At 46.3% G+C, this 66087-nt stretch overlaps 1 protein-coding gene across 1 annotated transcript; it reads right to left on the bottom strand.

Annotated features, from left to right (window-relative positions):
• Window positions 1–26067: 26067 nt before the first annotated feature.
• On the bottom strand, window positions 26068–60660 carry PMP22 (peripheral myelin protein 22). The gene is made up of 5 exons (XM_059732193.1): window positions 60552–60660; window positions 58527–58627; window positions 57397–57496; window positions 35586–35726; window positions 26068–27751 (listed from the first exon to the last, which is right to left on the bottom strand). The coding sequence occupies exons 2-5, from the start codon at window positions 58602–58604 to the stop codon at window positions 27585–27587; spliced, it is 486 nt and encodes a 161-aa protein (XP_059588176.1). The 5' UTR covers window positions 58605–58627; window positions 60552–60660; the 3' UTR covers window positions 26068–27584.
• Between the last annotated feature and the right edge of the window lie 5427 nt (window positions 60661–66087).

Here is a 66087-nt window from a genome sequence, read left to right on the forward strand (position 1 = left end):
CCAATGCCAGTTTGAAAAAGGGGGGCTTAGAGGCACTTCATCTTCCTGACATCACAGGAGACTGAAACCAAATCCTGGACATGAATGGCTCTAGATTACAGGAAAGCAGGGGTCTACTTCTTTAAGGAGCAGAATCCAACTGCTAAATGCAGGGCCAGCCCACAATTTTTTGGGATCCCCTGCAAGATATAGTTTTGGGGCCCCTTGATCCATTGAAGAAAAAAAAAAAAGTTGCAATTAATTGTGATATAAAGTCACTGAAATAAAATAGTCCGGGCCAGTCTGTGCGCACATGACCTGTGCTGGGGACACCTGGGGTCCCTCTCTGGGCCGGGGCAGCAGTAGAGCTGGGAACTCTTCCCCTGCTTGGCTGGAAAGGGGCTCCCTGCCTGCATCGAACCCTTTAAATATGGCATGGGGGGCCACGCACACTGGACACAGTCCCTTGGATGCAGGGCTTCCAGGATAGGATGGGTCAGCCCTGGCTAAATGCTAAGGATCTTTTATCTGACCTCTTCAGCTTAGGATCAGGTCTGAAGGGCAGTTGAGTATATTACAAAAGCTAATTCCTCATTTGCCACCAGGGTTGATTCATCAAGAGGATCCAGGGTTAAACATGCCATGGACGTGGGACTCCATAAATGCTCAGGACTAAATTTACTTTACCAAAGAAATCAACCCCTGAAGAGCCGACATATGAAGCCTGCTTACACCTTTGCTTGTAGAGCGGGTGCAGACAATTGCCAGGTTGTAACCATCTCTGCTTCATTTTGCATGCAAGGACTTGCTTGCACCGCTGCATACATAGTGCACATGTGCAATTTCCCACTTTCACCAATGGGGGAATAATTAGACATACAATTACCTCTCAGCATGTGTGTGCACACATCATTTGCATATGCAATTATTCCCTAGCACGGCATAAGCAGAATTCAGATATGCAATTACTTGCTTGCACCTGTGCGTGTGGGCAATTTGCATCTACGATAACCTCCCTCTACCTGCATAGTGGTAGTGTGCACAAATACCTGCCTGCAGATGCTTGCATATTTATTTTGCATACATAGTTTATCTGCCTGCTCTTCACAACACCGCCCTAAAAAGGAGCTAAGGGAGCTAAGAATCAACTGTGAAAATAAATAAATGGATAAATAGCTTTGTTGGTTACAGACACTCATTTCCAACAGCACCTCAATCCCCACACAATCATTTTTTAACTACACTGCAAGCCAAAGTTCTTCTTCCCCTACCCTGCCCCCAGTCCCAGTTCTGCTCCTGAGGAAGTGGATCATGCACAAAGGGACTGGCTGGTACGCAGGGGAAATGTAACCTCCAAAGCTTTAACAATCAACTGCTGAGCTGTCAGTGCTTTGAAATATTCCAGCCACTCCACCTGCTCCTCTGTGGCAAAAGGGTCAGGTGCAGCTCTACCTACAGTGGTGCAGTTGGAGGCACCAGTGCTCAGGGCTGAGGTCATGACTGGACTCAGGGGGAGTTTCTCATTAAGGGGAAGGAAGGAAAAAGAAAAGAGATTAGACATGGAATAACAGGGGAAAGTAATTCATTATCCTAGCTTACTCCCCGGCCTATTAAATACTCTTGTGTTCTTGGCTGGGAAAAAGGTGCTGGGGGATGCTGCCATGCGCTAAGGCAGATGGGATGGCTTCCAAATCTCCCCCAGGTGCTTCACGGTCAATTAGAGGCAATGGCAAAGCAAGGGAGAGGGGTTAAAGATTACGAAAAGGGCTGGACCAGTGACACAGCAGGAGGGTCCTCAGTTCATCTGTATCATAGACACTAATTTGGTTTAATTTACTTCAAAGACTTCCCTGTACACTGGGGCATATGCAGGGAGGGGGGTCTATTTTTCTGGAAAGCAGGTCGAGGGAGGGGGTGAAGGAAAGTGCTCCTTTTTTCTTGAAAGCATCCCAGAGAGATATGTTTACAAGGCCAGTCTCTAAAGACAGATAAGAGACGCACCAGGAAGTGCAGAGGGGGAACAAAATCAAACTGGCAAAGACTGATGAAACCACCAAAGATGTTTAACTGAAAGTCTGCCTCACGCAGAGCCAGAACACCAGCCATAAAAACCAGCCTGCAAGTGACTGAATAAAGATTCCCCAGGAAAGTGCATCACTCAGAGAAAGTTTAAAGAAGATGTTTAATTATCCCCTATCCCCCAGAGGCAAATAAACCAGAGAGGAGAGCAAAACCTCCCTGCTTTTATCCTTTAGCCTGTTGATCTGGAGGAAATGGCTGGTGAACTCCATAAAGCTGAGTGTAAATGTTTGCTCAGAGTAAACACCAAAAGACAGCTCTGTCTGTAGGAGAGTGTAGTGGGTATTACAAACAGCAATGAATCCTTCTCTTTAACTCCAACTCTTGGTAACAAATAACTGACAATCATGGGTTCTTTGGTCTATACATCATGATAATTAACTCAGTTTTGCCAACCTGAAGTACTTAAACATTTGTTCTGATACCTAAAGAGTTAGAGAGTGGTATGGAAGTCATGTGATTTTTTTTTTCTTTTTAATAATAAAAAAGCATTTGACGTTCCTTTATCTTCTGGATTTGAAGCAAGGACTAAGCTCCAATCTTCTAGCCAAGAGGGCTAGAGGTTTCCTTTTTTATCCCTGCCTGAAAGCTGAGATTTCCAGGTACCCAACTCCAAGAGGTGCAGCCTCCAAAAAACAACAACAACCCACCAACCAAGCCACCCAGTATTGCAAGACTCGACTCATGAGAAAGGTGGTGGGGATAGGTGGGGGGAGTTGGCAAGTCTGTTAACTAGGAGCTGGGGATGTCATGGCCTGGTTTTGGCTTATTGGTGGCAGGATCCCCAGTTAGGATGGTCAAGTGTAAAATAGAGGTAGCATCTGATTAAATTAACTTGGATTCCAGAATTGTGCACTCTATATCTTATTTAGTTACTTGATTATGGTGCATATCTACCCTGCTTTCATATGTAAAAGCCACACTCATAAACACTGCAATCACCGGGGAATCAGAGTTGCTGTTGGTGAGTCTATAGTCAAATCTTGCCTCTAGGGCCAAATCAACAACTGGCATGAACTGGCATAGTTGCACCAAAATCCCTGAACCAATTTCTACCCCAGGTTTGGGGTTACAAAGGATGTGTAAGAGACTGTCTACCTAGCTATCCTGTACTCCAGCATAATGGTCCAAAACACTTCAATTTACAGTACTGTACTGTAGCATTTGAAATCCTTATTGTTGGATCCACCTGCATCCTGGTTTTGCCAGAAGTCCTGAGCAATAACCACCCATCACATGCATTGCACCAGGTGAAGACTAGGACCAAGATTATAACTGAGAATCAGAGTCTGGCTCCCAGGTTCCACCCTCCCTCCTCGCAGCTCCCCAGGAATGTGATCTACCCAGTCCTATGCACATAGGTTGCTCCCTACACTCTATTCTCCAACGCATCACCCAGCAAAGCAGAGGACAAAGTAGAAAGGACCTGTATGTGCCTATGTGATATTTTTAAAACATGCTTACAGTGAAGTAGAGGCAGAGCTCCGATACCTCATTCAAAGTCTACTGTAATGGTGAGAAGTCTCATCCACTTCAGTGGACCTTGAACTTGGGACTGCCTTCCAGATCCACTTTGATTCTCAGGGGAAGACTTAAGTTTTCAGGTGTTCATCTGTGCTGGGAGGAGAACAGAGGAAGTCACCCGCAGCATATAACAGCCTGTTAACATGCAGGTAATGCTATACATGACCTATAGCAGGTTTGAGATTATCACTTACCTTCAGTCTTTAAACACAATACCACCCTTTGCTCTCAGGGCATGCCTGCCACACAGGCATCCCCCCACAACAGTCAATCCTCCAACACCAACATAAACACAGCCCATGAAGGGTCAGCTTACAGGTCTGAGTCCTCTTCAGTCCCCAAGAAGGTTCCTCTCGCTTGCTGCTGCTGCTGCTCCTTCCTAGCTGCAGTCTTTCCTCTTGGGCTCTCTGCAACTCAGCTTCTTGCCATGGTGCTGCTTCTCACAGCACCTGGGTCACTGCCCAGACCCTAAGAGACCCTGGTCCAATATTGCAATCACCAACCAGGACATCTACAACCACAGTCTCTCTCCAGCTTCTCCTCCCTGGGAGCCTTGACTTCCTGTGGCCGCTAATTGTCTCCCTTAGTTGGCCCAGTCCTCCTGAGCAGCCTGCGATTAGCATTACTGCTCTCAGCTGAGCTGGAAGCCCCTCCCCCTAGTCACTGCAGCCTGCTACTGTCTGCCATATAACCATTGCCTAGAAGAAGGTGTTATTTCTTTTATCTAATTCACAGCATCATTTAAGGGCCTTACAGGATGGTGGCCATAACCTGCTCAGTGTGGCTGCTCCTAGAGTTCAGGGCCATGACTCCTGGTCCTGCATTTCATCTCATATTCAGGCTTCCTGCCATGCAGCGTTGATGCCTTGACCCTGGATCTTGCCTGGTCTTGATACATTCCACTAGCAAATGCAGCCAAACCTCTGAGCCTTGCAAGGCCTGCAGCTGCCAAGGACCACCTACAAATAGATCTGTTTAAATGGGTGCCTTAAACTAGCTGGAAGTGACCAAGATGGAGATACTGCCTGAAGCAAAGTGATCCCATCTTCAGTGCCCTGGCTTTGCCTACCAGGGCACCCATTTTGGGGTGGGCTGTAAATCCTATTAAACTTGCTGTCTCCCAGAGATTTCTTTTTTAGCCATTTTTCTAAAGATAAAAAGTGTCCTTTGATGGATAGTGGCCTGTGATAATGAGACTCATTTTCAAACAGGGGTGCTAGGGGAAGGGAAGCCCAGGCATCTCTGGAACTGGGTCTGCTTGGATTACATGCATACGTATACGCACCCCTTTCAATTGGAATGAGTCTTGAGGTTTTCTTTACTTTTTTGTGTCTTTTTTCCCCTTCCTCTTCTCTTCTTCCTAAGACTAAAAGTAGCATTTTTAGATAAGAAATAATAAGACGGGTAGAAATAGCCCCAGGTCAAATGACACTGCCAAAGGCAAACTGTAAAAATGAGGGACTGGTTCAGCCTCCAAGACACCGAGGAAAGTGTGGGGGCTGCCCCATCTCAGATACCTCCTCTGTAGGGTCAAGACCCTGCTTCTCTCTGAGCTCTTGTAGTAAGGCTGGGAGCCTGAGAAGCAGTATGGCTTAGTGGTAAGCCCATCACAGCAAGGCTCGGATGATGCAGGTTATCTGTCTGGTTCTGCTACTGATTTTCTCTGTGACTGAGCCTCTTTTCTTCAATCTGTCTAATTACCCCCACAGGACAGACTGTTTTTCAGTCCATTTATTGGGGTCAGCTAGGTACTAACAAGATAAAGTTATGGAAAACAAGGTTTGAAGGAGGAATATCCCCAACAAGAAGATGCATCAGGAAAGGCTGGGTTTTTGTTGTGGGGAAAGGGAGCAGGGTTGGGAACCTCCAGGTATCCCATCTCTAATTACACTAAATGTCTGTGCTGTTGAAGTAGGTCACAGCAAATCAGGTGATTTTGAGAATCTACCTGTGTTAATGTCCCATCACCCCATCTCAGTGTTGCCCACCAAATATAAAAGAAATCTAAGTATATGTCACATCTAGAGCATCCTTCATATAAAGACAACAGAAAACACTTAAGTAGCAGCCAAACTCACTGTGCAAGGGCAAGCTTCATAAATTATAATAATGAGGAGTTGGTGCTCAGGGAAGCAGCAATAATCATATTTACTAATTATGGAGAAAGAAACTTGACCAAGTGAAAATAGAAGGACTCTGGGATCAAAGTCTGGAGTGAGAGACAAGAGGGAGAGATGTGAGGGTAAGTTTTAGTATCTGGGAGCTGGAAGGCTTGGAGTGCTCAGGGGATTAGTAGTATGATATGGACCTTTCCAATGACCAGTGCATCAGGTCATTAGTGAGAAGTGACAGGCAGAGAAGTGAAGGGATCCAAGTTGGTCTGAAAAAGCAGCAGCCAGCTGAGATGCTTCCCATAAGTTGCTGTTGCAGACACCTTGTGGTGTTTTCAGTGTGTCCAGCTTCTGTTCAGGATGAAAAAAAATGCTGCACAAGAATAAGCTGTTTGAACCTCAGAACAGGTTCAGGCTCGATTCCAGGTTTGTGTAAGGTCCAGCCTGAAGCAACACTTGGGAACCAAATATATGTAAAGGAAGCGGAGGCTCAGAAAACCAATTTCAGTCTGGACCAAAACTCCATTCTTGTACTGAGACAAGCCATCTCCCACCCCCAAGCCAAACATTACTGAACTAAGGAAAGGCAAAATCTTGATTTCAGTTTTTCACTTTAAGCCCACTTCTAATCAGACCAGAACCAGCTACCCCACTAGCTACTTAAGACTGGGCAAATACTACAATAACTATAGGTCATAATGGAGGTACTAAATTTAATGCACATTTTAAAAAGTGCCTTAATGCTTGGGTAGACATGCCCTGGGTGATCTTGATTCAGGTCAAATTATTATAAAGTCACTTGCAAAATTCTTCTCTGGATCTGGGTCAGGATTCAGAGGTACTTGCTGTCAGCCATAGTTGGATCCAGGATTTACTGAAGTGAGGCATGGCACACTACCCCTCAGGCCACCGGGAGTTGTGGGCAAGACAAGCTGAAGCCCCCAGGCTGGCAGGAAACACCAGGGAGCAGGGCATGGAGCAGGCACAGGAAGGGGACAGACCTGCCAATTGCTTCCACTGTCCCCTGTTCACCTGGGCATAAGGGGTGACCCAGAGCCACACCTTCCCTACTCACTGGAGCTGGGCAGGTGAGCAGTTTCTTCCTCCCACCCCCTGCTCCCTGGACAGCCAGGGGGGCAAAGGAAGGGAGCAGGTGCAGGAAGAGGGAATCTGCCCGCTGTTGCTGCCGTCCACAAACCTGCCACCCCCGCAGCTAAAGTGGGTCAGGAGTAGCTCTGGGGCCCTGCCATGCCCAGGGCAAGTGAGGACAGCAGTGACAGCAGCAGCAGGTGGGTCCCCTCCTCACTTCCCATATCCTCTGCTGGCCCAGAGGCTTCAGCTAGGGGAGGAGGCTGTGCAGGTTGCCAGGCTCAGAGGGAGCAGTGACAGTAGTGGTAGAAGGGGGATGCGATTACTCCACGGCTCCCCCCTGGATCTACCTCCATTGCCAGCCCAGATCTGAGTTCTCAGCAGTGCTCCAAATCAAATGTAAAATTAATTACATCTGAATTCAATGTAGCTATAAAAAACCCTCCAAAGCACAGGGTCTCTCTGCAAAACCTAAGTCTTTTCTTCACCTATTACCCTGGTTAAAAGCTGGGGCAGGAAGGTTTTCAGTGGGGCTATGTTCCAGCCAAGGACAGTTCCTCAATAAAATTTGATGTCACATAAAACCACAAGAAAAAAAATCTGTTCTTGCTGGAAGACAGTAATAAAAATGAATGTGGATGTGGTTCATTTTATTTAGCTAATAAAACCAGAGTAAGCGGCTAATTTAACTAAAGCAGGGAAGAAAATGAAAAGAATGATTTGTAACAGAGCTGTTTGATTTGTGCCTTGTTTGACGCTGGGGTCACATACTTATACTGCTTTCTCCATGCAAATTGTTTGGGATAATTAATTGTGCACTGCTAACAAACTCTATGGGCTTGCTAATTGACTTGGGTATATCACGTGCAGTGTCTCATACTCCCAAACTGCTGCAAGGTATTTGCCAATGGCTTAGGTGACAGCTAAACAGGCAGGCTGTTGGATGTATTTATGTAGGATGATGACTAACTCAGGCCAAGATTCTTGGGGGGGTTCATGATTTTGGGGTACTCAGTTTGAGATATAGGTCTGTTTATCTAGAATGTAAATGGGGCTCCCCCAAATTGATGCAAGTCAATAAGCAGGGCAGAAAGCTGCAGTCGCAAAAGTGCACTGCATCCATGTTTTCCACTGTGCAACGCTGAGTGCAGCGGAGACTTCAATAACTTAATTTCCCCCACTAATGCCTCAATTATTCCTTCCATCTGGGAAGGATGTAGATTCAGACTGGAACACAGGCTATGCAATTCAGGTTTGTCTGTGATAAAAACAAATCCTCTGAGTCTAGTTACCAAGGACCTTGTGGATGTTCCACTGAAGTTATAAACCCTGACAAGATCATATAATGGCCCAAATAAAATAGAATCTGATCTTCACCTGGGGTCTTATTCCTGAGTGGTAGGAATACCATAAGGTAATAGTTTTCAATCTGTGGTCCACAGATCCCCGGAGGTCCGCAGACTATGTCTAAGGGGTCCGTGAAAGATGACTATGATCAAAAGTATGTGAATACCCACACTTAAAATTCAAAGGAGTCTGCACCACCATTCAAAATGTTTTAGGGTTCTCCAAATGAAAAAAGGTTGAAAACCACTGCCAAAAGGAAGCCAGTTCTGACTTTATATAAGAACCCTCTCCTTAAAATGCCCAGTACAAGCATGTACATTCATTAAAGCATAGGCCTAAGCAGTGTTGAGAGTCCTTTTAGCACTCAGAGGCACTGTGGTAGCTTCTCACTCAAGAAGCCCATTCTGTCTCTGCTACCACTGTGGTCCAACAAATGCAGGTGTCGTGAGCAGCTGAGCTCGCTGTGAACACTCCTGGGATACATGAGCAATAATTCTGTCAGAAACACTTTGACAGAACCATTTCTCCTTGGATAATGGAGTTTCCTCAAAATCAAATTGCTTTGCAAAATCATGGACATTTTCTCACAATTTTGTTCTGGGCAAAATAAAAAGGGAAAAGTTTCAACAAAATGGAAGCATTTTTTTTTTTTTTTGCTTGTTTGTTTCAAAATTACCTTTTTTCATTTGAAGTTATTATATTTGCACTATATTATACAGTAGCACTTTTTAGAAAGCCCATTTTGATCAACCTGAAATTACTTTCTCAATATTTTCTGCTAGGAAGAATTCCAAAGTTTTGGGATTTCGTTTTAACTTGAAACAAAAATAAATCCCCAAATCCTAAAATCCTAAAATTGTCTAAGCTGGACTTGCCTCCCAATGTCGTTGTATGTATGTCCCTTGTATTCTGAGAGAGGCTCAGAGAGAAGCATCCGCCTGACCTGTTTTATTCCATTTGTTGTTTTGTCCCATTCTATAGTGACCACCTCTTATTCATCTCTTCTCTAAGGTAAGCAGTCCCAGTCCCACCATGCCTTGACTAGGTTTAACTGCCCTGCTTCATACATTTTCTCTCTCCTTCCTGAGATGTGGTCACCCAGTCTGGCAGGTGAGGGAGTGACAGGAAAAGAAGTGGAGGATTGTTTTCCATCTCAACCCATTCCTTATGCATCATAATATTACGTTGAACCGTCGCTTCTCCTGGAGTTGAGGGCTCTATCAAGTTGTCCATGATGACATCCAAGCAGTCGCAGGGAAGTTAGAGCTCATCTCTCCAATGCACTTTTCTTTCTAGAATTTAATTGTTAAAATTGATTTGAAAAAAGATTTCAGCTGGACCCAGAGCTGCTGTGAGCCAGTGGAGCTCTGCTAGCTTTAGCGAAGTAGTGCCAGTTTATACTACCAGAGAAGCTGGCCAGTATAATGCTGATGAATGTGATGGGCAACTGCAGTGCCAAAACAGATGCACCATTGCCAATGCCCCAGAGACCCAAGCCCTGGGCTCCACGAGCCAAAACCTGCCTTTCAGGTCAAACTCAATTATGGATTTGTGATAGGAACAATAGGTCAAGCTGAAGACTTAGACTTAGGTCTCCAGTCCACAATGCATTCAGCCTGCATCCATCACCTCTCAGACAACCCCAGCTGCCTTTGAAATGCACATTAACCCTTTCTCTTGTCCCCCTCAGCCCTCCCTTGTGTTTTACCGTTGTGCAGTTCAAGCACAGATACATCCTTAAACGTAGCAGTAAAGTTTTAGATCCCCTGCCCCAAGCTAAACCTTAAATAAAAGTAAACAGCGTGAATGCCTGAAGCAATAGTTCTTGAGAATCTTAAGCTGTAAAGAAGATACATCATTTGTTGTGGGCCTGACTGTCCTGGTGTTTTTACCCAGATGAAAATGGGTGCACCACAATCATTACTTATACATGTTGCCCTTGCAAGCTACACTGCTGATCCTATGCCAGACAGGAGCACACAGCCTGGCCAACCTGTCCCAGGAATGACCCTCAATAATCTCAGAGACTCACAATTATGTCCTAGAAAAAAGCATTAGCACATTGTCCTGCATATTTCAGAGGGACTTGAAGTGGGACAGTGGATGTGCACATCTGTAGGATCCCTGGGCAAAAGGCTTTCTCCCAGGACAAATACAACATCTATTTACAGCCATATAATATCTCATCCCTTGCCTCATCCCTGGCAATCTGTGTGACACCCCAGCTGCTTTGCCAACCCTTTTTTTCTTCTTGATATGTGGTAAAATAGTTGTTTCTCTGCCTGGATTGGATGCTACTGACTGGAGTGCTTTACAAGCTGGATCCTGCAAGGTGCATTATATCTTTTGCAAAGTGCCAAGCAACCGCTATTCTCACTGACTCCTAGAGGAGGAGGAGGAGGAGGAGGCTCTCAGCACCTTTCAACAGGCACTCTGCTGCAAGTAAAATGGAGCCATAAGTTACCAAGGCTCCTGCTCTCTCACAGGATGAACAGCCAGTTTTTAAGTAAGTAAGTAAATGCAGCTCACCCATGCCACCAGGTGTTCAAGAGAAGAAATAATGATTGGCTGAACTGAAAGTGAAACACGGAAAAAACCCCCACAAGAACCCCTAAACAGCTATTCCTAAACATTAAATATTTTTATTCCTGCTATAATTTTGGAATTTACAAGGCCGTAAATGAAACAGGAAGATGAGGCTTGCTCAGCACATTTCACAAGAGTATATACTGCTGAGAGCAGTAGAGTCATTAAAATAATTGCTTTTATGGTACAACGCACATTAAAGAAACTTTCCCAATATCTTTCACCCCTCCTTGCCACTCCATACCATATTGTTGTTGTTATCCTGCTCAACTGGCTATGTTATTGGTTTGTTTTATTTTAAGAGGCTGGCAGCCACAGGGCATGCTGAAACACCCAAATCCAACTTGACCCAAGGTGAGCATACAGCCAGCCAGATTTGAAATTCTGACCCTTGATTAAATGCCTGCATTGTCTTATAAGGTGGGGTGATGGTTGTGGAAATAAGTGTGGATGGCACCATGTGAGATGGCAAGACATTATTTGTACCACATTAGCTGATACTAGGATAGAGAGGTAAGCAGTAGGTCTGAAGTCCATCCAACAGGATCTGAAGAGGCTTTGGAATTGCATGCCCAGCCCTGATGGACAGACTTGGCAAGCAAATGTATTGTGAAAATATAAATCCATGGTCTGGTTTATGACCCACTGAAGTCATACAGTGAAACTTCATTATAATGAACTCTGTTTATAACAAACCCTACGTTTAATGATCCCGACAGCAAGAACCAAAATCAGGAAGAGTTTTATCTCCAGTTCAAACTAATAGACATCACTTTAGGTTCAGAAGAAGATGTATGTGCTTCTTCCTGCAGCAGTCCCTCACCTGGAAGAACTCTGTGATGTTGCAGTAGTAACCCAGGCCTTCTGCCTTCTGGCCTGTCCCAAAGAACTGATGAGCAGCATTGCTGCAAGCATCCTCAGAAAACCACCTTTGGGAGGATTGCCAGGCCACCATCCAGCAAGGACCTGGCCATGTTCCAAAGCAGACCACTGGGAGTGAGACAGCAGGGACTTAACCTCATATTGGACCCATGCCTGCAACAGCAGCAGTGCCTTGGGTTGGCTGCTGTTGGACATAATGCAAGGAGCAGTGATTGCCAGCCAACTGCCAGCTGGTTCACTGTCACCCTAAAATGAGGACTGACCTGGAGAAGTTCGTGACAGAGGATCTGCTGGCAAAGTACATCAGCAACATGAAGGGAGAACCCAAGGAAGGCAAGCTTTGACATCACCTCAAAGACAGATGCCAGCAGTCACTTCCTACTTTAAGGCAATTTCACCCACTTCACAGACTGGCACTTCATCCTCTGGGTCTGCCTCAACAGCCTTCTGTGCAATGGCACCATCCACTACAACACTGGTGGCCAATCTGTAGCATATATGTCACAAGTGGCAGAGACAGCCTCTGTGTGAGGCACATAGTGGAGCAGGGACAGGGCACTGAGCAGAAGACAGCAGCGGATCAACAAGGGAGTACTAGGCAAAGCGCAGAAAATAGAGCAGCAGACCGGGCAGGAGAAAGGGATCAGAGCAGCACTCGAGGAGAGTGTGGGGCTAAACTGCAGGCAAGGTTCTTTGGGTAGATGTGATATCTTTTATTAGACCAACTAAATAGTTGGAAGAAGTTATTTGCAAGCTTTCGGGTACTAAAACCTTTCTTCAGGCATTGTGAGACTAATTGGGCTAATTTGTGGCTTACCTGCCAAAAAGGTTGTCTCCTCCCCCCCCCCAAGCATTACAGCGATCAAGACAAGAGTTGCAAATGTGGCTACAAAAATAAGACCTTGTGCCATGTCCTGTGGGGCTGCAAACCCCACATGAGAGTATTTCAGCTTCACCACAATGCTGTACAGGACCAGATGGTCCTGTGTATCTCAACAACAGCAGGGACAATGGCTGTAAACTAGGGGTGCACCAATAGCGATTTTAGGGGCCGATACCAATAGCCGATTTTTAAGGAGGCATATCAGCCGATACCAATCTGATTTCCAATACAGTTGTGTCCATCTGGTAAGTCTGTTGCGGTGGAAAAGGAGGGAAGGGGGCAGGGGGAGGCAGATCAACACCCCCGGTGGTGAGGGAGGGTAGGAGTGGGGCTGGAGCTGGGGTAGGCACTGCCCAGCCGGGTCAGGGCGGACTGCAGAAGGGAGCCATGGCTCATCCAGGTAGCATGGGGAAGTGGGGCGGCTCCCAGCTGTGCAGGTGGTGGAAAAGGGATGGGAGGATGGTCAGAGAAGGCTCTTAGCCCTAAGGTGTCTGCTCCACACATTAGCTATCACTAACACCGATCACTATTTGAGCAGTTCAAAGTGCAATGTTTAAAAAGGCCCTAAATGGCAGATGAAATTCAGTGTAGATAAATACAAAGTGATGAGCATGGGCAAAAACAACCCAAACTATACCTACACTATGATGGGGTTTATCTGGGGTGTTACCACACAGGAAAGAGATCTGAGAGTCATTGTGGACAGTTTACTAAAGATCTCAGCTCAGTGCTCAGCAGCCATCAAAAAGGCAAACAAGATGTTAGGGATTATTAAGAAGGAAATTCTAAGCAAAACTGAAAGTATCATCATGCCCGTTTATTAAATCCAAGGTACGTCTACACCTTGCATACTATGCCCAGTTCTGGTCCCCACACCTTATAAAGGATATGGAAGAGCTAAAGGAGGTCCAGAGAAGGGCAACAGGGATGATTAGTGGTAGGAAGTGACTTCCATATGAGAAGAGACTAAAGAGGATAGACCTATTCAGTTTAGAAAAGAGACCTGAGGGTAGGGTGACCACCTGTCCCTAATTGGGCAGAACAGTCCCAGAATGGGAACATCAAGTCCCAGTCCCGGACTGCATGACTTTGGGACAGCACTTGTCCGAAATTCACAGTATTGTGCCAGGATCCAGGTTTTCCGCTCACCACTGAAAACTGTGGGAAATGGCAGGTCTCTTCTTGCAGGCTGGCAGCACTCCAGCCTGCAAGGTGCTGCCAGGTGTCGAACGCAGGGGGCACCACATGCATGTGCACACCCACCCACCCACACACATGCATGTGGCTGGGTATACAGCCAGGTATCATGGAGATTAGATTCATGGAGGTAAGTGTATGGGGAGAGGGGGCATAGAAGGGACAGGGGGGCAGATTGGGTTTCCCATGGTAAGGGAGGGCATGGGGCAGGAGCTGGGGGCACTGCTTAGCCAGAGAAGTGCATGGGACCTGGGGACAGGCCATGGAGTGGAATAGAGTCGTGGGTGGCTCCATGGGGAGGGGCATGGAGGGGCACATGTGCCCCAGGATTTGTGTGTGGGGTGGGTGTGGATGTGGGCTTCCCACTGAGGGCTTGGGGCTCTCCACCCTGCTGCCCTCCCCTGGGAGCCCCATGCTGGCTATGCCGCCATGATGATGAGACACCCCCTGCTACCCCCACTGCTGGATGGGCAGGAGGCACACGGGGACTCCCAAGGGAAAGGCAGTAGGGCAGGGAGCCCTGAGCTCATAGTGGGCAGCCCACATCCACCCCCACTCCACTGGGCTCTGTTCCAGCCATGCCATTGGGGAGGGGGGAGGAGGAGAAGAGGCGGGCATGTGTCCCACCTTTCCATTTTAAAAAGGTATTCACCCTATTTGAGGGGGGGACATAATAAAGGATTTCAAAATACTGAAGTGGCAAATAGAAAGTAAATATGGATTTATTATTTACTATCTCTCACAATATAAGAACTAGAGGCCACAAAATGAAGCTAATAAGTAATAGGTATAAAACTAACAAAAGGAAATTCTTTTTCACACAGCATGCAATTGAAGTGCAGAATTCTTTGCCACCAGCTGTTGCGAAGGTTGACAGTTTAGCCAGGTTAAAAAAGGGATTGGACAAATTTTGGGGGGAAAGGGGAATCAGTACCTATTAAGCATGGGAGTTAGGGATACAACCTCTGAGTTAGAACTTCCTTGATAGACCTTAAATGCTGGAGGCTGCAAGTGAGAAAGGAACAGAGGAAAAAGACTCAGTCATACCCTGTTCACTCTCCCTTTCAGCATTCACTCTCTGCCACTGAGACACAGGATTGTGGGCAAGATGGTCTGACCCAGGAAAGGGCAGTTCTTATGTAATGTAGTTAAAATGCACAGGGTTCTGCTTGTCATACTGCTACCATATCACTTAAAATCAAAACCTGTACGTTTCCTAATAAAACATTTGTACAAAATGAAATTTATTTTCTACCCTAGGGAACTTTTACCATCCTTAATTTCCCCTCAGCCTGAAGAAGGGTGCATGTGCCCGAAAGCTTGCAAAGCAAGATATTTTTTTTTGCTATTTACTACTTGGTCCAATAAAAAGTATCACCTGTGAACCAAGTGTTAGAGTTTTGTATTCCTTAATAGGAATACTCCAGTACCAACATCTCCTTTTTAGACATGATGATCAGTATCCAGAATGGTAAAATACATACCATGTTATACAGGAAACCCACAGACCAACATATATATCTTCACAGAACCAGCAATCACCCTAAACACCCCACCTAAAGCTGTGATATACAGCCAATCCCTCAGATACCACCGCATTTGCACTGAGAACACCTGGGATTGCCACCTCATTAATCTTAAACAGGCTTTCACTCAACAAGGACACTCCTCCAGAGAGATAGATCATACGTTTGAAAGAGCCACCCGGATACCACATGAAGAATTGCTGCAGTACAGAAGAAAAACCCCCATGAATTGCACACCGCTGGTTATGACATATCACCCCTCCCTCGAACTCAAACGGAAAATCCTCAAACAATTGCAAACCATACTAGAAGGAGACCCTATTCTTATGTAGCAGGCTCACCTTTCAGAGCTTGGGTTGTCTCAGACTTGAGATCCTGCTGTTTTGATTGGTGGAGCCCATCCACCAATCAGGAGGCAGCAGGAGAAATAAAGTCATGCCCCTCTCCTGAGCTCTCCCGGACCTGATTGAAGACTGTAAACTGTCAGGTCTCAAAGACTTCAGGGGCAGAGCCCTGGAGTGTATAAAAAGAGCTGCGCCTGGCATGAGGGCAGATGCGAGGACTCAAGAAGAGTGGAGCCAAGAAAAGCTGGGGAGCTCTTCCCCAGCGGGCAATAGGCCCAAGGCTCCTGAAGCTGCCACTGGAGGAGCAGCCTTGGGAGTGGTGCAAGACTGCTTGGGCTGTTGACAGTGCATGGAGACCCGGCCCTGGGAGCAGTGTGAAACTGCTTGGGCCTATCATGATGTGCGTTTCGGTGCACAGAGCCGAGGCTTTGGGAGCTGCAAGTGGTGGCTCGAGCCTGCAACCCTGGAGGGCCAGCAGGCCACACAGTGCGCAGGGTGGCGCATGATCCCGAGCCTTGGAAGCCATGGCAGGACAGCTCAGGCATCATTGTGAGTCACCCTGGCAGGTGGCCGGGCAGGGAGGTGTGCAAGCAGTGCACGAGGGAGCAGAGCCAGGGAGCAGCAGAGGCTGTTTGGGTTAGCCACCTAGCGTAAGGACAGATGGCCAGACCCTGAAGAGCCTGACCTGTGCTATGAGAGCCCTCAGTGCCGAGCCAGGGCACAGGGAAATAGTAGTGCTGCAGCGTGAGGCCCGGCACCCAGGAGCCAGCAGCGGTGGTGCAGCAGCTGAGAGGAGCTGAGCCCTTGGTGCCCAGAGCAGGGCACAGGGTAGGGAGGAGCCCAGCGGCACAGGAGAGGCCTGGAGAGGTGCTCCAGCAGAGGAGACTCGTGCCCTGACCACCGCCACCTGAGGGAGCATGAGCGATTGGGCCCTTGGGTCCCACAGGGGAAAAACGTTTGAGGTGGGCTAACCCAGAGAAGAGGCTGGCTGAACAGCCTCCCCACCTAGTCAAGGCCCTAAGGGGACGGGTCCCTGCTGCTTCCTGGACACTCCCCAAGGGAGGACTATATCTTGCCATGCATCATGGACTATATTAAGGAATAAGTGTTATTTAGGGTTTGACTTTGGTTATTGGTTAATGTTCACTGTGTAAATATATGTATATGATATTTAGTTTTATGATTATGTATATTATAACTCGATAAATTGTATATAGTTAAGAACTTTGGGCTTGGGCTAACTCTACAGAGGAAAGAAAGATCTGCTTGAAATTCTGGCGTCCCTCTTACAGCACCCCCTCCTGCCTACCCATCCCATCCAACTGAGAATAAGGCACATCCTTGGGTGTACCCCGAGTTACACTTAAAGAGATCTTCCCAGAACCACCTATACTAGCCTTCAAACAAGCACTGAACCTCGCTAACCTCATCACCAGAAGCAATCTTCCTAAAGCCCAGAGCACGCTGAATGGATTCAGGCCATGCCATGACAAGAAATGCAAAACCTGCCAATACATCTCCACCACCCCCACAATTACGACACCCCACAACAGAACCATCAGCATTCTTGGCTCTTACAGCTGCACCTCCAGAAATGTAATATATCTCATCCAATGCACCGAATGCCCTGATGGAAAATACGCAGGAGAAACCAAACAACAACTATGCACCAGAATGAATGCTCACCAGAAACCTATTAAAGACAAGAATACCCCATTCCCTGTGGGGGCACATTTATCACAAGAAAACCAGTCTCTCTCCAATCTCTCAGTTTTAATCCTCAAAGGGAACTTACAAAACACTTTTCACAGACGAGCCCATGAATTTCACTTCATCAAACTCCTGGATACAAAAAAATCATAGACTGAATATAGACATTGGTTTTATAACACATTATAACCTGCCTGATATCTGACTTCCCAGGTACCTCTGCACTATTTACCTGCTGCATTCATCCCCCTTCTCCCCCTTCCAGCCCATCTCTCACCCACTGATGCCTCAATTTACATCTTCACTGACTGCCCGTCTTGCATGCGTACCAGGCTCTGGCCTCTTTACTATTCCTTCCATCCAGGAAGAGCACACACCAACTGCAGATGCTTCCTCAGCCTGATGAAGTGTTTTTCAATCCGAAAGCTTGCTAAGAAAAATGTTTCCAACTATTTAGTTGATCTAATAAAAATATCAGATTCACCCAAAGAATTTTGTCTGCCGTATTCCTTAATAGAAAGTTTAGATTTGTTCCACCACCAGGGGGCAGGCTTAGACCACATTTCATATGGCAATGCCAGTGGAGGACCAGGCTGGGGAGGAATGAACACTGGTGAGAAGACCATCACCTTGCAGTTTGTGCAAGGCTGCAGAGGCAACCCCCTTGTCAAGACTCCAGCCTCTGTCTATGGAGCCTCCAGCCAAACGGTTCCTTGCCAGGGTGCTGCCTTTAGAGTTGGCTGCACAATCTCACCCACAAATCTCTGGCCATGCAGTCCACTCAGCACTGTACCTAGACTTCTGGTGGCCCTGGGTGAACTTTTAGTATCGGGCACCACTTTGCCAGAGATAATGATAACAATAACTTTTAAATTACCATTTTCTGTCCGGGCTCTGGGCAGCTGCCCAGCTGCCTGTGTCCATCCCTGAGTCCACTCCTATCCCATGAGAAAAGTAGGGCTGCCTCTAAGATACCAAGCCTGACAATGATGTGACATGCCCATTAATGACAGAGCTGCTGAAAACTTTGTCCTCTTCCAGCCATTTCTATAATTGAACCAGTTGTGGTTTTTTTCTACTACATTGGTTGTAGTGCAGTGAAGCAGAGAGCATCCCCACAGAGCCTGGCACCACTTCTGCACCTAGTTACCACAAGCCTGGGCATCGCAGATGTACCTCAGATAAGGAGAATCCACCCAGCATTGTCCCCTCATCTTGTCAGGTGGCAGCAGAAAGCAGAAATCACTGGCTGGAATCCAGTGCCCTGTGCTATGTATGAATGATCAGATACATCCCTTCTGTGGTAAATGCAAACAGGTCTGTTCCCATGCACATATAGCAGGGCACATTTTATTTAACCATTACAGAAAATTTCAATTTCAAATAAATTTTAAAATCTTGAATAGGGCTACACTTAATAGTCCTGCAGCAGCAACTATAACTCTCATGACCAGAATACTTGCCACAAAAAGTGTTGCTTTTTGGCAAAACAACAATGGGCGTAGTGACAGTTGCTGTTTTACCCTAGGTTCACAGCATATGTTAGTGCATGGACAAAACATGGCTGACCATACGTGGCTATGACTTTTTTGTTTGGTCACAGAGTTTCTAGCACATGCTGGTCCCAGGGTGGCTGCGACAGCTCCTAGTGGCCATTCAGTTCCTGCTCTGCCCTCACCTCTCAGGCTTGCTCCCCCTCACCTTTCCTGCCATGCCTTATTGTTCTGAGATCCTTGGAAAGGGAGGCTACCCCAGGGATCCCTGAGCCCGTGCTGCTGCTCAGGTGTCACTACTCAGCACCTTCAGGCTAGGGACAGAAGTTACATATAAACCAGTTTAAAATGATCAGAAACTGGTTTAAACCTGTAACAGAACAGAAGCTCAGTGCAATAAACCAGTTTCAAAATGCCTGAAACTGGTTTAAGATAAACCTGGTTGAATGTAGTATCAGACTCAACTGATTTGAGTCAAACCAGTTTATGAAACTTGTGTCCCAGACCCCTTCCTGGTTCAAGTTAAATCACAGTCCCCCAGCATGCTTTGCAGCCCTGGGCTGGGCTGGGCTGTGCTATCTGCTCCAGAAAGCAGGGCTGGCCCTACCCCTCTGCTCCCTAGCTGGAGCAGTGAGGACTGGCTGACAGGGGAGTGTGGGGGGAAGCCCAGCTGGGGGTGCAGCCCAGTCTGCAAGGGGAGGGGGACTGCATCCCACCCCAGGCAAACCCCGGCTGGGGTCTGGGGCCAGGGAGGGGGTTAAACACCCTTTCCCCCAGTAAAACTTACCACTGGCTGCAATTGTGGACTACAAATCCCAGAGGCACCTAAAAGCAGGAAGAGGAAGTGATGAGCACCTCTGCAGAGTCCTGCTTCTGTAATTCTGGGCTGCAAATCCCAGAGACTTGGGGGATAGCAGGAAGAGGATGTGGACACACAGAGAGCTATGCTCTAGTGCCCCACAGCTTCTGTCCTGAGCCACTGCAGGCATGTGGCTGCATTTCCTGAAGCAAAGGTAAATGTCTGTTTACTTCTGTTTTAATTTAATCTGTGCAGCTTAGACTAACCTGCAAAGACCGAATCAATTCCGCCTCGGGCTTTTTGACTGTCTGTACTTAGCCTAATGGCTTACTTTACACCACACCCATGTCTCCTACCATTCAATCTTCCCTGCTCCTGAACCCTTTCCAGCTCCATCTCCACCCTATTTCCAGGCTTGTTGAGATCACTACCACCCCTTGTCTCATTCCCCAAACCACCAGCCCCTACCCCAGCTCTAAGGCTTCTCTTAACCTCAGGAGTGCAGAGTCTCTGTCTGCTACTTACTCCAGAGCAACTTCCACATCAGCAGCCAAAGTGAGACTGCCTGCCCCAGTTCTGTCCCTGGGCTTATCTCTGGTTAAGCCCTGCCCGTTTCTGTTCAGGTGCTCCCCTGCCTGCTGACTCAGCTCCTTCCAGAGCCTCCTCCATTCTTGTATTCTTTTTCTTCTTTTTTCTTGGATCAAAGTCCCTCAATTATGACCTCGAGTTCCTGTCCCAAAGAACTGACCAAGAAATTATCACATTCAAAATTTCCACAAAACAATTTCAATTTAGTCAAAAATTTTCAATGGAAAATTTCAGAATGAAACCAAATGTATCTCAGTATTGGAAGATCAGTATAGTTTCAGTATTGGGATATCAATGGCTTGGGGATTTGGTTTTAATTGTTTTGGGGGTTTATCCTTTGCTGATTTGTTTATCCAATGGAAAAAAGGGAAAAAGTAAAACAGGAGGAAAGGGGAAACCCCACACACTGAAAAGTGGGGAACCATTCCAATCCATTTTGAATTTTTCCATTCAAAATAAAAAATAGCTCAAAAATCAAAATAAAAAAAATGTTCATTTCACTAAAAGATTTTAGCAGAAATGAATTAGACCATTCCTGCCAAACCTTGTACAAATGATGGAACTGGAAGATTTGGCTTGGAGCTAATGTTCAGGTTTTGAAACTGCATGGTTGTTGTTCACCTAACAGGATTTTCTATGTTTCTCATCTCTTGTCTTCTGCTCAGAGCGCTGGATCTTTTGGGGTGGGGGTCTTTCGGGTGAGTGTTTATACAGTGCTTAGCACTGGGCCACGATTGTTAGTGTAACTAGATGGAGGGTGATAGGGCCACTAGTCATGGGCACCAACTGGAAGGGGACACTGGAATGGCCTCTCCGCAGCCCCCCAGTGCCTGGCTGTAGTATCTGGGTTTGGGAGGGCAGCAGCAGCAGCTGCCGTTCTTTGAGTCCCCAGAACAGATAAGACTGAGCAACTTCCTTCCTGCTCCCCCTCCCTCTACTCTCCAGTGTTCAACCCTCCCCCTTCTTCCTCTTCCCACCCCCCCTCCAACACCCCCAAGACACTGGAGTTTTGCCCAGGGTGCAAAGCTTGTTAGTTAGACCTCTGACTATAACAACATCTTCATCATCACTATCATTATTATACAGCTCCTCGTGCCTTTTTGTCAGAGATTTGTCCTGTTTGGAATAATGACTCCTACCCGCTGACTGTTCAGCCAGGCAGGCTGCCAGGCTCAACCCAAGGAAAGGCTGCCAGGCTCAACCCTAGAAAAGGCTGTGCTGTGGTGGGGGAAAGATTCATTTGCCTAGAGGTGAAAAGACACTGGCAGTACGAGACAGAAGAAACCTGGATCCTGCATGAAGCTCCTTGTAAAAGTCTGTGCCACAGAGTGACTGAGTCTTTCTCTTGCACTTACAAGGACTTGTTATTCCCACAGGAGTGATGTCACTCATTACACACAAATGACTCTGCTCCTCCGCCACACAGGAGCCAAGTAGTGTTCTTTGCCAGCTTCTGGGAAACGCTTGAGTGCCTGGCAGCAGTGCCAGGAAAAGCAAGGTTCTCTCACCCAGCTTTAATGCAGAACCTGAAGGTCCAAAAGCCACTGGCAGAGTTGAGTGAGAATAGCCAGCCCAGCAGCCAGGCTCCTAGGGAATGTAACACACCCCAAGCTGGCTGCTGGAGACAGAGAACCCCACTGCCCTGCAGTGACGACATGTAGGGGGTGCATGGGGGTGCATGTGCACCCCCTGAGAGTGTAGGTGCATCCCCTGACCGGCCATGCTCACTGCTTAGGTGACTGGCAGGAGTACCAGTACCGCCCCTGTGAGCGCCAGCCAGGGAGTGGGAGCACTAGATGAAGCACCATGGTCACTTCCAGGAGTGCCGTGGCTGCTTCCAGATTGGCGCAATCGGTTGCAGGGGGACCCCCAGCCCCCTTGGTCAGTGAGATTAGCCACGGGGGGACACTCCCCCGGGTTGCTGGGAGGGCATGTGTCCCCCCGACTAAGGTGGTACCAGTCGCCCCTGCTGCTCTGTGTCCTATGGTAGTCTTGCCCTCTTGGTGCTGATGGCCAGTGGCCAGTCTAACCCAGGGCTACCTCAGGCCTCTCTCAACTGTGAAAGGGCCACTTGCAGCAGAACCAGAAGCACGTCTCCAGGAGTGTGTCTACACATGCATTTGAGTGTGTTTCAATTTAATGCACATTATCTTAATGTGCATTAAGTGGGTTTAGGCAGGCATCTACAAGTGCAGGAGTTAAAGCATATTAATGCTGTATGTGTGGACTGACTTGGGACTGCACTTGCAGGTATCAAATTTAGGTGTGACTAGTCTAAATCTGCCATTTTTTAAGTGCATTAAGGGTGCACACGTGTAGACGTGAGCCCTAATGCACCTTAAATGTAGGTTAAACATCTTAAAGCATCTCATGTAGATGCACCCTACATCTCAAATCCTGCTTTGAGGGTGACAGAGAGTGCATAGAATTCCTTGGCACTTCAATGCCGTTGGGGTTTGATGTGTTAACTACAGAAAAGAAGATGGACTCAAAATCTGGTAAAGAGTTTTTCATAGTATGTTTTCTCATGAAAAAATATAGTTTCAATAAAACTCATTTTTTTCCAGAGGGAAAGTAATTTCTGATGAAAAATTAAGATTTTTTTTTTTCCTGAGGGAAAAGAAACATTTCATTTTGAATTGACCTTTCAGATTACATTAAAACAATCACATTCCTTGACTTAAAAGTGCCCTTTTTGGTTTAAGAAGGTCCCTGAAATGGTGCAATAGTTTACATTACCATGTTGATTTCAAACAATGAATGTGCTTCTATTTAGAACACAATTAGCTGTAGTGTTTTACAAACTGAAACAAAATTGCATTTTAATTCAAAATGAAACAAACCTTGCTTTTCAAAAAGTGTATTCAAATAGAAAATAGTTGTTTCAAACATTTCTCATAAGAAAAAAAAATGTTAATGTTCCCCCCCCCCCACCCTACATATTCAATTAGGGTTGCAAGAAAAAAAAATATTGTCCAGTATTACTGAGAGACTGGGTTTGAGTCCTGGCTTTGCCACAGACTTCTTGTGTGACCTTGGGCAATTCACTTAGACTTAGATCCCCTGAGGCGTTTAAGTGCCATTGGTTTCACTGAGAATTAGATGCCTGGAAATATTTGAAGGTATGTGCATTAGTGGGTGAGAGAAGCACCTCAGATGAATGAATTTAGCAGCAGGCTGAAAAACTGCCCTTGATGAACTAGGAGGAGATGGATCGAGTCAGTAGCTCCTGCCACTCACCCCATTTGGAAAATAATCCATTATCAGGGAGTTGAAACTCAGGAGTGGGGCTTGTAAAACTGTGGCCCATGTTGGATCCTTCCAACTTGTAGATGCTGGGAAGGTACTAGGAAGGATATGCCTGTTCTCTCCTTACCCCATCTGTCAGCAGAGACCAAGTGGGAGTGATACTGCCTGCCATCCAGCTCTAGCCTAGGTGCACACACAGTTGTAGCACATAAAGTACCTTTGAGGGAGGCCAGTAGTACCAGCTCCATGCACTAGTAGGGATTTTACTGCCTTGGGTATGGCCGTTCCAGCTCAGGATCTGCTCTGTGAAGGAACATTGCATGGCCCCTATCTTCCTTGGTATCCAGGCCCTCATAATGGCTGGGGTCTGCAAACCGCAGGTATGTCTCAAGCAACCTTGTATGTCTTGTCAGGTGATTGTGATTTGTTTTGTGTACAGGTTCCTTCAGTACATTATCCTTTTGGGCATATTGGGATGGATGCTTCTTATCCTGGACCAGTCCTGAGCTCCTCACACAGGGTCCATTAAGTCTTTACTCAGACTGGATTCCTATTGATGCCAGCAAGAGTTTATCCCAACCAAGGGCTGAGTTTACCCTGAGTAAACAGTAAGGAAGAGCCTTGGGATTTGGTTCATTATTAATAATTAGCTTTAGGAGGTGGCCAAGTGTAAACCATTGCATTTCTGCCAATTCCAGTTGCTGAGCTCAGTGAGTGGCTAAGAGCCATGGATGAATGGAAGCATCAACGTTTCACTGCCAGACATTAAGGCTGTACATACCGTTCACAGCCTGCTAATCCCCCACATCTCCTACTGAACTGCACCCTCAGGACCTGGGTGCTTTGGATCATATTGCCAACACATTCACTGAAATGCTCATGTTATTTAAAATGTGTTAGAGGAATTGTCAGGGCCTGTCAAAGCCTGCAGTGACATCATGCCTACTGACTCTTCAGTTTGGGAAAGGAAGCAGGAAACTATGGAAGATTTTAAATATGGCAGGCTGAGGCTGAGGCTGAGGCTTCACCATATGTGGTAATAACAGAGACTGGCAGAACACAGACAAAAGGCTAAATCCTATTTCCACTTTACACACTGAAGTGGCACCTATGGAGCTGCCTAACTGTGGTCTTGATACTTACAAGCCATTTGTTTTCTGTTTCCAGCTGTGGCAGAATAGACTCCACTGGGGCGTGCTTACCTGCCGGAGGTAAAATGACAGGCTTTTACAAGGAGCTTTCAGCCCAACCACCTGGACAGAGGTGCATCCAGGATTTAACAAAGGGGTGTGGGAGCAGCAACCCATGCTTCAGGGATGTTGCATCCTCTGTCCCAGCCTCCTCCCTCTTCTCCACACACTGGTGCTGGAAGACTGCTGCAGGAGCATTTTTAAGTCCTCAGAGCATGTAAGGATCCCCACCCTTTCCCTCTGTGTTCAGTCATGTCTTATCCCTTCCAAGGGCTTCCCCTTCCCCCCTCTCTCACTCATCACTGCTGCTTTTCCTCCTGTCCCCAGATGGGGAAGCTTCAGAGTCACTCCAGCCTGCTCCAGCTGGGCTGTGCCAGAGACAGTGGCAGTGGCAGCAGTGATGGGTGGAGCAGAGAGAAGGGGATGTAAATGAGAGCATACAGGGGAAGGGGGCAGCAGGATTCTCATCTGCTCTGGGGACTTAAAAAAAGTCCTTAGTTTCCTAAGGTATGGTGCAGTCCAAAAGAGGGATGTAGCCATGCCACTGCTCCCCCTCTGCATTCACCCATCAGGGCACTTACTCAGAAAACAGGACTTGAATTATAGGCTCCCCTTGGCCAGAGGGGATTTTGACCTCTGTCCAGAGTAAGGCACTCTAGTGCTCTCCTTGAAGCTGACCCACTGGGCAATCAGGAGAAGATATGCGGGGCCAGGAAGAGAACCCGCCAGAGGAAGATGGGGAGCTTCATGAGATGGATGCTGCCCTGGAAGAGAGAGAGAGAGAGAGAGAGTGTGTGTTGGTGGGGAGGGTTCACTGGGTTCTGGACTTCCTTTGTATAAAATGGAAAAATAGCTGTGTATAGTTTTGGCATCTTCAGGTTGGGGTCAGGACTCGGACCAATGGAGTTGGATACTTTTTTCTAAGGCAGTATTCAACTCACTGAGCCACCCTCCCTCTGATAGTGCAGCTTGGCAGGGAACAATCCCATGGCCAAAAAATTATAAAAGCATTAAAGCACAATCCCTCCCCAAACCATTTCAACTGTGCTGAGCAGCATGGTGGGAGAGGTGGAGAAGGTGGCCCCATTCCCCACTCCAGGCCTTGCCTCTGGTAAAGAGTCAGCACGAATGAAGTGCCTGTATACTCTGTGTACCTGGGCACAAGAAGGGGCTAACAATAGTTACTGAAAAATATGAAGACACCAAAAATAATCTTGTGGCTAAGGCCTCAGACTAAGCCTCAGGAGCCCCTAGATTGGCTGCAGACTACTCGTGACCTGGAATGCACTGCCCAGAGTAAAACACTCACATGATAAGAGCATATCTATACAATGCAGTAATGTGCAGATTCTCCTACCTACCTCTGGTTACATTAGCTAGATCAGGTATCTCTGCATTGTGCCACGTACACAAAGCCTGTGTGAAGGCCATGTAAAGGACTGAGATGACACATTCAAAATCAAGGACTACACAAATAATTAGCTGAAGCCATTGAGTTATTCTGACTTTTATTTCATTGCGTCTTAGTCCACACAGTCGGTATAAAATCAGGAAAGCAAAGCCAAAAAAAAAAAGAAAGAAAGAAAAATAACAACATAATGTCTGGAGTCTTAGCATCAGAAGGCACCCAATATGAGTCTACAGTAGGTTGCCAATACAATTCATTGCCAGACACACCTTTGAAACACAGAGAGGTTTATAGAAGCTCGTCTCTGGAGGCTAACGACCTACAAGTTCCATCCAGAGCTTTGTTTCTGACCAGGAAGGAAAGGGGGGGGGGGGTAACCTTGGTTATAAAAGCTTTATTAAAAAATAATAATAAAAGCAACTTGTCTAAGTACAAAAGCAGTTATAGATCATTTATATTACACAGAATTATTTATCATGTCTATCTTTGCTGTTTATCTCATAAAACTGTTAATTGAATTTCCAGTGAGTAAGGTTAAATGGCTAGCAATATAAGGAATGGTAAATAGATAGCACCATTTCACATATTTGGTATTTTATTTCATAGATATACTGTTTTTGTTTCTCTCTCATCTTTAGTTTATCTACATGGCAAGGATAAAGTACATTTCAAGGTCATAAGCTACAATTCCCAGATGCTTTGGTTGTAAGTGGGTATGTGGGAGTTCACTTTGTACACAAGGCCACAAACAAGAAAGCATGCCATTCTAAGGGGAGATTTTCAAAACAAGCTACGAGTGTTAAGGAACACAAGTTACACTGGTTTTCCATCGAACTTGTGGGTCAAATTTTCATAAGCACCAAAGTGATTCAGAAGCCCAAGTTCCCAACTGGGTGTGGTTGGCAAGACAATGGGAACTGGGCTCCTAAGTCTTTTAGGCATTGTTCAAAAGTTGGCCCTTTGCTCCTAAATCCTTTAGGCATTCCTGAAAATATCCCCCTGGGATTTATACATGCACTTCAGTTAACAGGATCACAGCACTTGGTGGGGGGAATGAATCCTCTGCTGGTATAAACTGGCATTGCTCCATTCAAGTCAGGGGAGGAGCACATCAGCTGAGGACCTGGTCTGGGTGGGCATTCCTTTGATGGGCAGATTTGGGCTTGGGGTTGGCAGGGGTGGGTCACAGGAGGGCTTTCAAAGAGGGTTTCATTTCACCTCAGAGCAAAACAAAAACAGGAAAGAAAAATACTGCGCTCTTGTTATACTGTTAGAGTAATAGTTCCTTAGGCACTTCCTTTAGGCTTTAAAACATAGCGCATGGTCAACAAAAGCAAACAATACTATGTACATATATGTAAAAAGTGTTATAAATAGGTTTTTTAAACCATAGATACTATATACATCTTCAATTAACAAGTAACCATTTGTTTATTTCCTTTGTTTTTTTGTTTTTGTTTTTTGTTGGGGTGGGGGGGTTGCTCGGGTTTTCTTTTTTGGTTAATTTTTTTTTCTGTTTTCTCGTCTATTTTTCCCCGCCTCTATCCCCTCCATGGATGTCACGAGTGCCCCTGTCTTGGCCACCTCGCCTCGAGCTTCATTATTCGCGCTTCCTTAAGATGATGTAGATCACTCCGCTGATGGCGGCCAATGGGAAGGCCACCCAAGCCAGGATGTAGGCAAAGCCGAAGGAGATGTCATCTGAGGGTATCTGCCACTCCGTGTATCTCACCGTGAAGATGGCTGCACCGCTCATCACACATAGCCCTGGATCAGGGGAAGCAAACATGGAACAAGGGTGAGTGATGTCGTGCTGAGAACACGGGCCTGTGCGTTTCAAGAACTGGGTTTACATCCTCATCAGGGAGGTTTGAAAGGACAAAGCTGAGCAGCACCAATAAAACTCTTAAACTGCAGCAGAGGAAATTTAGGTTGGAGATTAGGAAGACATTTCTGACTATGAGGATAATTGAGTAGTGGGATAAGCTGCCTAGAGAAGTTGTGAAATCTCTATCCCTGGCTATTTTCAAGAGCAGGTTAGACAGACAATACTTGGCTGGCATGGTTTAGTTAGGGATGATCCTGCCTTGAGTCCTACTTTCCTACAATCTAAAACCTTGTTCCACCTTGCACCACAACCAGAAAGCTGATACAAAATCTTAGGTGTATGGGAATACAGATGGAAAAACCTGCTGGGGAGTAAAGAATGATCAAATCATGTGCATCTACGGCCCATGATAGCTAGAGAGATGAAGAACCTTTCGGACTGATTCAAAGATACTGTATACACTAAGTTTTAGCAGCTAAAATACAAGTTTCATGAACAGGTCTCGTGTGAGGAATTCAGAGTTACACTAGCTCGTGCTGAGCTCTGCAGTGCTGCAGCTAGACGGGTACAGGGACATGAGTCAGCTAATTTAAAGCTTCTGTGTCTGCAGTGTAGACAAACCCTCAGATCTCAACCCTGTGGAATTCAGAGCTTACGTCCATTTCTCTGACACAGCAGAAGCTTGGGCTCATTTCTGAATGCCCCAGGCCATGTGTTAGGTACAGGCACAAAACTTCCAGCAGTCATTTTACAGCTACAGGTATGACCCAGAGGACCATTCTGCCTATGAAATCCAAGCACACATCTGCCAAAGCTTTTTTTAAAAAGTGAAAAGGAAAGATGAAGGTGTTAGGCTAAGTACTTTCCAGATTTAAAGTACCAAATGCTGTACCAAGTTTTAAACTGCCAGGTAACTGCTATTTCTAGCACTTACGCACAGTTTGGAATCCATGCCACTTGGATTTCCTTGAACTCTCCAGCTGAGTTGCACCACAGCTGTGTAAGTGTCCAGGGGGAACAGAATTGTACAAGTACACACATAATGCTGGGTAAGTCCCAAAACTTTTGACCATAAAAACCATGACTGGTGGGTTTTTTAGCCCAGTTGCCTAGTGGTTAGGACACTTGCCCGAGGACAGACTTAAATTCTAGACACTCCCTCACCCAAAGGGGATTTGAACCTGCCTCTCCTACTTATTGAAGTGCTTCAATTACCAAGACATGGGCTAGGTCAGTGGTGTCCAACCTGCAGCATAAGTGCCACAACAACTTGACAGGCTCTGTGTTGCATACAGCAGATCAGGAATGGGACAGGCAGCGTAGCAGCCAATAGGCCAGAGAGCAGTAAGGAGAGCAGGAGATCAGGCAGGAAGCAGAGAGCAGAGGAGGAGATTGGGCCGGGAGCACAGAGTAGGGAACAAGAAAGAGCGTCAGAATCAGCAGAGGACGGAGTTCAGAGTGGCACCCAGGGAGGGTGCAGGGCTCACTTGTGGTGTGCCTGCCAGAAAGGTTAGTTCTGCCTGGGCACTGCCCACAGCTCTCTCCAGTCCTCCTCCTGAAGTTGCTCTACTGTCACATACATTTACTTTTCATTGGATAAAGAAGATAACCAGAACAGGGGCAGCTTGTGCCATACTGGGGACAGGGGCCAAACTAAGGCAGAGGACCCTTCCATTCCAAGGTAATAACCGTCATATTGAGCCACCCTCCCTCTGAAATATTTTTCTCCTCCTGACTGCCCAGTGAGCCTGCTTCAAGAGCAGGGCTGGACATGCTCTGGGCCATGTCTCATGCTTGGCCTGGTGATTGAAGCATTTTGTTTGAAAGTAAGAGAACTAGGTTCATATGCTCTGTAGGCAAGTGGGGTCTAAATCCTGGATCTGTTGCTCCCTAACCAAGTTTCCTAACCACTAGACTACTGAACTGAAAGTTGGAAGGGCCCTGCTCTATCAAACACCTATCATGGATTTTCTACAACTGAAGTTTCAGCAGTAACCATGTAACTGGGCACTTGTGTGGCTATAGCACAGCCGACTGAGCATGCTCAGCACGGAAACAGAGGATGTGGAATCAATCAGTGCACAAGTGCCTACATAAGTGCCAATGAGGCACGTGGGGTGAAAAAAGATTTAGTCCACAGTGTCAGTGCCACCCTTAGGACATTCCTTTAATGATAAGGCATTCCCTTCCCTTCTCTTTATTCTGCGTGCATTGTATCCGCTCCCTAGCTTCCCCAAGCCTCAGCTTGGGACCTCTGCACGGCACTTCTGGGAAACGATCTGCTAGACAGTGGGGGCATCGACGCATGCACTTTACTGAGGAGCTTACTAATTATCTCTGCAGTAAAGCAACTCTGTCTACATGAGCGGCACTATTAGGCTGGAGTAATTAACTGGAGTAACTAACTCCTCTGAGGGGTAGTACGCAAGTACTATACTATGGTGGAGTTATTTACTCATAGTTGGTAGAGTCGGAAGAGACCTGAGCAGGTCATCAAGTCCAACCTCCTGCCATGGGCAGGAAAGAGTACAGGGGCCAAACGACCCTGGCAAGGTGTCTGTCTAGCCTCCTTTTAAAGACCCCCAAGGTAGGAGCGAGCACCACTTCCCTTGGAAGTTGGTTCCAGATCCTAGCCAGCCTGACTGTGAAGTAGCGCCTCCTGATGTCCAGCTTGAATCTACTCTCGGTCAACTTATGGCCGTTATTCCTTGTTACTCCCAGTAGTGCTAGGGGGAACAGGGACTCTCCCATTGCCTGCTGGTCTCCCTTGGCCAGTTTGTAGATGGCCACCAGATCCCCTCTCAGCCTTCTCTTGTGGAGGCTGAACAGGTTCGGGTCTCATAGCTTCTCCTCGTACGGCCTGCCCTGCTGCCCCCTGATCATGCAAGTGGCTCTCCTCTGGACCCTCTCCATGTTGTCCACATCCCTTCTGAAGTGCGGCGCCCAGAACTGGACACACTACTCCAACTGCGGCCTGACCAATGTCGCATAGAGGGGGAGGATCACCTCCCTGGACCTGCTCAAGATGCATCTGTAGATGCATGACAAGGTGCGGTTGGCTTTCCTGACCGCGTCCCCACATTGGCAGCCCATGCTTGTCTTGGAGTCAATAATGACTCCAAGAACCTTTTCGGCCTCTGTGCTGATGAGAAGGGAGTTCCCCAGCCTGTAGGTATGCTACTGGTTCTTCCTCCCCAGGTGCAGTACCCTGCACTTGTCAGTATTGAATCCCATCTTCTTCTCATCTGCCAACCCCTGTAACCTATCCAGACCCAATTCAAGCCTGTCTCTCCCTTCTAGCGTGCCCGCTTCTCCCCACATCTTAGTGTCATCTCCGAATTTGAACAAGGTGCTTTTCACCCCCTTGTCCCAAGTCGCCGATGAAGATGTTGTACAGTGCGGGCCCGAGGACCGAGCCCTGGGGAACCCCGCTGCACACATCCCTCCAGGCTGAAAATGACCCACCCACCACCACTCCCTGGGTGCGGCTCTCCAGCCAATCTGTGACCCATCTGACTGTGTAGGCATCGACACCACAATGTCCTAATTTTTTAACACGAATAGGGTGAGAGAGTGTCGAAGGCCTTCCTAAAGTCCAGAAAAACTAAGTCCACCGCGACACCTGCGTCCAAGGATTTTGTGACCTGGTCATAGAAAGCCACCAGGTTGGTCTGACAGGACCTGCCTCTAATGAACCCATGTTGGTTGCCCCTAAGCATAATCTCCCCTGCTGGCCCCTTGCAGATGTGCTCCTGGATAATTTTCTCAAAGAGCTTCCCCAGGACCGAGGTAAGACTAACAGGCCTATAATTTCCTGGGTCTTCCTTCCTCCCTTTTTTGAAAATGGGGACGGGACCACATTGGCCCTTTTCCAGTCCTCTGGCACCTCGCCAGAGCACCATGAGTGCTTGTAAGGCCATGCCAGGGGTCCCATAATGACCTCTACTAATTCCTTCAGCACTCTGGGGTGGAGATACTTTACCCCAATGCACATGTAGATAGTGACTGGGGCTAGCTGGGACTGTTTGCCAGCTAGCCCTGCACTATAGTGCCCAACCACAGCCTCCACAGCATGTTGAGCCGGGGCAGAGCAGCTTCGGGCTAGCAGGCTGACCCCCCATGCCCCCTGTCATTTGGGGCTGCATCGCCCTGGCTCATCATACTTCAGTCCCAAGCACATGTATAAATGTACAAATTGTGCCAGAGTTTATTCAGGTGCACTAATTGCACATGTAGATCTGCCCAATATCAACAGTATCCACTCTAGCACTGTACCAAAAAATATCAGCCTCCAACGTTACAAAGCTCTTGCACAAAGCCACCACTATTTCCCACTGAAAACAAGGTTTTTTAGTTGATCCCAGCAATTCTATTATATGTTTACTGTGCCATCATTGGAGCTAACTCTGTTCCAAATCTCTCGGACAGACCTTGGGACCACCTACATCTAACCACAGTGATATTTGAGCTGCTATTTTGCTTTACACTGTCCCTTTGTTCAAATAAAGTGCAGAAGTGGGAATATGTTTAATTTACAAGCTGCTGCTGCAGTTTCCATTTTCTTAGCAGACACGAGAACTCCTACTGCATTAGCCCATGCAGAAAAAGCAAAACAATTGTCTCTTGACACTGGCAAGATAGAAAACAGGCTTGAATCTATGCCAAAGTCACCTACAGATAACTCGAAACACAGCAGCAATTGTCCATGTAAGGAATGTGGTTGCATAGAACACATGCTAATGACTGTTTCCACTGCAGACACAGGAAGGACCATAGCATAACTGATTCTGAATATGGGAATATGCTCAAAGGGTAAAGCTCACGGTGAGCAGTCAAGGGTGCCAGGGTTTGTTTCCTGCTGACCTGTAGCTGATGAGACCCACACATTTACATGTGCAAACACACAGGCATTTGTGTGAGTAATGCGCATCTTCCAGGGAGGGCTATCGGTTCTTAATTTGCTGATCTCTGTAAAGTGCTTTGCTATCCTTAAATTGAGAGAGATATAAAAATGGGACAAGGTTATCACAACCATGTGCCCAAGGTACCCTCATGGTAACCTGACATGGCAAGTAGCAGCCATCGACCACCACGGACTTGGAAGACTTGAAGTCTAGCCTTCCGTTTCATGGAGTTAAAGTCTGAAAAACAGACTGGTTGTTTCTGCAGCCCTTCCCCTTTGTGCACATCACAAATCATAGTAAAACCCAACACAAGTGAGTTTCTGCAGCTCTGGGCAGCAGTTCTGCATAACAGCAACCAGCTGGGATTTGGGTAAACACAAAGTGCGCTATTGAAAGTGTCTGTATACTTGCCTCACTTCTGTAAGCACTAACACCAGTGTTCACCTTACTGAAAGTCCTGTCCGTGAGATATTAGCTAAACTTCCTTACCTGTTCCCACAGACAACCCCTTGTGCCCTGTCTGACTTAGTCCTCTTCTAACACCAATAACTTTGTGTGAGCTATTGCTGTGATTGCTTGCATAGCCAGTTTTCCATATCGGGGTTTTCCAAGATGCCCTGGGACACATAGAATGGGAAGACCCCTAGAAAACCACTCTGTTTCTGATAGAGCTTAAGGCATTACTACCCAATGTATGGAGTGCTGTCCTGCTCAGTACAGAGCAAAATAGTCTTCTGAAGCCCAGAAAGAAACAAAAAAGGATTCAGGGGCTGAAAGGATCAACTGGTGAGGTAAAACTGAAAAGGCAGAGGCCTGATTCCCCTCCACCTCATATCATGTGCACAGCTTTTCTTAGGGATGACTGTAGCTGTCTACAAACTGTGCAAGCTACAAGTGCCAGTGAAGGCAAGTTCTGACTCGGGGTGTCTGTGTTAGCAGAAATGAGGTTGAAATCACATCAAAAAACATTATGTTGCCAGGAAAAGTTTCCTAGCAGTGAAATCCAGAGTCTGGAATACACTCTGGAGGGAGGCTCGCTATATGGGTGGTTAGTCTAGAGCATGTTCTGTAGTTGTGTCCAGCCTTGTGCCAGGAGACTAAACTAGATTGAGCTCATACATCTTTTCCATCCTAATGCATACAATCCCATCATTCCTGAAGAGAGACATTGCATCACAGTGCAAATTAGCTTCTTCCCACCCCCAGTTCACAGGCTGTGTGTACATTTGAATCAACCCAGCAGCTCAGGAACACCCCAGAGCTGCTGCACTTGACACACACATTAGTTCCAACCTCAGCAGGGCTCATGAGTCAGGTTTCCCAAACAGAGGAGTTTACATTACGGTGCTTAGCTTTGCCGGCTGAGTCACCCGGTCAGGAAGTTGCCTTGAGGGCAGGAGCATCCAGGCAAAATGTATCAGGGATGAGCGATGTCTCTGGAAACAGCCTTCTCATCACCTACCACCAAGACAGTTTGTAGGAGTTTCATCTAACACCAGTGAAACTTCTGCTGCTCAAACCAGCTCTGCCTGAGAGGTCAAATAGGAAAAAGCCAAACCACAATGTGTACTCCTCTTCAAGGACTCCTGATTCAAGGCTCCTCTGGCTGGTAGGCCTTCAGGGGCTATATATAGGGCAAGGATGAATAACTACAGGAATTTGCTTCTTTAGCTTAAACACTGGTCCCTCTTTCTGGTGCACATGCCAACTGTTTGGGAGCCAAGCGGAGCCCAGCTGGCTTCTCTGCCAGGGGCTTCTTAGTTCCAGACCAGACACTCCCCAGTAGAGCTAGAGACACAGATTATGCGGTCATTGTACACTCACGACTTTCTGGAAATTCAGAGTAACAAAGACTAGCTGCTGCCCTGAGTTTTGCAATACAGGAGTGGAATCATTAGCATGGCACTGGATAATGGGCAATAGCTTTTTCCTCACCACATTCAGGCTGAAGTCTAGAGAAGGCTGAGGCCCTGTTGATAGCTGGAGACCTGTCAGTATTCAGACACACCAACACTGCACAGCACAGTGCTGTGTAGAGGCACCTGTGTAGAGGTTAGTTTAGGCACTGGAAGCAGAACAGTCACATTAGCATGCCATTCTGCCCTAGGTAATACAACCTGCTGAGCTCATTCAGAGCACCTTTAGCCAGCGCTGCCTTGTGCTGTCCCTGTCTCAAATGACCAAGAGATGTAGTTATTGAGCCAAAAATCATTCTTATGGTCGGAACACTTAAGTCTGTGGAGTCACATCAGAAACAAATTCCCTCCAGCTGTGCCACAAAGTGTGTATGTGTAACTAATTGTTGAAGTATCCCTCTCTCTGGCTTGCTCTGTTTTTGCTGTCGAGGCAGTGATACACAGTAGCCAATTTTTAGAGGTGTTGAGCCTGCACCATGCCTAATTGTGAGCAGCATGTATGATAGCTCATCTATCAGGGACTGAACCAAGCACCTGTAACTATTACAGTTTGAGCTGAGGTCTTCAGCCAGAGCTGTAACAGACTCCTGTCCCCTGTGAAATGTGGGGCACACACACACACTGACAAATGGATTACATCCCTGTGCATCTAAGGCAGAATGGGCCCCTGATTATCCACACGCCATTCCCCTCAATTATGACCTACGATGACATAGCCTAGTACATGCCATTTCTGATGCATTATCATTGCCAAGCAGTGCAGCTTCCAGAAGAGCTGATTCCCTCTGCCCCAGTTCTAACCCCTGTCAGTTGTAATCAAGTAATAACCACACAGGGCCCTCTTTGGTATTCAAGAGCTTTCTTGTTTTCTGCTGCAGCCTTCATGCCTCTCCCTGAAAGCATTTTCCCTGTACATACTCCAAGCCGCCACCCATTTATCATTCTCCACTTACCGGCAAGGATCTGGAAGATTCCAGTAATGTAAAACCGGCCTCCCTTGGTGAGTGTAAACAGCTGGCAAAAGAACAGGAACAAGGACAGCACGCTGAAGATTATGGAGAGGATCATCATCGCCTGGACAGACTGCAGCCATTCTGGAGAAACAGAAACACACAGTAAGGCAAGGTCAGTCAGGGCTGGGGGCAGCAGGGATTTCTCTGCATGGCCAGCCAGGCCTTCAAGTGGAAAACATGATGCAAGGTCCATCACCATGGACTTTGGGGGAGTCTGGATCAACCCCAGAGTTGTGTATGTGTCTAGGCAACCCCTACTGAATTTGAGACACACTGATGCCCCCGCTCAGATTCTGTAAGAACATCGAGGGACCAGCTCAGATAGGTTTTTCCAGCTCCAGCTTCTGCAACTTATAGGGAGAACAGACATCTTCCCTTTATCAGACACTAAGTCAGCACAACCATTTCAGGCTTAACACTAGGAAAAACTTCTTCACAGTTAGGGTGCCCGATGGTCACCTCGCTGGAGTCACCTGACCCTAGTTGTCTGTCCTGCCTAGTGCAGGGCAGCTGGACCCGATGATCTTGCAAGGTCCCTTCCAGCCCCTAACAATCTATGAATCTATAAGAAAAGCATCCTAAGTGGCCTCTGCAGAAGCCAACCCCAGTTACAGAAGGAACAGTGACCCCAGGATTGTTAAAGGTGAACCTTACACAAGCCCTGTGCAATCATTCAAATCACAGTATGGTCTCAGTGCTAGTCACAGATATAGGTGTACCCCAGGCTGGCATGGGAAATATAGTAAGATTGCAATTGTTGTCCTGTGTACAGTTCTACCCTAGAGCTGGCATGACATCTACATAATGAACTCAGTGCTGGTATTGTTCTGCCCCAGTGGTAATACAGAAAGAATAGTATGATCTGCATGCTAACCCTCCCAGTGCTAGCACTCAAGTTGCAATATAATCTCAGTGCTATTTCAGTATGGTGCCAGCATTGGTATGAAAACTGCACTATGATCTCAGTGCCAAATCCAGGTCCCATATAGGCCCAGCAAAGAAGGTACAGTATATGATCTCAGTGTTAACTACTGGGTCAGTTGTACTTCACTGATGGCAATGAAACAGATAAGAGACTGCGGATTCATCTTGTCCATATTTGCTCAGCCATGGAAATGAGATTTCAAAGCTGCCAAAGAGACCTGAACCTCTCATTTCTATTCATGTACCTCAAAAGGATTGAAAATCATGGATAAGGCATATCTGACAGTGTAACCATAACTGTTTACTTTCTCAGATGTCACTTCCTGTGAAGATGATGCTCTTAGAGTATTTGAGCTATGTGTTCAGCAACAACCAGTAGTTCTTGATATTTGAGAATAAGACTTGTGGGAAACTAGGAAAACTAGGATATTAGAACATGCCACCTAATCAGCAGGCAATGCGTTCATTTACAACTCGGAGAGCATTCATGTTCATGTTCATGTACTTTCACATTAGAGCTCCATCCAGGGCCCACAGAAAACAGAAAGACTGTCTTCACCAGACTTTGTATTAGGTCCCTAGAACACAGGTCCATTAGAAATACAAAAGTTATGCACAATGACTATGGGACAGAGCAGGCCAAAGCCACGTGTAAAATAAATCACAAACATACTTGCTTGTCTTTATGGAATTCAGGCCTTAAGAGAGACATTTTATCCATTGCCATACTCAGCTATGATAAAGAAGAGACTAGTCAAACCAGCCTTTGCTCGAGACACTGCTCAGCTATTTCTGCTTCTCACGGTTGTGTAAAAAGAAGTCTACAGTAATAATCCACAATACTGCAACAGTATGACAGTTTGAGATCACACAATGGATCATGCTAATGTAGTCACTGTAAGAAATACTGTAGGGTTTTGTTTTGTTGGTTTTTTCCCATAAAAACTGACATCAGAAATACTTTGCACTTCTGTAAGAGCCAACATCTCAAAGCATTTCACATTAATCAGTCAGCCAGATCAGGCAGGAGTTATCTTTGTTTCATTTAGAGGTAACAGAAGCACAGGGAAGGGAAGTCATTTTATAGAGAAAGCAAGTGGCAGAGCCCATAGTAGGAACCACGGGCCAGCTCCTCAGCCAGTGGGAATACAAGCAGCACTGAACTCTCTTGAATTCGGTGCTCTCACCACTGCACTGCACTGCACTGCACTGCACAACACTGTCTTACTCTCAATGGATATTTTGAACAGGCCACTCTCACAAAGCAGCACTTGTCCATGAGAAACGACTGTTTCTATAAAGAGGGGATTGAAACATGAGCCAATTACAAAATAAAACTGTAGTTTAACTGAAATGTAGTGGTTTTAGCCGCATTGTGGTTTCAGGTTCTGTACCCTGCTTGGCCTGCTCTTTAGCCACATGCCTTCTGGGATAACCAGTGAAAAGCCAGTGTCTAGCTGTCTGTGCTGCTCCACTTGCGTGTTATGCAATGAAAAGAAATTTGAGAGCTCAAAAGTCAACATCTGCTCTCATTAACATGGACGAAACTCCCACTGAATCCATGTGAGCTGTACATGTAGAACAGAGAGCACAATTTGGTCCCAGAAGTCTAAATACAGGACTTCAGCCAGATTTCTAATTATAATTCAGGCCTGGATCAGTCTATTTGAGCACCAAGAAGGAAGAGTGAATGCACACTTTCAGAAAAGTCCCATGGAATTTAACAGAAAATGCTCATTTCACTATAGGTTTCCCTGGAACAGTCTATGGACTTTAATAGAAAATTATATTCCTAAAAGAAAATACTATAGAGCAGTATGTACGACTTCCATTTTGTTTAGTTCACAGGGGTTTAGCATAATTTTTAGCAAACACTGCAGAATATCCATGGGACCCTGTTTGTTTCATTCCTGTTGCAGTCTATTGAGGTTTTAGATGAGGACACCTTGAAAGATGCACATACTACAAGCCCCAATCCCAACTGAATTCAAATTCCTAGGATTATATTTCTGCTTCCCTAAAGTGTTATGGAATGGGTCCCGATCACATGAGCAAAATGAAGTCACAGGGAGGTCACTCTGCCCATCCCAAACCGTCCTGTCCAAAACACTCACATAATGTCATTCTGCACTGTTAAAAAACGTTACTGCATTTGCTTCCAAAGGAGGGTGCATCTAAGTGCCGGGAAGCAATTCTTGTATCTATCCATTTGTGGCAACATTTGGAATGCAAGAGTTTTCATCATTAGTAATGCTGCAGTGTAAGCAGTTGTCATTTCAATGATCGTTCTGTAGTTTCACTGTACTTTTTAAAGGCCGTGCAAATAAACCGTTCTGAATGCCTTCTCAATCTCAAGTTCTCCTGTCGGATCAACAAAACCTCAGCCTGGGCACTTTCCTTCAGATCTCCTGCGCTGCAAAACTTCGAAGGGCATCAACCCATCCTTGTTTTTGGTGCTGTATGCGAATGGGTGGTAATAAATTTGCAGGTCCTAATAACAACAACAGTCATGTATATGCAGTCAATGACTTTATGAAGCAAGGAAAGCCACTGAGGATGACTGGCCCTTCCTGGCCACCACTGCTATCACAAAATAGGAGCACCAGGGCAGGTACATCAGTAGTAAAGGAATCTAGCGGACAGTGCCCCAAAATGAGACCCTCAGTGCCCAGGCTCCAGGCTGGGGTTGTACTCATAACCTGCTGTCTGACATTGCTTCCTGGCCTCCTCTATCAAATGGGGGCGCTGGTACTTGACCAGGTTTATAAATGCTGTGAAACCAACAGGTGGAGGGTGTATTGTTAATAAAGATTAAGGGAGGGTTGTTTCCAAATCTCAGTGCATCTAATTGCATTTGGCTCCTTTAAAAACCTCTTCTTATAAATGCAGAGTGCTGCTCATAAATTGCTGCCCAAATTATGTTAATTAGTTCTCCTGGCTTAGTCTTCTGCCTTACCAAGATGCCTACAATTCAGTTAATCTGTTTGTGGAAAATAACATCAAACTACTTGAATATACGACTGGCCCTTCAGACCTATTTATTCTCAGACTGCTGTAAAGAATGTTATATTTATGGTTTCTCTTGTGGACTGAGTCATTCTCAAGCATCTGTGCAGCTAAATGATTGTGTCTTTGTTTTTTGAAGGTGGTGGAAGGAAATCCAGTGGGAAAGAAGGCTGCCATTCCTTGGGCTGCTGTCTGCACAGGGTCTAGGTTTCTCTATAGTAGAGAATAAATCTAGGATCCACACTGGTCATCTAATGGCCCTTTTCCTGAAACTAGTAATGAAAAAGTTTGGAATTATTTAAAGGGCCCCTGAGAAATGAAAGGCCTGAAGTTTAGAATTTGGGAGATCAGGGTTCAGCTCACTGCTTTGTGACAGACACCCCGTGTTGTCTTGGAAAAAAACACACGCAGGATGCATGACTAAACTCCTCCTCTGTAAAATGAAAATAGCATAACTATTCCCCAACCATTTGAGTTGGTCTAATAAAAGATATCAAATTCACCCAAGGAACCTTGTCTGTCAATGGGTAAATGCATTCATGACCATGCAGATGGACATGTTGACCATATAAATACTTTGGACAAATGGAGGTGGACCTTGTCAGGGTAAGAGCACTGGAAATGTTTTCTCACTAATGTGTACTGATCTTGTGCGGCACCACACACTCACCACTGCCTCATGCTGTCATTCAAACTTTGGCAGAAAGAGTGTGACACAAATGTGAAATACCGCTACTCTGAGCTGTGAATGATGGTGACACAAAGGACAGAGGATCACCAGTACTTAGCAGCAGATATGCTATGTAAAATGATTATCAGGACTTTTTTCTGACCGCAACACCATGGTAAACAACAAACTGAAATGAATGTGAAGGCTGATCTAATCAATATGCACAGTATTAAATCCAGCTGAAACAGTATCACATCTGTGCACAATATCTTGTAGCTTCTAATACTAGTTTGAATGTATGGACTTTCTGTCCTCCTGAAAGGTCACCAAGCACTTTACAAGCTGTATGCAAACAGTATCAGCCCAAATGCATGCATCAGTCAAGGAGATAGCTGCAGCACTTAACAAAACCACAGACCAAATGGAAGGGAAATGCGACTGGATTCAATGGATCTACCTAAGAAGAATGAAAGCTGTCCAACACTGCCAAAACTGTGGTACTAGGGTATCTAAATATTATAAACTAGGGGATATTAAGCCAACCTTCCTGAAGAGACACATGAAGATCATCCAGGATGTGTATTATTCACCTTTAGCTCTTTTCCAAAACTAAATTCATCTCCCCAGCTGCTTAATAACAACTAGGAAATACACAGCACCGTGACCACCTGCATCACAAAAACCTCTGGTAATCTGGGAAATCCAAACATGTCCCTGCCCTCCATCCAGATACAGTTCCTGAAAGGATGGTTTGTTTGAATCAAACTTTTGTTTGCTGCTTTTAACCAGTCTAAGTCTGGACCTCATGTGGTTGCTACATCCACACACCTGTTTTCCTAGGAAACGGTAGGCAAAAAGATGATGTTGCCTTTGCTTTGTTCCAAATAAACCCCATGATCCCTGTAATAATTAGTGAGGCTTACGCTAACCTCCAACTGATGCGTCTACAAGCAACCCAGAGCTGATCCCATGGAGGGCAGACATCATGGTTCTTTCATTTCATGCGACTCCAGTTAGAGTAACAGGTATAGCGTGGTACAAGTGCACCCTGCAGCTGGACACATTCCCAGCTCTAACAGGTATTGAACGCACGGAGAGCAGCAGGAGCCCTCCTGCCAGAAAACTCCACTTCGCTGGCAGGAATCCTTATGGGGGGAGGGCAAGAGGGAATCAGCTCCTCAAGAATGTGGAAAACGTAGTCAAGTTCCTTTCATGTCCACCGCCCCAGGCTGGTGGGGGTGTAAAGAGAAGGTGTCTGGCACAGCTTCACAAGATTGCTGACTGATAAGGGGTCTAAGTGCTGCCTGGGGAAGGTCCCTGGGGGAGCTGTTCAATGATGCTCTATCTGCCCATGCTCCAGCCTTGCCGCTTTCTTTGCTTTTATGCCCAATCCCTTTGCATACTAGCAAAAAAGACATCCCAGCATGTGCAGCCCAAGCAGCCCGCTGACATTCCTGAGCATTCAGAACTTGCTTCCCTTAGTCGTCCAGCCCTACAACAACCCCTACCACATGCCATGGTCAACCATGGCAGTACGGTCTGACCTGAGAGCACTGCCATGGCACTCGGAAGGGATGAGGTCTAGTGCTGGCTTTGCTACGTGATCTGAGACAAGTCAAGTCACTCCTCTGCAGACTTGTGCTTTTACTCCCACCCTTGTCTCCAGGGGAAAATCTTTCCAGTTATGCTGCATGTATCATTATATTGGGAAAAGATCCCTCCACCCACCCAGGCTGAGTACTCTTATTTCAGTTTAAGAAAAGCTTCTTTTCATTTAGCTTAACCTCCTCCCAAGCAATGCAAGCTAAACCAAGAGTCGCTTTTCTCAGAAGAAAAGTCCTCACATGGGTGGCAGCCTCACGCTGCTCTCCTGGTTTCCTTTCAGACCACAGATTATACCGAAAGACCTTTCTGTGTAGACAGAACCATAGCCTAGAAATAGATGTCACCAAAAAGAGCGATTCAACTGTGCCACCGTGTGTTGCGACACAGCTTATTCGCTTCGATGGGCAAAGGACACATTGCCCCTTGTTCTACACTTGATGGTGTGGGACAAGGGGCAACATGATCTTCCCGCATTTCCTGCTGCCCCAGGGCTGGCTGAGCAGAGAAGCACATTTCCCTGCTTCCCCAAACTCATGGTGTGTCTGTGGCAGCAGGGAAAGGAGGGTTTTCCCCTACCCAGCCAGCACTTTCCCCCCTGCCCCAGACCCACAGCACCACAAGGTAATAGATGTCCACAGCAGAGACTATTACTATCTTTTTGTTATGCCACTGATTTTCCTATCAAGTGACATGACAAAGGGTAAGGACATCTATCTGCTCTGCATTTGTGCAACCTTAAAGTTTTTTAAGGCAGCACAAACGAGAAATCGGAGAACGTCTGTTTCTACCCTTAGACCATGAACTCTTAACTTCATATGTACAGCACCAGGAAGAATGAGGCTCTGATTTCACTGAGGCTACAGGTCTTACTGTAGCTTAAACAATCAGAACTACCACCAACAATGGTGCTATCCACACCCAGCAGTGTTCTGCCCATGACACTTCTTCACTAAACAGCATCAGTAGAAAGTAGGGTTAGTAATGAGGCCAGTTTCTTGGATCACCACATTTATTTTGGGAAGGCGTTTTTGCCTATTGTTGCATTTGTTATTTCCTTCGAACTACCTCCTAGTCTTTTAGAGCACTATGGCAAACAAATGGATTAGAAACCCAATGCAATGGAATCGCAAGCTCATCCCCATGACAATACACAGTGCTTTGCCATCCAAAGGATGCAGATGATGAACGGAGTTTCCCACCTCCACTGTCAGATAAGTTATCATTGCTATTTTACATATCAGGAAACAGAGGCAAAGAGGAGTTAAGCCTCTAGTTATGATTTCTAGAGCCATTAATGAGTTCTGAGTTATTTCTATTGCAGTCACCCTACATAAGATCCCCTGTCATGAGCAAGAGCCCAGTGCTATGTGCTGTGCAAATGTGGGACAAAATGTAGCCACTCAACTCCCATAGATTTATTCAGCAGCAGGAGGCCACTGTAGGTTGTAGACACAAACAGTGACTGACAGACCACACCAACAGCTGCAGACTGAACATCTAGTAAAGCCTAAGTTATGAATAATATGGGCGTAAGCTGGTATACAATCAATAATCAATAAGATTAGCCAATAATAAATAAGCTTGCAATTCATTCAGAAGCAATAGCCTGAGAAAGTAGAATAAGAATCTGTTAATCAAGGCCAATAATGCCAGGCGAGGGCCAGTTTGAATAACTGATTTTGAGAAAGTGCTAAAAGTAACAATTGATGTTTTTGCCTTTTGAGCCGAGTTAAATTGAAGGTAGTCAGCTAGAACTGTATTTAAATAATCACGTATCTTTGTTAACTGAATGTGGTAAAGCCAAAATGTGTGCTAGGCATAGAAAAGAAGTGGAAATGAGAGGTAGAAGTGTTCTGGGAGTGTGAGTCTAGGAACACAGAGAAAAAGAAGGAATCCACCACGGAAACCGCCTGTTGTCTGCCTTGGCCGTTTTCAGGGAACTTATGCTAAGCTACAGAAGTGTGGCTAACACAGAAGGCTCAAAAGCCTGTTTACTACTAGCCTGGTTAGCATAGTAAAAGAAAAATAGCATGCCAAATAGCGTTCTCAGATGGTGAGGGAAAGAGATAAAACCTCTTTCCCAAGATTGTAATTGTCACAAGGACACAGATCCAGATTACTGGCTTCTGCCAAGTTCATAGAGAAACTGGTTCAGTTCAGTTCCTGAAGTCTTGGTGAAACAAAGACTTACACCAACCAGAGAATAATTATTAAAGCAAGCCACATATCAAATATTGGATATAAAAAAGAAAGTGGTTTTGGGGAGATCTCAGCAAACTCAAGACAACAGCAGCCAATTGGAGGGCCACCCTCCTCCTCTTCCCTCCTGCATCTCCCCAGCCAATATAGGTAAGAATCTGTACTGTGCTGTTGCAGGTCTAGATAAGCATAGAGAAAAGTGCTTATTCTTGTACTTCACTGATGTAATCAATTAAAGGTTGGGTTATAGACCTGCCTCTTGCCTCTTTACCTGACTTGGGTGGTAATAATACCTTACTTTCTAAGAGGGAATGGAGGATTATAGGGAAATGTAAATGTATCTTAATTTGGTGTCCAAAAATTGTTAATCATTGTGGAAATTGTAGCTCTCCCCTAATTCTGTCTAAACTTGCAAGAGTCCTGATCATAGACAGACTGTAGTCCCATCTCTCTAAAGACCTAATGGTCCTGGGTTTTTTGTAACGCTACAGGAACATGAGTTGGTAGTCCTGACCCTTTCATTCCCCACCTCCTCCCAAGAACTTGATGTTCTTTAATGGGAATTTCTTGCAAAAAAGGGGAGGAAATTTAAAGAGCCAGAAACGATTTATGAGCAGGGATCCAGGTTTTCTGTTTCCCACAAAAAAAAAGAAAAAAATGCAAATTTTCCCCTTTGCCTGAGAAAAATGTGGATTTTTCAGTTTAACAGAGAAATGTGGATTTTGTTCTTCTGCAAAGAGCTCTGTGCAGGCTGGCAGAGTCCCAGTCTGCAGGGAGCTGGGAGGGAGCAGGAGAAGGGTGGTCAGGCAGGGGACACCATGTGCATGTACATGAGGGGCAGGCAATTAGTTTTGGGCAGAGAGCCATTTACCGAGTTTTGGCAAGTTGTCGAGAGCTGCATGGGTAGCCCTGCCCCTTGACAGGAGCCCCGCCCCCTGATAGCCATCTTGTGACCAGAAGTCCTGCCTCCTAACACCTGAACTTTGCCACTGGAAGTCCCTCCCCTTGCCCCCAGAATACTCCGTTCAGCGAGGGGTTTTGCCATCTCGGAATCAGAAAAATACCAAATCATATTCTAAAAATCGAACATCTACAACATTCATTAATTTCATTTCAAAAAATATTTTTGCCCTGGTTTACATGTGTTAATGCAGTGTACATAAAGGTGATTGCACAATAGTTTAAAATGAAGTCTTACACTTGTATATTGTGGGGGGGCATGGGGGGTGGGTATAGGTTTGTAAGGGCTGTGGGTGTGTGGGGGAGGGTGTGGGTTTGTCTGTGGGCAGGTGGATAGGGGTGTGGGTGTGTATGTGGATATGTGGGGTGTGAGTATGTATGGGGTTTGTGGGGGAAGGATGGTTGGCATGTGTGAGGGGATGTGGGTGTGGGAGTCTGCATGTATGGCAGTGCGAAGGGGAGGTGTGCATGCATGTGTATGGTGGAGTGTGCTTGTGGAACTCACCCTATGAATACATACACACACACTCTCTCTCTCCCCAGCAGGGAGCAGGACAGGGTCACAAGTGGCTCATTTGGCTGGCTCGGGGGGGGGGGGGGGGCTCGGCTGCCCACCACTGCATGCACTCCCATGAGGGCAGGAGGAACCCGTGCCCACCAGATCTGTGCACAGGGTGGGGGTGGGGGCAGGCTGCTTGGCCTCCCCACCCTGCTGCCCTCCCCTGGGGCCTCTGCAACCCAGCAGGTGTGACCGCACTGCAGGGCACAGCAAGGCAGTGCAGGGAGGCTCACTGGCACTGTGAGCTCTGCACTGCCATAGCAATGTGCCCCCTGCACGTACTGCAGCAGCAGAGGCTGTGGTGTGGGGCTGTGCCCCTTGCTGCTGCTGCACATGCAGCAACATCCCCCCTACCGCCTCGGGAGTGTGTCCAGCGATGGTAAACTGGGCCTCCTGCCCGAGCCCTCAGTAGGCAGGCAGCAGGCAGGGGAGCTGGGCTCCGCTCCGCTGCAGCAGCTGCTGCTTCCTGCCAAGGGCAGGGGGCTGTGGACCTGGGTCCCTGGCCCCATAGTTCTGGCAACTAGGGGCCCCCTCCGGCAGGAATGGGGGTAACAGGGGCCTGTGGGGGCGGGGAGCAAGGGACATCAACAGAGCTAAGGGGGCTCTGGGGAGGAATGAGGGGCACAAGCAGGGCTGGGGGAGAGCATTGTTGGGGGGAGTGAGGAACCATTTTAATCATGGATTGGGGGGTTTAATCAGAGAATTTGTGATTTTTTTAATCAGAGAATTTTCCATTTTTTATCAGGGAAAACCAGGATCCCTGTTTAGGAGGAACATAGGTAGGAAAGCTCTGAAACACCCGTGGCTGAAGATGCTTTGTGGATGCAGTTCAAGAGCACTAGAGCCCAAAAGCTTGCAAAGAACAATTTTACCAACTATTTAGTTGGTCTAATAAAACCAACATTTAACCAAAGAACCTTGTCTGCCTGTGTCCTTAGACCAACATAGCTACAACCAACAACCCTAAAAAGTTGTAATGTAGTACCCTTCACCTCCTCACTGGGGAAATATCATTTTTCTCTCGTGCTCTCCCCTCCAGTTTAGGTTGAAAAAGGCTCAAGTGATAGTAGGCTGCACAGCTCCCCTGCATTCAGATATAAGAGGCTTTCACTGCCCTGTGTTTGCACTGCTCAGACCCAGACATTGTCAGGCACCAGAAAGCAGCTGCTCATCACTACCACTCCTTGCAAAGATACACCTTGCCTCCTACAAAAAAAAAAAAAAAATGTGCTGCTATTTTGCTATTTTTCCTCTTCCCTTGAGGCATCCTCTAAATTCATGAGACATGCCTGGGATTCAGATGCAAGTTAGCAAAACAATCTGCTTGGATCTTGCAGGTTTGCTTTCTAGAGAGGTGACTTTGAATGCCTTGCTGATGAAGGAAAGCTACAGGCACTAAAGAAAAACAACAAGTTTCTTTTTACTAGCCTCAGGTCTCCACCTTATGTCTCTTATTAAATCTCTAAGAACTGCTCTCCTTTCTGTGGTTTCTGGCACATGTGGTATGTCCTAAGAGCAGCTAGGATGGAAATGCAATAACCCAAAGGGAGTCCCCTGCCAGGCAAGACACCTGAACTGCTAGTGAGCCAGAGCATAAGGGTGACACATGACATTTCTCATCTCTTACCCACCACCATCCCAATAACAACCACCATAGGTAAAATCCTGCACTTGACTGAGGAATGGCCTAGATACAAAAGAAATGGCCTGGGGAGGGATGGTCTGGGAAAGCTGTGCATGAAACACTGCCCTGTGAAGACTTCCTGCAAAACCCTCCAATGAAGTCTGGTGGCTTACCTGACCCATGGATCTCCTGTCATGCAAGTTTATCAGTACCTTAAGAACATCTAAAATAACCCTGGGAACACAGAGGAGAAGTGGGGAGGAAGGAGAATGTGCATGGAAGATGCATGATTTTGGAATGAAAGTGCTGGATTGGGAATAAAGCAATCCTGGGCCCAATTGTGCTTTCAATTCTTCTGGAGACCCCACTGACATGGAGTTATTCTGATTCATGGGAATCAGGTAAGTGAGAAGAGAATCTAGTTCCTGCGTTCTGTTTCCAGCTCTTCCTCAGACTTGCTGGGTGACCATGAGCAAGCCACTTAATCCTTGTATGCCTTAGTGTTGCCATCTGTAACATGGGAATAGTGATGCTTCTATCATCCATAGGGATGTGACAAGGATAACTGCATCACTGTCTATGAATGCCATCGAACTGCTTGTAAATACAAACAGAGCTCATTCTTTGCCTCCTCCCATGTTAACTTATCTAGTCCAGGTGGGGCGGGATTCTGCCCTTAAAGAGTGATTACAAGAGGTCATCAGCATAAGGATGGGTAGGTAAGTGAAGTGCACACCTCATATGCTGCCTAAGGTGAGGGGATTGCCTTACCCTTCCACCTCCCCTCCCCTTTTTTGCAACTTTCCAGCTACAGCTCTAGCAGGAGAGCAGCAGCCGCAGCATAGGACCGTGTGAGCGAAGATTATGCTGAAAACTGGAACGTCTTTAAATTTATCCTTGTACATTGAGTAGGACAATTGCATCCAAGGTAACCTATAGCACATCTATCCCAAGGACAATATAGTACCTACTGCAGAGTTTCACTACAATAGTGCGGTGTACTCAGACACTGCACCACTAAAACTAATTAATGCTCCCTCAATTTCACTCTGCTGCTGCTTAGCCTAATAATGAGTTGAGGCAGTGGAGCCGTGTGCTTGCTGATTCAAGAAAGTCAGACGTGCATCAGGTCCTATTCAGAGAGTTCCCTTCACACTCAGAAATACTCCTAGTCCAACACACTTGCATTTTGCAGAAGTCAATGTGGCAGACCACACTTTGACCATGGAAAGCATCCAATTCACTAATGGTCAGAAGCTTTTCCAAGCCTGCATCCTGCTTTTCCCACCCCAACTCATACTAGTTTGGTAAAGTAGCATTTTCCCATATCCCCACTTCGATACAAGCCTTTTTGCTTGTATGCTGTGTTTAAATATGCTGCCCATAATGGAAATAGATGCTGAACAATAAACAGAATTAGATACTGGACAATATTTCTCGCTGGGGCTTCCAAATGTGAGTCTTTGGGCACAATGAGCAATATGTAAAATAAGCCTGAAAATAAATTCCTAAACAAAAGCAATATGACATTCAAAACATATAGTCAATCTCACTTTTGGAACATAACTTCACAGGCCACATGAGACAAATTGTCCCTGAAAGCCCTGTTCAAGGATCCTTTCTGATTATGCTACTACACATTGAGCCAAATACTGCTGTTCTGTTACACTCCCATAACCCAACTTGACAAGGGTCACTTGTATCCAATAACAAATAGCAGGCGATTTTGGAGAACACTAGTTGATGAGTCCTGCCTGGCATTTCTACTTGGTGTACATCAGCAGAACTGTACTGATTTTTAACGGAGGTATGCTGATTTACACCAGCTGAGGATCTGCACTCCCCGCACCCCCAATGTGTTTTAAGGAATTCATCCGATGGGACACTAAATGACAGCTCCCTCCCTCCATCTGTCCCTGATGGCACTGGAGTTCCTCCTAACTTACACCAAAGTAAACAAGATCAAAACTAGAACCAGAGACATGTAATGTCTATGCACAATTCTCTGGGTATTCATTTTTTTCTGTAAATGTATCTCTTTTTCACAGGAAAAATCTTTGTATTCAGATGCACTGGGACTGGGTCCAACCAGCTCATGCTGGGAATACCTTGTACTATTTAAATAAAAACAATTAAAATGCAGTTTTGACAGGTTAGCATGATACAGCCATTTAATGCAAAGGTTGACAGAATAATAGGAATGAGTACATATTTCTGCACTGTTTTCAAGTGGATATGAACAGTGAAATTAATATTAAGAACAGTTCATATCACACAACAGAAACTTGCTTGCTATATTTCCTTCTGCTCCTCTCAGTGGAAAGAAAATGCATTTCAGGCATCAATCTTAGCCAAAGGCAAAATACTTCTTTCCAGATTGTAGAGAGCCTTACTGTCAAATACTCTAAACTGGTTTTCCATGCAGCCCTCCCACTCACCGTTAATTCTGGTCTAGCTCAAGTCTCACAGCAATGTGATAATCACTGGTACTGTAAGTTCATAGGCTTTCTGAAAAAGTCCCTTAGAAGTACCCTCTATTGGGCAGAGCAGGAGCCTGGGAATTAAGAATGTAAAGATACTACTGTTGGACTGTTTCAGGGCTCCGTTGCACTGTGGTTTTTAGCCACCATGCAGCTGCGCTAATGTATTTGGATTTGTGACTTGCCCTGCTGTAACCTATCCCGATTTCACAAGGCCGGAGTGCAGACCTCTGGCTGCAGAGCGGCAAGCACAGCAGGAGAAGGGTCATAAGAGTGCCCTTTGCACCCACTGGAATCTAAGGGCACTCTGTGCTGGCAGCTAAGGGCAGCTGGAGCACAGGGAAAAGCTTGCCATGTCCCACTTCCCATCCACCCTCCTTGCAAGAGTGGTGAAGAGAGGAGTCAGGACAGGAGGGCAGCAAATAGCTCTAGACTACAACTGTCAAGTGCCTCTTGCCACATAAAGGAAATCTTTCAGGGAGAAATCCAGGTTAGAGCCACTTTATGCCAGTGGAGCAGTACAAAAGGAGCAGGCAGCCAATGCTTGGAAGCTCTGTTGTAGTGGAGTACAGATCTCTGTACAGCCCAGAAAAATGAGAAAATAATCCTGCAATAATTCAGCATAATCTACTGGTGAGATATTAAAGCCCAAGCAAGGAAGCACTGGCTTTTCAGCTCAGGAGGTAGTCACTCAAGATTGCAGAAGCATCTACTCCAATTTTTGATACTCTGTCCATGATGGCAGGTGACACATGCAAACTGGAGAGCACACTGCCTATTACAGCACTTTGGTAATGAGTTGATTGACACTTTGCAAATGTCCCATGCCATTTTTTCTAAAAACCTGGAGTTTCTTGGGATGGGGGTTGTAGTATAACATTGCCTCTACCTTGACCCAGCTGATCATGCAAAACACGCAGAACAGCAATTTAAGAAAAGAAAGGAGAAATGAGGGAAAAAAAACAGATGCTTAGGAGTGCTTTAGGGTTTCCCATAAAAACAGAAAACATTTCAATAATAAAAAAAATCTCCATTTCTGTGAAACAGTCTCTTGGAGGCCACATGCTGCTTGAACATTTCAGAACAAATCATCTTAAGACCACTAACAGTGCTTGGGTCAAATTGTCTCCTGGAGTAACTCTACTGACTTCATGGGATTTACACTGGCTGAGGATTGGGCTGAGGCTGTCAGAAGTTCGGTTCTGGGATTCAGTGCTGAATTTTTTAGATAAGTCTTTTCCAGGAATGCCTGGCAGAACGAATTAAGCAGCAACTTCAACATTTTTCCCATAGTTCCCAGCCTCTTAAAAATGTCATTCTGTAGCAGATAATTGCTGAAATCAAACCAGTAAATCCATAGGTGTAGAGAACCGAAAGTCAGGGATCCTGGCAGTTGCTTTTCTTAGACCGCTCTCCCATAGCACTGAGGCATGCCTGTCAGAAACTCCCAGGGGATCAGAGTTCTAGTAACTTGCACCCTATATGTGGGCTACGGACAGAAGTTACACATAAAGTGGTTTAAGTGATCAGAACTGGGTTTAAACCTGTAACAGAACACAGGTTCAGTGCACATACACCAATTTCAAAATTACTGAAACTGGGTTTAAGATAAACCTGATCGAATGTCATATCAGACTTAACTGATTTGGGTCAAACCAGTTTACGAAACTTCTGTCCCAGACCCCTTCCTCATTCAAGTTAAATCACAGTCCTCCAGCATGCCAGCATGTTTTCCAGCCCTGGGATGGGCTGTGCTGTCTGCTCCTGCAGAGAAGGGTTGAGTTGGGGGTTGGGGGGGAGGCAAGGACTGCCCCCCCAGGCAAATCCTGCCTGGAGTCTGGGGCCAGGGAGGGGGTTAAACACCCCTTTCCCTGCTCAAACTTACTGCTGGCTGCGACTGTGGACTACAAATCCCAGAGGCACCTGGAAGCAGTCCCTGCCTGCGTCTGGAAGCAGGAAGAGGAAGTGATGAGCAACCTTGCAGAGTCCTGCTGCTGTGAGCCTGGACTGAAAATCCCAGAGACCTCAGGGGCAGCACGAAAAGGAAGCAAACACACAGCCCATGCTGGCTACATGCCAGAGCCGTGCTGTAGTGCCCCTGGCTTCTGGCCTGAGCTACTGCAGGCATGTGGCTGCATTTTCTGAATCAAAAGTAAATGTGTGTCCAGTTGTTTCTCAGTTTAATCTCTGCAGCTTAGACTAACCTGCAAAGACTGAATCGATTCAGCCTTGGGCTTTTTGACTGACTGTACTTTCTGTTCACAGATCTGTGACTGTGACTTTGATTGTGCCAACCAGTTATTTCCAAGGGAATATCTTCCATAGCAAGGGCTGAATTTTCAAAGCAGATAAGGGCCAGATGTTTAAGTATTCATCATCCACAACTGGGATGAGATTTTCAAACAAGTTTAGCTCCCATTCAGACATGTCAGTAAAGGCCACATTTCCAAAAGCTCCACCATAGCCTATTGTACCACAAGTGGCCTGGCTATCAGATATCAGTCCTTTTTACAGTTTGTATCTGTTTCAAATCCATGTAAAGGTCACAGGACCAAGCTCATTTGATTTGAAGCTATGCAGTTAATTTCTAGGTGCCTCAGTTTCCCCATTTATAAAATGCGGGAGCCTGGGATATGATAGTGTCAATCATCAACTGATGTAAGGTTCTGAAATCTATGAATAAACAATGGTATGAAGCTGATCCCAAGCCCAATAAAATCTACAGCAAAACTCCCATTAACTGCACTGGTACAGGATGAGATCTTCTCTAATTATTTCCAGTTATTCTGAATGGTGAGGACAGCTATGCTTAAGCAACTTTGATTTAAAAAGAGAGGGAAATGTGGCAAATTACTACTCCACAATATGGACTCAACCACTGCTGATGGACCAGAAGAAAATCATCTCTGCTCAGAGTTCTGCCAAATTCTTCAATGGGAATTTCTCAAGTTACTCAAGGGCAAAATCTGGCACTCCCCTATGACATGCTGAGTAGTGTTTCTGGCACAGGCAAACACAAAATGATTTTTCCTCAGGCTTTTCAGAATGCAGCATAATGTGCATGTATAAACAGATTTGAATGAGTTGCTTGTGGTCTCTTGTGTAACATAATTTGGGGGGGGGATTTTTTTGAAAAAAAGCAAGTAGTGTGCAGCCAATGGAGCACAGGCTGGAAATAACAGATGTTCAAAAACTGGAAATTTATTGGGGGAAATCAGAATATGATTCATCATCCACAAAAGAAATGGCATTTATAGCTTCCCCCATTATTCATGGGGGGGAAATATAATCTGGCACTTAGAGTTCCAGCCAATTATACTTCCTTGCTCTGCCACAGACTTCCTGTGGGGTCCTGGGTAACTCAGTTAGCCTCTTTGTGCCTCAGTTTAGCATCTATAAAATGGAGAGAAAGACACTTCCCTAACAACACTAGAGCATTATGAGAATAAATGCACTGAGTTATGACAACAGCAATGGGGCCAAGTAGTAGCTACCTACTACCTCAGATAGCTAGTATCATAGAATATTTTAGTTTTCTATTTTTAAAAGGACTAGTCTCAGAGAATAAAAACCATAATTTAGATTGCTGTCTCTTTGCAATAGGGGCTGCCTTTGTGATTTATGTTTATACAGTACACATTGTCCATTGATGGAGCTGTCAGGGACTACTACCCTCATGCCGCAATCCCATACTAATTAATGCTTAATGTACCGATCCTGCAAAGATGGACTGATATAAGCCGATCCATCAGCCCAAACCAAGTTCCATTCGCTGGGCTTGACCTGGGAATAGGGCCAGCATGGAATTCATGGCAAGGTTAGTGTTTTCATTTAAACAAATTCAAGGAAAGAAACATTTAACAAGGATGGAGAGTTAAGTTTTTACATGAATTTCCCTGGCTTAAGTTGTTTTGAGGGAATACATTTTCAAAGCAGCTCATGACTGGAAGAGATGAGCATAAACAAGAAAAGTATTGTTGCATATGTCTGTGTCTTGCAATTCAAAATTTCAACTGGCAGGGCAATTTTTTAGCTAGCTAATCTTGGCTATGTCCCTTTGGCGATAAAAATAGGATCCCAAAGGATCACGGTCTAACAGCCTCGTATTGGCTCAGGAGTGCAATTTATTCCAATATCACCCTGGAATGCATTCAGATCTGATTACAAGTTTCCCCTTTAACATTTTTGCCAGTCTTGTATTTACAATACTCCTTGCATTGCCTAATAGGAAACACCTAGGATAGTGCAAACACTAAGGTAAAACTATTTAGTTACCCAAAGGAACAGAACATTTTTAACGGTGACTATTTTACAACATGACTTCTACAAAAAGACCCCCAATATGCAGGGTACAATTACCACAGACCTTATTTTAAACCCAAGTACAGCAGTTTTTGAGCATGCATGAGTGAATCTGAACCAACCTGCCTACGCTGCATATAGCAGGATAAGACAAATGCTGATTTAGGACATAGCTACAGTAATCTGTGACGCTGGAACAAATTCCAGCCAGTTTCCACGTCTGGGCTGATTTGATGCCACTAGGTGTCACTGGAGGGCTACTAAGGCCAATACACACGCACACATGCACGCACGCACACGCACATGCATACTACTACGTAAAGCATTTCAATCCCCCAGAAATATGAGCCTTATCCTGAGATGAGAAACATACCACGGCTTTTAGCACAGTTAAAATTAGAGGTAGGCCCACCTCCACCATTTCTCTCTCAGTATGGGGTACCCACGAGTATTTCATTACTAGCAGACTGGCTGGTTTTGAGCGTTTTAATCTAATCTCCAGGAAACCCTGACTAGCAATACATCAGATGCTCACTTCACTGAACAGCTGAGCATGATAAGAGCTTGCTAACCTACACAAGGCTTCCAGTCCTCGCATGCCCCACCCACAAAAGCTCTCATTTTTCATGCGGCAAATGCTCCCCACTCTGCTACTCAGTCCGCTTGATTATTATGTTTCATCTATTTGCTGAATATTAAGATCCTTTCCCCCATTTTGGTGCTTGAGGGTTTCTGCTCTCCATGACACTGATACAGATCAGATGAGACTCCATTGAATTCAATAGGGTTACACTGAGTATAACTGCTCTGAGAGGCAAAAACAGATGAGTTTCTAGAGCTAGTAATAATCCGATACCTTTGCATCAATAACAATACCTAGTTCTTGCATGTGTCTTTACATCACTAGATCTCAAAGCACTTAAAAAAGCAGGAGTATATCATCAGCATTATTTCGCAGAGAGATAACTGAGGCACAGAGAGGTTGTCACTGCTCAAAGTCACTTAGCAGAACAGCGGCAAAACTCACATTTCCCAAGTCCCACTCCAGTATTTCTTGCTTCAGCACACTGTGCCTCCCATGCTGAAGCAGTTCTGCAGCCATAGTCCAGTATCAGTATCCCCTTACCTGCATACCACGTGCCACACTGGCTGGTTGAAGTAGAAGCACCCATAGCTAGCTCTGATTTGTATTCCTGCCCATGGACCTCGTCCTCCTAAGGATCTCAATCTGATTTCCTGGACACCATTTGTTTCACTGCCTGAACTCCTATGACTCCATTAGGTTTACTCCTGATCTACACAGGTGTAAAGTGAGGGTGGGACCAGGTACATACTTCATGTGCAAGGGGGAGGGGAGGGTTGTGCTTTGAAAACTCTGGTTCCTAACTCTGAGCCATTGATTCTTACTAAGAACTGCACTCCCACCAGTTTCAGCAAGGGCACGTATTAAAAACTGATGGCAGGTTATAACTACCTGAAGCCATTTAAACAACTCACTTGCTGAGCTCCTCCTGACAGATACAAACTTATCTAAAAGTAAAATCTGGCCCTGTACAGAAATCATCCAGTACCCTTTAACCAGTGTACAAGCTGCCCTTTAGCCAACATACAAGTTCCAGAGATAACTGGCCATTTAAGGATAAGTACCATAACCTGGGTTACTCTGCCTCAGACTTCAATTGAGGCCTTGAGAAGGCATTTTAACTAAGCTGTTCTGGCTATTTGTTGCTGAAGAGGAAGAGACAACTTTTGAAAACTGAATTCTCACAAGGAATCAATGCAAAGTTACGTTGCCTGATGGGAGCCAGAGAAAATTCAGGGATGCAGGTTTGGGTAGCAACAGCCTATGCGTAACTGTGATGGAGCTGGGGAAATCTGCAGTGCTCAACTTCCCTCGAACTTCTACCACTCCAGAGGGCGAGGCACCAGTCTACAGTACTAAATAGCACCATGAACTTTGGTTGTGGGACCCTCCTAGAGTAACCTAACCACAGGCAGAAGAAAATGTTAATATATATATATACACACACACATATATATACACACATATCTGTTGTGCATATATATATATATATATATATATATATATATATATATATATATATATATATATACACACACGCCCTGGTTGCCAGAGGTGAGCAATATCTAAGATTTGGGCCTGATTGCCATCTCAAGTATACAGTGGGCATCCTCTGTAGAGAAAGTGTGATTCTGGCTCTTCAAAACACTTCTACTGCTTCAGCAAACAGATGGCATGCCTGGAATAATTACCATACACTTTTCCTAGCGGTAACACCCAGGACAGGAGGCTCCCACCACAGGCTGTCCATGCTTGTTTATCTAGGTACTACCTCCTGAGTACAATTGCAAGGCACAAGTTGCAAAGAGGTCAGATCAGGTCATCCCCAACTACCGCTGAGTGCACTGTCAACATACCACAAGTACTAGCAAATGGGCAGGACCTGCCCCCCTGCCCCGCTTCTCTCCAGCTAGCAATCCACTGAGCTATCATTCACAGGGACACAGCTACCAACGGCAGGCCAAATTCCAGATCTTCTGCCTAAATCTACAGCAAATCTAGTGATCTCCATGGTGTTGCTGTGGACTGACACTGATGTAGCAGACAGCAGCACCCTGATTCACATCTGAACACACAATCTGATAATAGCAGTGTAACAGGGATGGAATGCGATAGGATGGGATGGGATGGGATGGGAGAGCAGCTAGGGCCCTAGGTGCTGATATGGGGGAGCAGGGTGGTAAAGATAGCACCACTGCCCCACTGCTGGCAGCCTGTCAGCAGCCACTGCCCTGTGTACCACCACTGCCCAGGCTGCAGAAGTGTCTAGTTATGCCTCTGCTCCTCCATTGCTTGTGAAATCATTTATTTCAATGCAAAGTGAGGGCAAGGTAAGTGTAAGGTGCTGGGAAGGCAAAACAGGAGGGTTTTTCACTGTCTGGTAGGACGGCACAAAGTTCAGCACAGCAGTGAATGAAGCCCTTTTTTCTGGCGTGGAATGAAATGCTACCCAGACAGGAGTCCAGCAAAACAGATGAAGCATGTGCAGTCTGGTTAAAAGTAAGGAGCTGTGCAGGAAAACCACAAGTGTCACAGGGGACTTATATTTTTATAAATCCTCGCCCCTTTTTTTTTCCAGCTCGATCTATAACTTATGGTATAATTCTCCCGCCTTTCCTCAAACAGACAGCTCCACAGACAGCCCCAAAAAAGCAGCGTGACTGGGGATGGGTGAAATGGCAAAACCAGCCCCCTTGCTGCCTGCCTTGCAGAGAGAAACCCCAGACGTTGTTTTGTCGTGCACGTTGCTTTCCGGCAGTTTGAAAGAGGAAGAAAAAGAGAAAAATTGCTCTGACTTTTGAAGAAACACACAAGACAGAGAAGATATCCGAGTCCTCACCGTTTGTGGATGACGTTTGGCACTGAAAGGCACTTGGGACGTGGAGAGAGCTGCAGTTCTGCCACAGGTCTGCCGTGTGCCCATTACCAACAAGCCATTGCTGAAAAAGAGACACATGACACTGTGAGAGGTGGCGGCGGAGCAGGGTAGCGAAGGGAGGGGAGAAGGGAGAGCAGCATTTAAGACTAAACGATAAGGAAAAACTTGTGCTGTATTAACTGCTCTCATGAAAGATTTGGCAAAGCAGAGCATGTTAATTCTTGTTTTCTTAGGCTTCAGACAGAGAAATAAGAAACTAAATACCCGAGGCCATAAATGTGCATGGACACACACACACACAAACATTCATGCCCACATACTCATTCCTTTTTTTTTTTTTTTTATTTACAGAGAATTGAGAAAGAAACTTCTCTACTTTGTCCTTTAGCTGCTTTGGACTCTTCCACATAAAAATGGATTTTCTTTATTCTCTAAACTTTTGCCAAGTCTGTCAGGGGAAAAATGCTTTACATCTCTCTAATGCTCAGCTCTTTGGATGGCTGAGTTAATGACTTGAATTATTTTGCATGACTTCCAACTCATTTGAGACGATTTGGTAAGTACTTTTTTTTGGGTTAAGGGAAAAAAAAAAAAGAGGGTCCTTTGAAAAACCAGTCTGGAATTGATTAGCTCAGCAGATTTTCTGCATTTAAAAAACCCATATCTGCCTACATTATATGTGCTAATTCCTTTCAGACCCTGCATTAATTGGGAACTCATTCTGAAGAGGTCCTGAGCACCCTAAGTCTGCTGGGATTGACCCTGCATTTGAACTATATATATAAATCTTAAGCCTTAAAACTATAATGAATGTTGATCTCCTTTAGTATATAGTAACAACCCACCGGGCACCAAGACGAATGATTTTATGTGCAGCATGCCAAGATTATTTGGTAACTTGCTGCTAAAAAGAGAACTTTAATCCAAAATTAAAGGCTTCTACTGAAAGCTGACACTGGCAGGAAAAAAAAGTGCCCTGGTCTCATCTGCCTATATCCCAGGCCCCTGAGTCTCCATGCATATTAATGACATTCCCATTCCCCATGCAAATAAAGATCGCCAGCAGAGAGGAAAATAAAGTTTGTACTTACGCTAACAATTGTTGAAACAAAAAGCAGCACCAATACTGCAACATGAAGCACAATGATTCCCAACAACAAAACGAGCATTTTGACCGTAGTCTTGGAAAGATCTGAAGGGAAAGAAAAACACTTTTAAATGATAGCAGTCAGTCCTTGCAGTCAGTCCTCTGCATTTGTATGTGTGCGCTGTATGGGCTGGGACAAGCACACTGTTAACACGGGGTGTGTCTACTGCAGGGACAGCTGCACGGGCAGGCGGCAGGGGGCGCCGAGTCAACAGAGAATAACCCAAGGGTCTCAAGTTGAATGGAGCTAAGCACTTTTTATTAAATATATTTCTTCATGGGCAAAACATCTGTTTTAATAAACAAATGCTTTTCTGAAGGAAGAAATATGGGGAGATTATTTAAAGCTCTAACTGGACTTAAAAAGCGGAAGTGAAAAGCTAAACTGGTTTTAAAGAAATCAAGTCACTGCAGGTTTTTAAACAAACGTTCAAATCCTGAAAAGTGCAGTCTGAACTTTAAGAAAAATTAAACCAACCTGGCTTGGAAAAGGGCAGTAAATGTATTGGTGGGGGGAAGGGGGAGGAGAAGTCTGCGTGGACCACAATAAAATGGCCGATGGTTTTATAGCAATGCTATTAAGCATCAAGGAAATTCCAGCCTCTATATTATTTTCCTTCCCTCCTTCCATATTTTAAGTGTTACTGTCTAGGACTTAGTGGCTCAACATACTGGAGAAACACAAACTCCATTAAATTCCTCAAAGTTTCCGTTTAGTTCAGCCTGTCCTCGGAAGCCGCCAGGAGACAAAAATAGTTTAAAAACCCCCAATTTTCATGGTGTACCGGTGCAAAAAAATAAAAATAAAAACAAAAGGCCAGGTTTCAAGCCCAGCAAAAGCAAGATTTGAGAGATGAAAAAAAAAATCAACCAGCCCCTTGATCAAACCTTTGCAGCTTCTCTGGCTCTGCTAGTGGGAGCAGGACGAGAAACCGTTATTCCACAAAGCCACTATTCTCCAATTAGGAGCCAACATTTGGACCCAGCAGCTGTTCTGCGATCTCGTCCCGACCCCGCCTGTCCCATGGCTGCAGTTTCATTTCTGTGCTTCTGACCCTGCTGGACAGGGCGGCCGGGCTGAGATGCGCCAAGGGGCCTGCAGCGCCTCTGCTCCTTCACAGCTCAGAGGCTGCACCTCAGGGCAGACCCCCAGACTCTCCCTGCCATCCTCCAGGCTGCCCAAGACAGACCCCTGGACCCTCCTTGTCCATCCTCCATGCTGCCCAGGGCAGACCTCCCCTGACTCTCCCTGCCATCCTCCAGGCTGCCCAAGACAGACCCCTGGACCCTCCTTGCCATCCTCCAGGCTGCTCAAGGCAGACCCCCCTGGACTCTCCCTGCCATCCTCCAGGCTGCCCAAGACAGACCCCTGGACCCTCCTTGCCATCCTCCAGGCTGCTCAAGGCAGACCCCCCTGACTCTCCCTGCCATCCTCCAGGCTGCCCAAGACAGACCCCTGGACCCTCCTTGTCCATCCTCCATGCTGCCCAGGGCAGACCTCCCCTGACTCTCCCTGCCATCCTCCAGGCTGCCCAAGACAGACCCCTGGACCCTCCTTGCCATCCTCCAGGCTGCTCAAGGCAGACCCCCCTGACTCTCCCTGCCATCCTCCAGGCTGCCCAAGACAGACCCCCGGACCCTCCTTGCCCATCCTCCAGGCTGCCCAAAGCAGACCCCTGGACTCTCCCTGCCATCCTCCAGGCTGCCCAAGACAGACCCCCGGACCCTCCTTGCCCATCCTCCAGGCTGCCCAAAGCAGACCCCTGGACTCTCCCTGCCATCCTCCAGGCTGCCCAGGGCAGACCTCCGGACCCTCCTTGCCACCCTCCATGCTGCGCAGGGCAGACCCCGGTGCCCGGGGCAGACAGCGGCCGGCTCCCCGGGCAGGGGCGCGGGGCCGGAGAGGCGAAGCCGCGTCCCGCCGCCCACGTGCGCCAGGCAGCCGCGCCGCGCCGCGCCCCGCGCTCACCAGCCGCCGGGAGCCTCCCCTGGTCGCGGAGCGGGCGCCTAGACAGCCGGCCGGGCGCGCATGAAGCTCCTGGGCTGCGGGCTCCCGGGCGGAGAAAGTCCCTAAAAGCCCCTCCCGGGGCGGGGCAGGGCGGGGCGGGCGGCCCTGGCCGGCGGAGAGCCGCACGAAACCCCCGCGCGGCGCCGGGGCCGCACTGGTGATTCACCCCGGTCCAACGCCCAGACACGTCGCGGTGGCCTGAGCGGCCTCGGCCCTTTAAAGACGCGCCCCCGTCTGCATGCCCCCGGGACAGGGCTGCGGAGGGCAGCCGAGCGGCGAGCGCAAGGGAGGGGCGGGATGACATCTGCAGGGTGGAAACGCTCGTGGAAAAAGTCCTAAAGCCAGAACAATACACATGGGTGTAGCAGGACCCGGCTCCGAGAGCGGGGAGCGCGGCGGCGAGGGCTCCAGGGTTGGGCAGGGGACACTGCTTTGGGTCATCTTTGGAAAGAGGCCTGGGGGCTTTTTACTGTTTAATAACCTGCATGTTACTGGCTGGAAGGATCTAGTCCGGGCTGGCCCTGCTTGGACGTTAGTGCTGGAAGGGACCTTGAAGATCATCGAGTCCAGCTCCCTGCCCCAGGGGCAGGAAGTCAGCTAGGGGCAAAGGATCCCAGCAAGATAAACATCCAAACCTTTCTTGAATGAGTCCAGAGTAGGTGCCTGCACCACTTCTGGAGGGAGTCTGTTCCAGGCTTTGGGGGCTCAGACAATCAAGAAGTTTTTCCTTACAGCCAGCCTAAAACAGTCTTGGAGAAGTTTATGACCATTGGTCCTTGTTATCTCTTGGGGAGCTCTGGTGAACAGACGTTCCCGCACACCCTGATGTACCAGGCCACCAGGTCACCCCTGAGCTTGTGCTTTTCCAGGCTGAAGAGGCCCATGGCTCTCATCCTCTCTTCATAAGGCCTGTTCTCTTGACCTCTGGTCAGTGGTTCTCAACCTTTTCTTGTAACGGGACCCATTTGTAATCATCAGGCCAGTCCCAACCTGTTGCCCCCAGCATCCAGGCCCCAGCCCCACTGTGTGTGGGGCAGGGAGGACATGGGGAGCCCCAAGGAGGCTGCAGCTGTGCTAGTCTGAAAGGAAAAGACACCATTTCCCACATTTTTCTCCGGTAAAGGAAAATCCATTTTCAAAGGTTGTTGATCCATTTCTAAAGTTTGGTCACGACCCTTCCATATATTCTTGCGACCCACTTTTGGGTCGCATCCCACAGGTTGAGAAACGCTGGACTACATGATCTCCGAAGGTCCCTTCCAACCCTAATTTTTATGATTCTCTGTTTTTAAATAGCCAGTTGCTTCTTTGCACTACAAGTGAATACATTTTGGTTAAGAACCAGTCATTGCCTGCTCCGCAGCGTGGGTGAAAGCATCAGCTCATGAAAGATGTGGTTAAGTCAAATGATCTACATGTGACTGAGTCCTCCAGTGACAGCGTGTGAAAGGTGATAAATCATGCATCCACTGAGAAGTTCCTTCTTGCTGAAAGGGATTGTTCTTACTGTTGTCACGTGCAGTGGAGTTGTCCAAGATGTCATCTGTTTGCTCAGATTGAGTCAAGCTGGCCACAAGAGACAAACTTTGATCTCACCAAATACACTTTAAACTGGACTAACTCCAAGTCAGTGGAGCTGTCCAGAATCTCCTGGGGTAAGATCAGAAACTGTCCTTTAGCAAGATTACAGTCCTCGCCCCCCACTCTCTCTCTTTTAATAATGCAAAAATATTCTCTGCCACGCCTCTTCAATTCAAAGCCCTTCATAATAACAAATTGCAGGCATCTTCATTCTAGGAGTAGGATTCAAACACTGTTTGTTTCTGACAAGCAAAGACAGTAAGTGCAGTCTATTTCGAAGGCTGCATGGTCATTTTGTTATAAACAATGCTGACTTTCTTAGAGTCGGTGTCATGTCGAGTAACTGACTTCTAGAATACAGCAAAGGGCATAGAGTTCTCGTATGCAGCAGGAGGGTGCCAGAAGAGGCTCTGTTCAAGAGTTGCCTTGATCAGCGTGTTGGTGAGATGCCACGATTCTCCATGCTATGTTTGCAGCCTTTCTGCAATAATGTCAATTAAAAGATTTTCCTTTGGAAACTAATAAATTCTAGGAACTCTGGGGACTCTTTTCAATATAAGTTGTTAGTGAAAGGCTTAGGAAATGCATCTTCAGCAACCCAACAATCTGGAGAGCTAGGACTTAGCGCTTCTCATAGATCAGTTTGGTCACCCTGTCAGATTTAGAGAGTCTGAGTTTTAGAACAAGCAATAATCAAATACTTAGAATTGGTCTGTGAGCATGTGGATTCTTGGGGAGAAATTCATTGAGGTTAATGGGAGCATTGCTGATGATGTCAGTGAAGTCTGCATTTCACAGCCAGGGTTTGTTCATGATTCAGGTAGTCTGTGTTCACATGGCAGCATGAATGTGTCCAGCCAGATTTTGTACCTGCAACATTTTGTACAGTGGAAGCAGAATGCAGTGGATTCTACAAGAGTCTCACTGCTGCATCTGGTTTGGCGCCATTCTGAAAGTTTGAGATACAGACCCTTCGTTAATATAGCCATCCTCTGAGACCAGATTTAGTGCTGGCAGATATTTTCCAAGAGTTTTCATTGTAAGTGCCTTATTTCTTCCAGAGTAAACCAATTAGACTTTAAAAACAGGTCTTGGACTCGCAAATCTCTTTGTACCTTTAGCTTTACGTAGATCTAATTCCAGCCACAGAAAGTAGATTTATTATTATGCACTTCTTTACCCTGTTACTTTAAATTTAAATCAGATGAAAGACAGCCTTGTTTTCTTCTAAGGTTCATCAAGATCTTCTTGATGGTGCGGTCTCCTCTGATACATGGGAAGATATTTGATCATCCATTTGGCCAGTTTGCACTTGTTCTTTCATAAATGAGTTAAAAGACCCTGGTGAATCTATCACATGTGGTCCATGAGCCTCAACCACATGCAAGGAATTGGTTTTTTTCTAGGCAACCTCTAACCCAGTGTTCATTTCTTTTTCCCCCATTTCCATGGGTTTCTTGGTGACTTGGATATTCAAGGTTGCCACATGTGGAAAGCCAAAGCTCCCCAGCTTGTAGCCTGGAAAAGCTGAAGCAGAGCCAACAAGGACTGATCTGCAACTGCTCCAAAGAAGTCAATATACTTTGCCTTGTTCTGTCCCTTCTGCCTCTTTCTGCAGCTGTATCCCATGTGTTAAGAGGCAAGAGTTCCCTGTTGGCCATTCATCCCCCCCATTGTTGTTACCATCAGTACTGTGACATTTAAGAGCCTTGGCTGTGTGCTGGGAGCCCTTTTTCCAAGGTACTGTACAAACATAAAACAAAGACAGTTCCTGCCTGTAGCAGGATGCAGCCTCAGGTGTGGCTGTGACCCTCCTGGTGGACATACGACTCCTGCCCCAACTCTGGCTCCTGGAGGTACCCTGCCTTGTCTCAATGGAGCTTTTACAGTGTTTATGGGGCTGCTTCAGGGTCCCAGAGTAAGCCTCAGTTCACATTAGCCAGCTGATACTTCCCCCTTGCCCTTCAAGCACCAAGTTGTGACCCTCAGTGCCTCAAGACACCAGCTGCCTTAATGGGCTAATATTTGTGCCCTTCCATCTTCCACCGTAGCCACAACCATGTCTCACAGGTGTTACTTTGAGTTCACCCTTTGGCCCTGTCTGTCCAACAATGTACTCAGCCTGCTGGGCACCTGGCCCTGGCAAGGCTCTCATTTCTCCCTGGGCCCCTGGCCCCAAGTTACTCAGGGCATTTTTGGTGCTTAAGCACAGTTTGCTACCCTAGTCCTTTGCAGTGTGAACACATCCACGCAGCTTCCTGGATCCACGCAGCTTCCTGGACATGCCCCATACGCTACACTCTACAATCCTCATCTTGAAGCTGGCTCTGTGAGCAGCCAAGAGAGGGAGATGTGTATAAGCTAGGAGGAAAAGAACATTTTGGAGGGAGCCAGTGAGTTGGGTGCTGTCCTACAAGGGAGGAAGACCTTTAGTTCTGCCCCAACCCCTTACTCCCAGTTGGGCAGATACTTCCCCACTGCTCTCCATTCATTTTTTCCAGTGACTATTAAATGCTGGGTCCAGTGGCTAAACTTCAAAAGTAGGAGTTGGACAAGTGCCTTGATAATGTCTAACTTCTAACCAGGTGGTTAGTGCATTTTGTTTGGAATGGGTGTAGGTTCACATCCCCTCTGGATGACGGGTCCTGGAACCTGAGTCTCCCATTTCCTGGGAAAATGCACTAGCCACTCATCTATCGGGCTAAAACACAGGTCCCTCTTGCTCTGGGTTTTTGCCAGGCTAGAATCAAAGGCTTACAGAGCCACCTGCTTGTCCAGCCTACTGTGCATACCCAGGAGCTGTGTGTAGTAGGAGTAGGATTGCAAACTGTGCAAGTCCCAAAAGAGGCAATTAACACAGCTGAGTAACTGGCACATGGACAAGCAAAATAAAATAGGATTATGGCCCATGAGTCTCAGTTTCTTCCATGAAAATGGAGATGCCCTTTTATCTCCAGAGGGTTTTGTAAGGCTAAAATCCATTATAAATGTGTGTGGGGGTTTAAACATGACTCTGAGGAGGGCTATATAGGTAGAAGACTCCATGCGTGGAACTCTCTTCAATACAAGTGGGAGAGAAGAAACTCCTTTGCTCCAGTGATCTTAGAAGTGGTGCCAGACCCAGCTCTTTAAGCAAGGGAGAAATATGTGGAACTCAAATATGAGAATACAGCAACCCAAGGCTAAGGAAGCCTTCACTGGCAAAGAGGCTGGATTAGGAAATAAGGAGGAAATGCACAGAAAAAAAAAAGCCTATTCCTTAAGCATTCCTCAGACAGGATTTTGTCTCTTTTTAGAAATGAGTTTTACCCAAACAGATGGGGGGTTTGGAAATATTCATCAAGCATGTGATATCCATTATAGCTTTAGGGATACGATACCAAGCTACTTCCAAATGATTTCAGTCATGTGAATATGCTTCAAGGAAAGCTATTCTTCATGCTTCCAGCAATAGAACGTGCCTGATAAATATTTGTCAAGATAACATGGAAACAACAGAAAGAGTGATGCTTCCAGAATGGTGGCATCAGAAGGGCATATTGTGTATATGTCAGCCCTATCAATACCAGTTCCAACAGGTCTGTCTGGCAGGGGGATTAGTATCACTAACTGAGACATACAAATGCAGCAGACAATAAATGCAGTCATTTAACTTCCACTGGAATTTAAGATTTGGTCCTCAACATTAAAGTGAAAGCACAGCAAGACCTAGATTTAAAGCCAATCTGTTCTAACTGAATAGAAAGGATGTGCATGCCAGAGAACATGCAGATTGAAGGGCCTGACTCCGAGTGTCTATTTAAGTGTAGATGGCTTGGGAGTATGTACATACACATCTACAGTAACATTTATGGATGGCATAGAAAAGCATGGCAAGATTTTATTATTTATAATAAGGAGACCATTTCAGTCCAAG

Source organism: Alligator mississippiensis, chromosome 8, assembly GCF_030867095.1.
Source record: "Alligator mississippiensis isolate rAllMis1 chromosome 8, rAllMis1, whole genome shotgun sequence".
Classification (NCBI taxonomy): domain Eukaryota; kingdom Metazoa; phylum Chordata; order Crocodylia; family Alligatoridae; genus Alligator; species Alligator mississippiensis.

Bases quoted from the DNA above. Each gene is read 5' to 3' on its own strand.
- PMP22 (XM_059732193.1), bottom strand. From the start codon at position 58,604: ATGCTCGTTTTGTTGTTGGGAATCATTGTGCTTCATGTTGCAGTATTG. The intron at 57,497-58,526 runs GTAAGTACAAAC...TCTCTTTTTCAG, and splicing joins TTGTTTCAACAATTGTTAGC to CAATGGCTTGTTGGTAATGG. The intron at 35,727-57,396 runs GTGAGGACTCGG...CTGTTTCTCCAG, and splicing joins CCAAACGTCATCCACAAACG to AATGGCTGCAGTCTGTCCAG.